A 72,089-nucleotide genomic window follows, 5' to 3' on the forward strand; every position below is an offset into this window, starting at 1 on the left:
ATTATAGAGGTGAAGAAAGCATCAGAAAAATTTCTTCAACCTTGGTTTACCATTTCTTTATCTTTCCTTTGTCTACATATTACAATAGATTACTTCTCATTACCCTTACACCCAATTCCTATCTAAATTTACCTGTTGACCTTCAGAGTAAGAACAGGTATGTTATCAACACTGAGTCTAACTGAACTGAGCCTAAATTGTTGGTTAAAAACAAAATGCTGGGCCAGAGATAGTACAGCAGGTAAGGGGCTTGCCCTGCATGTGGCCAACCTGGGTTCAGACCCCAGTACCAAATATTGTCCCCTGAGCACTGCCAGGAATGATTCCCGAGCACAGAGCCAGAGTATGGCCCAGGTTCCCCCTACCCTCCAAAAGAAGGTTATAGTTAAGAAGTTATAGTTCTTTATAGATATAGTTCTTTATAGATAAAGAAACGAAGGTAGAATAAGGAAAAATTAAAATGGAGAGTGGTTGTACCCCACCAACGTTTATTTGGTATCTCTGGAACAGAGATTCCAACTGTACTTTTTACATAAATACAGAGTAAAACTTGAGAACATGGGTCTCTCCAACTATCAGACTTTATGACTTAGTAAAACTTGAGAACACAGGTCTCTCCAACTTTATGACTTTTTTTGAATAAAGTTCAATTTCATCTCTAACTTGTTCAAAATATACAAAATACTCCAATGGAGAGTTTACTTTCCATCTAAAAGTTTACTTCCCATTCCATAGAAATGGCAAGGCTTTTTTACCCCCTCAGAAAGAACAGAGAACCAGTTTTTCCTGAATTAAACTGCCCTTGCCTCCCCTTAAAAATGTCGAATAAATTCTAACTCTGTAGGAAACTTCACTGGAAAAGACAACAGAGAATGGTCATGTTATAAAATGACAATTTCAGCTTATCCTCCAGACCCTTCCCAACCCACACTCCCAACCCACATCAAATAAAGGTCAGTGTATTGAGTCTGGTAAAAACAATGGAAGAAGCTAGTATGGGGCCTCACAGACATTCAAAACTCAATTCAAATTCCAACACCAGGGTCAGAGAGCCAGTCCAAAAGGCCGCATTCATGTGCCAGTATCACGTGGTCCCCTAGGACTGCTGGGGGCAACTTCCATGCACAAAGCCAAGTGAGCCCCTCCTATGCCTCAAGTAAAATCTAAAATGATATCAAGATGTCAATTCACTGCATTTTTTTAGACAGCTTGGGAAAGTTTAAGCCACCATTGATTTCAAATATGGCAGGGGACTGGGGAGTTAACCTAAAGTGTTGGGGGGCCTGTTGTGTGTGCAGAAGACCCAGGTTCACTGAGCTGGGAATAGCCTCCTGGCATCAGTGAACATGGTCATGACCCCATAAAAAGGATTACTACTTTAGTTCCATAATCCTCTATATTTTTTAACCTGTTTGTGCTAATAGTTCTATTACATACTAATGCTTGTTATAAGAAGTAAATCCAGGTACCATTTGATTTTGTCTTACACATAACATTTACTTGATTTCCAAGCATGACAGAAATGGAAAAATATATATATTAGAACAAGAATTAGGTTAATTTCCACAATTTGTATTCTTTCTGTGAGCAATGCCTGATTCTATTAAAATGAACACACAATGAAGTCATTCTATACTTCAGGGGGTTTGGTGGGGGACAGGAAGCAACCCGAATGAGAGACTAATTTACAAAGAATACAAGAATATAATTTTATAAGTCTTTCCAGTGTTCACTATAACTCCATTACATGAAATGTTTCCTTTCACAGAAAGTCAGAAGAATAACCTTTGAAACAAAACAGAACTTTCTGTGTTCATCTCTGGAAAGCAATGAACAAATACAATTTATTCACAAAAGATTAAAAAGTGCTGTCTCAGAAACATAAAATACCAACATGATATATGAATGAATGTTGGTGAGTGGCCACTATGAGGGACTCCCCTCTGTTTCATCTCATACCAGTGAGCCATGAAAAGTCTAAGAGAAAACAATAACCATCGCAGAAGTGAAATCCAGCATGCTCCCCTCAAATACATCTATGGTAACTGTTCTAAAGCAGAATCAGCAGAACTTATCTCTTATCGCTTTTATTCAAAAACAAACAAACAAACAAAAAAACAAACACCAAAGGCAAAGCTGCTGGACTTACAAAGGCAAAAAAAGTGACAACAGCAAAAATTTAAGTAATGTATATGTGAAAATTTAAACACACCACTTTCAAGTTAAGACAAAAGTAAAGGGGAGCTATGATCTTTATATCAGAGTCAAAAGCTTCGGCTTTATCACCAAATGTTAATTCACTCACTTTATAGTCATGAAACTACATATGGTGATAATGCCGAAGCTTTTGTGTTTAAATTTTCACATATACATTACTTGAATTTTTGCTGTTGTCACTTTTTTTTGCCTTTGTAAGTTCAGCATAACTTATCTCTTATGTCTTTTATTCAAAAACAAACAAAACAAATAAACACCAAAGGCAATGCTGCTGTTCATCAGCTGGACTTACAAAGGCAAAAAAAAAAGTGACAACAGCAAAATCAAACTGGCTAAAGCAATAGCACAGCCGGTAGGGTGTTTGCCTTGCACGCAGCCGACCCAGTTGGCCCAGGTTCGATTCCTCTGCCCCTCTCGAGAGCCCGGCAAGCTACCGAGAGTATCTCGCCTGCACAGCAAAGCCTGGCAAGCTCCCCGTGACGTATTTGATATGCCAAACACAGTAACAAGAAGTCTCACAATGGAGACGTTACTGGGCCCACTCGAGCAAATCAATGAACAACAGGAGGACAGTGACAGGACAGTGACAATGACAGTCATCAAACTATTGTATATATTTTTGCACCTTGCTCTTGTAAAAGCAGATAAAATATTTAATGCAGAATTTACAATATATTTTACCAGCTCAGCATACAGGATGTATATAGATTATATCAAAGTAGTAGATAGTTAGGGGTCTGTGCAAACCCTGCAAAAATAGTACTTCAGGTATCTGCTAATTAAAAAACAAAAACAAAAAACAGAAACAGGTTGCCATTTAGAAGTGATACAATTAAAACTACCACAAAATACAAAGAGCTGAAAAAATGTATACCATTCCAACAACATATATAAGTTATTAAATAAAGATTTGATTTAAAAGAATATAAATGAAGCCTTTAAGTAGGTCTTTTCTACATGCATATTATTCCTTATTAAAGAAAAAAATATGTAAAAAGGCCATTGGTAATTGCTTTATTAACATTTGTAGAAAATGCCAATTCTCTGGTCACAAACTCCACTAAGTTTAGCACTTTAGGTCTCCGCAGTGTTATAAACGTAATTTAAAATACTGTTAATTCTATAATTCCATTGGTAAAATAATGTGACTTGGAATATGGCAGTCTTCATGTTGAGGGCAATGATGCACAGTTCATTTTCTTCTCTTCGGTGTGAATAGTTATCCAGAAGAACAGCAGCCTCCACCAGCACTCTGGGCCTGAGGCTCATCATCGATGATCTGCACCCCTCGCCTTGCAGTTCCTTGTGGACTGGAACCATTGCCTTTTGCCCTCTCATCCAATTGTGCTGTTTCTATCATCCCTAAAAAGGAAGGAGTAGGGGGAGATACAGATCAAGATCACAATCTTTGAGGGTTTTTTTGTCCATAATTTTGGCGTACTGACAGTCACTTCTTTTTTAAAATTTTATTTTAATGAATCACCATGAGATATAGACTTACAAACTTTTGTGATTACATTTCATTCATACAATGTTAATTACCCATCCTTCTACCAGTGCCCATTCTCCATCACCAATGTTCCCAGTATCTCTCCTGCCAACCCCACCCCTATGACGGTCATTTTTGACCGTCAAACCACAAGAAATAGATCGACAGTGTATTGTAATCATTTGATCTAAAGTATAATAACAGAAATTTTGAAATAAGCTAAACAAAATAAAGTTATGAAAAGTGGTGCGTTCAGTGTATTATGGTCAGTTACTACAATGAAGAAAAATATTTTTTCTTTGAACAATTAAGAGCATTCAAGTATAGTTCTTTAAGATTTCTCAAGTAGGGCCAAGGAGATAGTTGAACCAGTTGAAGTGCATATTCTGCATGTATAAGGACCGGGTTAAATCCCTAGCTCCACAGCAACACCTAAGCACTAAGCCAGGAGCAGCCACCAGAGCACAGCCAGGTGTAGCTCAAAACAAATAAAAAGATTAGCCAAACACAGAAATATGTCAACGAAGTCCAAATTATTGCAAGTATAAATGATATTTAGGATACAAGATTCATTCTTCAACTAGAAATAGTATTTTTAAGCAAACAGTATTTAAAAGAAGGAAAGCATCTAAGATAAAAGAACAACAAAAGCTGGAGGACACACACTATGATAGTTACTTTAATGAAGAAGGTGAAATACTGGTGAAAGAGAAATATAGACTCAATGAAAAATATACAGCCCCCTCCCATATATATATATATGCATGCTAATATGCTCTCTTTATTTTTGTCATATGTGCCAAGATTATTCAACATAGAAATAAAAATCTTTCAGGGGCTAGAGAGACAGTATAGTGGATAAAGCACTTGCACTGCACAAAGCCAACCCAGTACCACATATGATCCCTTGACCCCCTCCAGGAGTGATCCTGAGTGCAGAGCCAAAAATAAATAAGTCTTGAGCCTGCCAGAAGTGTCTCAAAAGAAAGAAAGGAAAGAAAGAAAAAGAAAGAAGGAAGGAAAGAAGGGAGGGAGGAAGGGAGGGAGGGAGGGAGGGAGGGAGGAAGGGAGGGAGGGAGGGAGGGAGGGAGGAAGGAAGGAAGGAAGGAAGGAAGGAAGGAAGGAAGGAAGGAAGGAAGGAAGGAAGGAAGGAAGGAAGTTGTTTGCAGGAAATAGTACAGACAGGAACTGAAGGCTTGAGAAATAGTCCAGTGAGTAGGGTGCTTGCCTTGCATGCAGTCAACCTGAGTTTGATTCCCAGAATCCCAGGCTCCTAGGCCTGCCAAGAGTGATCCCTCAGGGGCTGGAGCAACAGTACAGCATTTGCCTTGCATGCGCACCTACCTAAACTAATTCCCAGTACCACATATAATCCCCAGAGCCTGCCAGAACTGATTCCTGATCCTGAGCACAGAGCCAGAAGTAAGCCCTGAGGGACCAGTGGGTGTGGCCTCAAAAGCAAACAAACCAAAAAAGAGCACAGAACCTAGAGTAAGCCCTGAGGAGAGCTGGGAGTGGCTCAACCAACAACAACAACAACAACAACAACAAAATACCTATATTTATTTGACTTATTCTTCCTTGAACAACTATCTTGCTTATCTCTATGATTCTTTCTTTGCTTATTTTCACTCTGAAAGAAACCTGTGCTTTTTTTTTTTAATAATAATTTATTTCTTTATTGAATCACTGTGGGAAAAGTTACAGAGCTTTCGTGTTTAGGTCTCAGTCATGTAAGTATCAAACACATTTCCCTTTACGAATACTTATTTTTAACCGTGAACCCCAATAGAATCCCACCTCCCACCCCTCCCAATTCCTGTGTGGCAGATGAGTTCTAGTTATACTCTATCTACTTTGACTAGATACATTGTTTCGATAGAAGATGCACAATTATTGTTTAGAGTTTATGACCCCCCCCCCCCCAATTAGATATGCTGAAACAGCGTTGTGAAATGATTTGCTTTCTACAGCTTGGAAACCTGTGCTTTCTTGAATACGTATTTCTCCCGCTTTCTCTTCTCTCACATATTTCTAAGCAAGTTTCATTCGATAAAAACTACCTTGCCTCGGAAGGAAGGAAGGGAGGGAGGGAGGGAGAGAGGGAGGGAGGATCGGAGCTGTACACTTATTTGTAGTGTCAGGGACCAAACCCAGGGACTCACACATGTATGACAGGAGCTCAACTGAGCCACACTGTTGACCCTTAAACTGGTAATCTGGATACAGCATATGTGTAAATTAACAAAAAAACAATTACAGGCACAAATGCAAAATTCAAACCATAAAATGTTTTCTTACATATAAGGATATTTTTGAGGACAAAATTTTTATGACTGTGTCAAACAAGATTTCTTTATAAAACAGAATGTCCTGCAGCTGGGAAGATGGTACAATGGGTAAGATGCTTACCATAAACAAAGCCAACCTGGATTCAATCTCTGACATACCCTATATGATCTCGAGCACTGTAAGGAATGATCCCTGAGCACAGAGCCAGGAGTAAGGCCTGAACACTGCTGGGTGTGGCAAAAAACAACAACAAGAAGAAAATAAAACCAAAACTAGTGTCCTAAAGAAAAACTGAAAAAGACACAGACTAGGAGTGAATATTTATAAGACCATAATCAAAAAGTTAAGGGAAAGGACGAAGTCCAGACTAGAGAACTCAAGGAGCTGTACTGCAAGCTTTGCAAGCAGGAGTCCCAGGTTCAGCCCCAAGTATGTGCAAAGAACTGGGATTAGCCTCTGAGTACCAAGGAGTATAGAAAAAGGAAGAAGGTCCTTAAAACAGAACAAGGATGTTCCCAGCAGGACCCCATTGCTCAGAGAAGTCTTATCCAGAAACAAATCTGTTGAAAAACACAGGGTTTTGTCATTGAAATCTCCAGCTTTCACAGGGTCAGGGATGGACTCCCTCCCATCTCCCTGTACTTCCCCAGCAGTCACACACAAGCCCAAAGTCACCAGTCAGTTAGGAATTTAACTCCAGCTATATCACCCCATTTAAATTTTGGACATCCTGAAGCAGACAGCCGAAATTTTGGCCACACAACATTTCAAACTCCGTAACAGTGACAAACCAGGAGTAGCGCACCAAACTGGATGGGATGTAATGTAGAAGGCAACCAACTACAATTAACAAAATATAAACACATAGGGCTTAACTATAACAACATATTAGTAATCTCTTATACAAGGGCTTAAGGGCTCCATGGTGAAATGCAACAATCTTCACAAACTTTCTTCTAAGGAAACATTTTTTTTCAGCCAATTATTTATAACAAGCAATGTAAAATAAATTATTGAGGGCCTGTTATGGGGTTGAGAATAATGGGAATAATGGTGGTGGGAAGCCGCAATGGTACTGGGATTAGTGTTGGAATACTGCATGTTTGCAACTAAAATTATTAATAAAAATCTAAAAATAGAAAGTAAAAAAATAAAAATAAAAAAAAAAGGACAAGAGCTTTTAAACTTGGTTCCAGAAAATACTCTTGAGCACTGATTATTTATTTATTTTGCTTTTTGGGTCACACCCGGCAATGCATAGGGGCTACTCCTGGCTCATGCACTCAGGAATCACTTCTGGCAGTACTCGGGGGACCATATGGGATGCTGGGGATGGAACCCAGGTCGACCGCGTGCAAGGCAAATGCCCTACCCACTGTGCTATCTATCACTACAGCCCATTGAGCACTGATTCTTAAATTGAGGGGTGCAGGTTAAACTAACTGAGATGAATTCATAAAGCATTATAAATTCTAGTTTTTCTTTTTCCTCAATCTTTTGTTATTTTTATTTTTGATCTTTTATATACACAAAATCTATTACTTGTATGTGTTCTATAGCTGCTTTTTAAAAAGCAACGAAAAGGGGGATGGGGGGAGGGGGCTACACCTGGCGGTGCTTAGGAGCTACTCCAGGCTCAGTGCTTAGGAGACCACACAGTGAGGGAGATCAAACTCCAGCCTCTTACACACAAAGCATGAACTCAGACCTTTGAATTATCTTGCTAGTCAATGTGTTCCAGAATTTTTAAAGAAACATGGAGACTATTCAATACTTTAAATAAAATTACAGGACTGCATTTTAAAAGGTCAGCAAGTGATTAATATGTATAGTAACAGTGTAATATATCATATCAGTGTGACACACCTTATCAACACAAGAAAAAAAAATCGTATGATCACGTCAGTTGATACAGAAAAAGCATTCGAAAAGATCCAGCACCCACTTAATCACTTAATCACTTAACTTCCCGTTAGTCGTCGATTTGCTCGAGCGGGCGCCAGTAACGTCTCCATTTGTCCCTGTCGCGTGCTAGTGTAGCCCAATGGCATCTCTTCGCTCCGGGAACATGGAGGGCCTCAAACCGATCGTTCATGATCTTGACAAAGAAGTCTGACCATCTGGTAGGTGGGCGGCCACACGGTCTCTTGACATCCCGTGGAATCCAATCAGTAACAGCTCTAGTCCAACGGTCGTCTTTAAATCTCATTACGTGACCAGCCCATCTGATTTTCGACACCTTGGCATATGAGACAGCGTCCCTGATCCATGATCGTCGACGGATGTCAGAACTCCGGATTCGTTCTCTCATTTGAGTGAAACGTGATATTCCAAGCATAGCTCTTTCTATTCTTCTTTGGGAGACCTGAATTGCGTTCTCATCTTGTTTGCGTAGGGCCCAGGTCTCTGAGGCATATGTTAATGCAGGAAGAACAGTGGAATCAAAGAGATGTGCCCGGAGCCGGAGGTTCTTCGTCCTCTTAGCTATTTCTTCGATGTTCTTGAAGGCGTTCCAAGCCGCTCTCTTCCTCCTGCGCAGCTCGGGTGCCAGGTCATTTGTCATGTTGACCTCTCGACCTAGGTACACATAGCTGTTGCATTCGGAGATGGTCGTTCCACTGAGAGCGAATGGGGCGTCAGGAACAAGGCTGTTTCTCATAAACATTGTCTTCGTAAGATTCAGCTGTAGTCCTACCTTTCCACACTCACAGTCAAAGTCGGCCAGCATTTGTGCCGCTTGGCTGATGTTTGGTGTTATTAAAACAATGTCATCAGCAAAGCGGAGGTGGTGTAGTTGCCGACCATCTATCTTCACTCCCATTCCTTCCCATTCCAGTCGTCGCATGATGTTCTCGAGGGTGGCACTGAAGAGTTTTGGTGAAATGGTATCACCCTGCCGCACCCCTCTCTTGACATCAACGATCACTTCTTTGTAGAATGGTGAGATCCTGGTAGTGAATCCGCAATACAGCTCACGGAGGATCCTGATGTATTGGGCTTGAATGCCCTGATTGGCTAGGGCTTCAATGACCGCTTCCGTCTCAACAGAATCAAAGGCCTTCTTTAAATCAATGAACGTTAAGCAGAGCGGCATCTTGAACTCCCGAGAAACCTCAATGAGCTTGGTTACCGTGTGGATATGGTCGATGGTGCTGAATCCTTTGCGGAACCCTGCTTGCTCGCATGGTTGTCCTTCATCTAGTGTTCTGCCAATCCTATTCAGGATGACTCGAGTGAACAGCTTGTAGATGACAGACAATAGGCAGATCGGGCGATAGTTGCCAATGTCATGGATGTCTCCCTTCTTGAACAGTAGTACGGTCCTGCTGGTTTTCCATTGGGACGGAACCTTGCATTCAGACAGGTAGCGAGTGAAGAGCCGAGCCAGTGTATTGATGAGTACTGACGGCAGGTTCTTCAGGTGTTCAGGTCTGACCGTGTCTGGGCCGGGTGCTGTTTGCTTCTTTACCAACGAAATGGCGTGTCAGATTTCGGAAGGGAGAACGTTAGGAACGACATACCCATCCTGTGGAATTTGGTATGGCGGCAAGTGGACATGGCTATCGAAGAGATTTGAGTAGAAGTCATGGATAATCTTCTCCATTGCCGTTCTGGAGGATGTGATGGATCCATCAGGACGTCGGAGGGCAGTCATCTTGGTCTTATAGTTGGCGAAGGACAGGCGGGCGTTACGAATACTTTTCCCGGCTTCTGCCGCATCTACCAGTACTTCTGCTCTTCTCTCTTTGAGGTCTTCCTTGATCGCATCTCTGCACTGCTTTGGGAGCTCGGACGTTAGCTTGCGATTGCCTGAGGCATGCGCCAAACCACGCTGGCGAATTAGCTCAAGAGTTTTCGAAGATAGGCGACTTTTTGTGGCTATCTCTCTCTTGGCATTCCTCGCACATTCATGGAGGTGCTGAACCAGTCGATCGTATTCCTCGTCAATGTTGTCAACAATGGCATCTTCCCATGTTGCCGCAATAGTACCAAAGAGTTCCCAGTTGGTGGTCATTCTGGGAGTTCTCTTTTTGAACTTTGCAGCCCTTTCTCCCCGCTCTGTGAAGTAGAATTTTGCACGAAGGAGACGGTGGTCCGATCCCGTTCGAAATTTTGGGACAACAGCGACATCAGTCAGGCAAAACCGTCGATTGAATATGATGTGGTCTATTTCGTTGTGGAATCGTCCACCGGGAGACTCCCATGTCCATCGTTTAGATTCTGCCTTCTGGAACTGTGAGTTACCATGAATGGTCTTGGTCGACATGATGAACTCAGACAGTCTCTCACCCTGTTCGTTCCATTCTAGGCCATGGGTCCCGATGTGAAGTTCTTCAGCTGATCTTCTCGGTCCTATCTTGGCATTAAAATCACCCACAATGATCTTGTAGAAGGTGTGGTCTTCTTTATAGAACTTCTCTAGCTCCATGTAGAACTTCTCGATTTCTCTTTCATCATAATGAGATGTTGGTGCGTAGACAACGAAGATAGAAACTGCAGGTAGTGAGCCACATCTATTCAAATGTAAACGTCCGATTCGGGTTGTTAGGCATTCGAATGAATCAATGCTCTTGGCCAAGTTTATGTTGACAAGGACACCGACGCCTCCAACACCTCTTTTATTGCATGTTCCGAGGAACAATTCTTCTCTGGTGTCGAAAACGGCATGGTGAGATTCGTGCCTTCTTGTCTCGGTCAGACCAATGATGTCGTACTTGATCATTCACGCTTGTACCATCAGGTCCTCGATGGATGCATCTGATGCTAGCGTACGTGCATTGAAAGTACAGACGATCATTTTTGTCTTCCTTCGTTGTGGCAGCCTAGGTCGGCCTTGAGATTTTGTCGGCCTCTCCTTTCTCCTTTCTCGGCTCCGGCCGAGACCCACGCACAACTGAAGACCCACAGAACAAGATAAGTGGAACTCTCTGAGACCTTGGACTCCAGGCTCGGCGGACCCAGGGACAGAGCTTCTCTGCTTGCTCCCACCACCACAGGTGACAAAGGGATTCTAATCAGGAGCCCCACCCTACCCTGCCCTGTCTGCTTCCATCAACCACCCAGGGATCGAATTGTGCACAGGAGACCCACCCTACCCAGATAAATACCCCACTGGCAGATTTCCACTCTCGACACTACTTCCACTACCCAGCCGTCGCCACACTCCAGGACGCTTTCCGGACCCGCGCGGCCGCAAGCGGCCGCGCGACACATCATAAAACACTAAATACCCATCTTCTGGAATTGTCCTACCATATTTGATAGGGTTCAAATATGGTAACACCTACAAGGGTGATTAGAGGTCACCCCAAAAGCCTCTATACCTCTCGGAAAGACTGGCAAGCTACCGAGAGTATTCCGCCCGCACGGAAGAGCCTGGCAAGCTATCCGCTGTGTATTCGATATGCCAAAACCAGTAACTACAACTGGTCCCATTCACCTGACCCTGAAGGCTTCACCGACATGGCAGCACTGAGAAGGATGAGAAAGGAGAGGCCGACAAAATCTCAAGGCCGACCTAGGCTGCCACAACGAAGGAAGACAATCCAGCACCCATTCATGATAAAAACTTTCAATAAGATGGAAACTGAAGAAAACTTTTCTCAACATAGTCAAAACCATTTATCACCAGCCTATAGTAAGCATTATACTCAAATGGAAAAAATAAAAGCCTTCCACCATGATCAAGCAAAAGACAAGGTTGCACCCAAAAGGAAAGGCAGAACAAAAGGGAATGCCCACAGAGGCAGGGTGGGAGGGTGGTGGGATGGGATCACTGGTGGTGGAGAATGGGCACTGGTGGAGGGATGGGTACTCAATCATTGTATGACTGAAACACAAGTACGAAAGTTTGTAAGTACCTCACTGTGATTCATTAAAAAAAAAAAAAGACAAGGTTGCCTACTCTCACTACTTTTATTCAATATGGTACTATAAGTACTTGCCACAGCAATCAGGCAAGAAAATGCATCCAGCGAGAAAAGAAAGAAGCTCTCTTATTTGCAGATGAAATTATAATATACTTAGAAAACCCTAAAGACTATAAAAAGCTCCTAGAAAAAGAGGGACAGACACAGAATCACTGCTCTTATTTGACTTATAAAGAAGCATAGTAGGAGAAAAATATTTAAAACTAGAAAAACAAAGGACAGCAATACTAGTCCTTAAAGGAAGCTAGCCAAAATTGGGGGAGGGAGAATTGGCCAAAGAGGGGACCACTGTGACAAAGACAGTGAAAAATGATCACTCTGGGCAAGAACTGGGTGCTAAAAGCTGGCGCAATAGTACAGTAGGGAGGGTGTTTGCTTCGCACATGGCCAACCACGGTTCGAAACCTGGCACCCCATATGGCCTCTCCAAAAAACACTGCCAGGAGTAATTCCTGACTGCAGAATCAGGAGTAATCCCTGAGCACCATCAGGTGTGAGGTATGCATAATACACTTTCGTAATAGTACTGCAAACCACATGCCTAAAAGAAAAAAAGAAAAGTGTCTGCCAGAGGCAGGCTGGGGTGCAGGAATAAAACTGGGAACTGTGGTAGATAGAAGTGGATACTGGGGAAGGGATGGGTATGCGAACACTAAACGACTGAACTCATTCACGAACAACTTTGTATCTCGTGGTGATTCAATAAATTTTTTAAAAATATTAACAGTATTTTTTAAAGAACCATTTATATTTTAATATAATAAATCTGAATATACATACTTTTACAAAGGTCAAGAAAGAGTTCCTCAATTCCTTTGTTCTGTTTGGCTGAAGTATGATAATGTTTTGCGCCCACAGATTCTGCATACCTTAAAAAAAAAAAAAGTAATGATGACTGAGGCAAATAAAGTTTTAACATTTTTTCATTACTACTATTTGAATTATTTTAGAGGCACAACTTCAGTGACTTAATACTAAAACCAGATTTGAATGAAATTCAGATTATACAGACACTTAGCATTCTATACATTTAACCTAATTTTTTTTTTCTTTTTGGTGGGAGAGGCACCTGGTAGTGTTAAGGGGTTATTCCCAGTGGTACTGGGGGAATCATATGGTGCTGGGGATAGAACTCAGGCCTCCCACATGCAAAGCATGTGCTCCAGTCTTACTATCTCCTTGGTTCTGAATCCAATTTTAAACACAAAATTTGGCATTTTAAAAATTAATTTGGAAACCATACACTTTAAAGTTGGGTGTAATTCACTAATCAAGATAGTTTTCCTTTGCATCACTTACTTTCTAGTAAAAACAAACAGTGCAAAGCAGAAAACTTTTATGGGGAGTGACTGGGAGGGTTAACACTTACGATTCTGCTTCTTGAGTGGAAACATGTCTCTCCTTTTCCAAATCTATTTTATTACCTAATTTGAAAAAACAGAAGTTAACCTTCAACACTTATTCATTTTATAATGAAAATAAAAAAGCCAATTTAAATATGTAACTGCCAGTTTAATCACGATCACCATAAGTAAAGTAAAGGCCCTCCCGTTGATCACCGATTTGCTCGAGCGGGCCCAGTAACGTCTCCATTGGAGACTTTGTTGTTACTGTGTCTGGCATATCAAATACTCTCGGTAGCTTGCCGGGCTCTCCGAGAGGGGCAGAGGAATCGAACTCTGGTCGGCCATGTTGGCTGCGTGCAAGGCAAACGCCCTACCCGCTGTGCTATCGTTCCAGCCGATCACCATAAGAATATACAAATATATGAATGTCTCTACCCATCTGAAAAGGCTTAATGGTATCTCTCAAGAAGCTTAAGTCACTTTTAGAGAAAATCACTTTCTCAAGGAAATGGACAGTATTCTTTTCTTGAACACTTTAAAACTCTTAGAGATAAACTTTAAACTCTTAGGTAGGAATAAAGTGTCTTCAATCAATTTAATCACTAAGCAAAGTTACCTTATCATCCACAAAAATATATTAGGGTAGCTACTTGGATCCTAGGAATATCTTTATTTCCTAGATAATAAAAACTTATCTTAAATAATTGTATTTCTTTAGTTTTTTGAGAGGAGGGAAGGCAGTTGGAACCATATCCAGAGGTTCTGGGGCTACTCCCCACGCTGTGCTTTACGGTCACTCAGAGCAGTGCTCAAGAGACCATGAAGTGTAGGGGATCAAACCAAAGCTAGCTGTATGCAAGGCAACCCCTGTACTGTATCTCCAGCCCTCAACAAAATAAATTTTATATGTATGGCTTATAAGAATAAGTTCCTCAAGAATCAGGGACGCTGTCTCATTTGCCAAGGCATCAAAACTCAGATGGGCTGGACATGTAATGAGGTTTACAGACAACCGCTGGACTAGAGCCATTACTGACTGGATTCCACGGGACGTCAAAAGATCGCGTGGACGCCCACCTACAAGATGGTCAGATTTCTTCGTCGACCCTGAATGATCGGTTTGAGGCTCTGCATGTTCCTAGAACGAACAGATGCCATTGGGCTATGCTAGCACGCAACAGGGATGAATGGAGACGTTACTGGCAACCGCTCGAGTAAATTGATGAATAACGGGAGATCAAGTGATCAAGTGATGTATGGCTTATAAGCACTTTGCCACCACAGAAGGGGAAACTGTTTCTTCAAAATACAAGACTTTGTTGTTGATGTTTTTCTTTTGGGGTTACACCCGGCGACGCATAGGGGATACTCCTGGCTCATGCACTCGGGAATTACTCCTAGTGGTGCTCGGGGGGCCATATGGGATGCTGGGAATTGAACCCAGCTCGGCCATGTGCAAGTCAAATGCCCTACCTGCTGTGGTATCTCTCCAGCTCCAACACAAGAAGATTTAACATGCACATTGTGCACATTATGCAGCTTTAATGTTACTAAAAATAAGTTTAGCGCTATTCAACAATGAAATTTTACTTAGATTATGCTAAAACGCCACCATAAGTGAAGAAACTGCAAGTGCAATTTTTGAAAAATGCAGGACAGAGAGTACGTTGTTTTGTTTCAATACAGAATACTAAAGGTAACGGAAATAGCTGACAAGAATGGGAAAAAAGTCAAGAAGAACACATCAAAGGACTGTTTTTATTTTTTCTCATAGCCTATAAAAAATGAAAAAGAAATCTTGCAAATAAGGTCATTTCCCCCCCACCCCCCAGGACCTGTAAGAGTCTAGGATACAATCTTGAATGCACTTAAAAAAAAAAAAGATGTAATGCTTAGAATTGAGACAAGGAAACCCAGAATTTTTGTATATGGAGGCCTTCCAATAATCTGAGCACCTAACTGTTAGCAGTTACAAGACCCTATCTGCCACCATAGTCTCAGGAGGAGAGAAGTCATATTAAAATTCAGTGAAGTGAATGACTATCAACAAATTCTGTAATGAACTCTTCTTTCTTCCAACAGCAATCTATCTACTTCAACAAGATTTTTTTTGGTTATTTTTTCTCTTTTCCTAAACCTAGTTGACAATTTTTAATTTGCTCAATAAATAATTCAGCCAATAATCCAACAGTCACCAGAAGAAAAATAAGTTAAAAAGAAGGTGAAAAGCACCACCTAGTGGCATGTGGCCCCAACAAACATGGCTAAGAATGCCAGTTTAAAGGTGTAAAATAAAACTGTCTCTTAGATATTAAGAAGTCTTTTTTCCAATTAAATAAACCCTATCAGTTTTTCTTTGAAAACTTCCCTTTTTGGTCTTTCAAATTCCACAAATCATCAACACTTTTTTAAAAAAAAATTAAACGAAATGTAGACAACTACTGCTTCAAATGATCTGGAAAAATTTTATTCAAACAATGCTTTATTATGTTATTAAATTCTTTAAATTGCTATTATTTGCTTTGGGGCCACACTTGGTGGTACTTGGTTCTGGTAGTGCTGGGGATCTATCTGAGGCATTTAGCATGCAAAGCGACCAGGAGTGATCCTTGAGCAAAACCAGGGTTTAGCACAACCAAGTGTGGCCCAAAACAAAAAGTCTTTTAAAAAAAAAATATATATATATATAGGTTTGAGGGCCTGAGAGAGAGAGAGAGAGCAAGGCTTGCCTTGCATGCAGCTAACCCAGCTTGATCCATGGCACCCAAGAACATAAGCATTCCTTTCATGTTCTTGAGTTAAAAACATGAAAGAAAGAAATCTACTCTACTGCTAAAGGTAGTGGAACATATGTGGCCTAGAGGAAAAAACTTTCAAGGGTGTTTTTTGGGGGGAAGGGGAGGAGACTGGGGTCACACCTGGTGGAGTTCAGAGCTTACTCCTGGCTTTGTGCTCAGGGCTCACTCCTTGTGGTGCTTGGAAACAATATGGGGTATCGAGGATAGAACCTAGGTTAGGTGCCTTACCTGCTATCTCTGGGCCTGAAAGAGCTTTTAAGTATGATGAAATGTTTTTAAGTCCTGGCTTACTTTATGGCTATACAATTTTAGACAAATCAACCTCTCTTTCAGACTCACTGCATACAAATATGTAGGTAATTCACCTTGCAGGTTTGGTATATTTAAATGGCCTAGCTTATAATACATGTCCAAAAAAGAGAAGTGGTTAATAGTACTAATTAGGGTTGCTCTTCAAGCCCGTATTCTCCCTTGAATACATATATTGCATGCTTGTCTGTTTCTTTGCTTCTCTATTTTCACTACGGAGAAGTCTGTGTTCTCTCCTGAACACACACTTCTTTCTCTCCCCACACATTTTTCTAAATAAGCTTCAATGAAAGTTACCTCGCTTCACCAAAACAGAAAACAAAGCAAAACAAAAAATGTACTGATTAATATGTCAGTCATGACAGTAAATAGATTTAAAAAAATCAAAACTGTTTGAAGGAATTAAAGCCATTAAAGATAACACTTTTTATGAACATAATGCTAGCTTTATCTAGCAAATTTGCTAATCCAACATTTTACTCTACATCTCTGCCTCCCTCCCTCCCTAGTTATGCTTGTTTTTCTGCTATCAAATCACTATTTTTATCCCTGTATAGTACGTGGAATATATAATAATAGATTTTTTTCTCTCTCCTTATAAAATGAATGTTGAGAAACAAGAATCAGACCCAACTTTATTTACTTATTCAAGGCATTCTTAAAATCTGGTACATAAAAAGCACTACAGAAGGTGCATTAAGGATGAGGAGGCAGCTGACAGCACACCTGTATTAAACCAGGTTTACCTCTAAAAGAGCTAGGAGTTTGGGGTGCCATTAAGCTTTCTAAATCCATTTATTCATATATAAAATAAAAAGGGCAACAACACCTCCTACAATGTAGACAAAAATTTAAATAAAATAATATGTAGCACTGTCCACTGTCTTCCCGTTGTTCATCAATTTGCTCAAGCGGGCCCAGTAACGTCTCCATTGTGAGACTTTGTTGTTATGTGTTTGGCATATTGAATACATCACGGGTAGCTTGCCAGGCTTTGCTGTGCAGGCGAGATACTCTCAGCTTCCCAGGCTCTCCAAGAGGTGTGGAAGAATCGAACTGGGCTCTGCTGGGCCAGTCGCGTGCAAGGCAAATGCCCTACCGCTGTGCTATCACTCCAGCCCAAAATAATATGTAGTTCTTAGAAACGAAATTGGCACTCAGTGGAAACCATTATTAATAATAAATACTAATTTGACATATAAAAACATCAAAAACAGACTAGAGGCAAAAGACTATTAAGTAAAGCAGCAACAGTCAAAGGTGCTGATCAGTGGATTAAATGGAATTTAAAGAGGAGTGGAGAATAGAGAGAAAAGTCTTCACCAGTGAAATTTGATTCCTTATTACTGCTAAGTATCACCAGTGACTTAGATAAGGAAGTAGAAGTTTTAGTACCTAACTTAAACATGAAAAATCTAGTAGACTATCAAAGATTCAGAAACATGTGATGATATGAAATTCCAACATTCAGGGTTAAATAAAACTAACTGCATAAGAAAAGATGGGGAAAACTTGATAAAAAGGTATTACTTATTTATCAAAAGGATTTAATAAACCAGGGAGATAGTTCAAAGGACTGGAGTATATGCTTCACATGAAGAAATCCCAGGTCAATCTGATAAACATTGGCCTCCCAAAGCACTGCCAGCAATAATTCCCTTTACCATGGAAGGAGTAATCTCAAGTACTCCGAAGTGTGGCCCAAAACAGCAAAATAATTAGTAAAAAAAGAAAATAAAAAGGATTTTGAATCTTTGTTAACTATAATCTATGTGAAAGAGATACTGAGGTGACAGGGTTACTGAAAACTACGGAACTTTGAGCAGTCCTAGGAGGACAATATAAGGATTTAGATAAAACAGAATAAATTATATAATTATACCAAAGCTTGGAGCTGAAGAGAGAGTATAATGGGTACGGCTTGCTTTGCATGCAGCTGACCTGGTTCAATTGCCAGCATCTTAGATGGTCCCCTGCGCCACACCAGGTGTGATCCCTGAATGCAGAGTCAGGAGCTCTGAGCACAAAGAAGCATGACCCAAAAACAAAACAAAAATCACAAAGCCAAGGTTCAACAAAATCTGAGTTATGAAGTTCATTTCAAATGTAGTAAACAAAATGCTTTACTAAAATAAAACTAGGAAAATACAAAGAGAATGAGGAAAATGCCTGAAAATCCAGCTAAAAGAAACACAAAGAACTAGAGAGCAAAAGACATTAGGTGAGCTATCCAAGGTACTTTAAATGATTAGAAGATTGTTTTATTAAAGGAATTAGTAAAGAAAAAGGAATAAATATATCAAATGCCTTATCTATTAGAAGTGTTTACCAAATCATTTCTCTTCACCCAAATTCTGTGAGGTGTTATTTTGACGCTAGTAATAAAGCAGAGGATCGAATAAACACCGAATTACTAAAGAGGACAGAACAAAAGTAGGCAAAAATAAATTAATGCAAATGTCCACAATAGCAAAAGGGTACAATATCCACGCAGTTTAGTATTAAACAGCAAAGAGAACAAAATTACAATCATATATAGGAGCATAGAGGGCCAGAAAGACAAGACATGAAGCCATCTCAGGTACAATTCCTGGCATCCCATCTAGTCCTCTGGACCTGCCATAACTGATCCCTGAGTGCAGAGCCCGGAATAAGCCCTGAGTACTGCTGGGTGTGTCCCCTGCAAAAAATAAAAAAGAGCATAGAGTAATCTTGCAAAGCCAAGAAACCAGACATAAAAGTCCAACTAGGGGCTGGAGCAATAGCACAGTGGGTAGGGTGTTTGCAGGCATGTGGCCAACCTGGGTTCGATTCCTGGCATTACATATGCACCCTAAAGCACTGCCAGGAGTAACCCGAGCACTGCCAGATATGGCCCCAAAAGAAGAAGAAAAAAAAGAGTCCATACGAGAGGATTTTCTTTTTTGTTTGTGTGGTTTGTTTGGTTTGATTTGCGTGAGGAGACACCCAGCAGTACCTGGGGACTACCCTTTCCGGAATGATAGGGGTCACTCCTGCAAGAGCATGCAGTACGAGGGATCAAAGAGGCATCTATGAAATGCAAAGCATGATTCCCCTGTGCCATCTTCTGGACCCATCTTCTTTTTCAATTTTTTACAATGCTGGTGATGGAATTAGGGTTTTACCCCTGTGAGGAATGCACACAACTAGAGAGCCACACCTTTGGTCATTATGACTTCATCTATAGAAAATCTGAAACTAGGGCCGAAGAGACAGAACAGCACGAAAGGCACATGTCTTACACACAGTTGACCCAGGTTCAATCCCTGGCACCACATACAGTCCACCAAACCCTGCCAGGAGTGATCCCTGAGCATAGAATGAGGAATAAGCCATGAGCATCATTGACTGTGACCCCTCCCCCCCCACCAAACAGAAACAAATATCCAAACAATATCAAGGAGGCCACTCTCCACAGGCTTGGACAAGCCTCACCTATGAAGGAATCTGCAGAAAAACCCAGATATTTGGGACCTATGACTGAGATCTCCAAGCTCGCTCAGGACAGGACTGGGCCTCCTTCCCCCAGTTCCCCAGTTTTCCAGTAGATTAGCAGTCATACCCACAAACTGATCCCTGACCCCTGTGCCGTTTAATCTCATCAACGACCAGGAAGAGAGCAATACAGAATGTCCTGGAGCACTTGGCCGGATTTACAGTTGTGCGACCTCTTATACTCCAGCACACTGATATACCAAAAGTAGCACACATTTTTTGGGTTTAACATACATGCTTGTAATCTCTTATTCAAGGGCTTAAATGGCTCCAGAACGAAATACAACAATCTTCACACACTTTCCTCTTATGGTGGTGGGAAGGTGCATGGTGGTGGAATTGGAGTTTGAATATTATCTGTCATGAACTATTGTGAACAACTTTATAAAAATAAAATGTATTTCTTTTAAAATCAATGGATAAAGATAGTTCAAAGGGCTGGTGTATATACTATGCATATTGGTTTCAATCCCAGCACCACACAGTCCCCGCTGACCACAGCTGAGAGTGTAGTATCAAACCAAGAGTAGTCTCTGATGGCTGGGAAAATTGCAAATAATGGTGTTGGGAAGGTGTAATGGTGGGGGATTTGTGTTGTACTACTAAATGTAAATCATTGTGAACAACTTTATAAAAATAAAATAAAAAAAAGAATAGCCTCTGAGCACCACTGGGTGTGGTCCCCAACTCTCTCCCTCCCCCAACACACACACACACCACACACACACAAACACTTAGCCCATACAGAAAAATGAGAAGCTAGCATATGGGGATCAAGGATGGTGAGGAGAGGCCACTATAAGAACTGGGATGAGAAAGCACAGTTGGGCCTCTGAAGTATTGGTTACACAGACATATTGGTTTTGTGCTAAATAAGTTCTCAAAAGTAGTCGAACTCTGAATTCCAACCAAATTTTTAGTCATAACTGCCAACAGAAAAGATTAAACTTTATATCATTAATAAACATAATAAATTAAGGAATACTGGGCTTTACTTGAAGTAGTAAACTATCAGATTCAATATCCACAAAGCTTTTCAATAATATGAATTATTTTATAACTGTAGAAATATAGTTTGTTTTCTAACTGTAGAAATATAGTTTGTTAAACTCACATGCTTAAAGTTTAAGGTCTCTCTCTCTTTTTTTTTTTTTACTTAGGGTTTTTTATTGTCTTTTTGGGGAGAGGGAGGCACACCTGGCACTGCTCAGGGGTTACTCCTGTCTCTGCATTCAGGAATCACTCCTGGAAGGCTCAGGAGACCATATGAGACGCTAGGTATCAAACTCAGGTCAGCCATATGCAAGGCAAGTGCCTTACCTGCTATACTATTTCTCTGGTCCCCTGTTTTTGTTTTTTTGTTTTTTTAACTTTATTTAAACACTGTGGTTCACAACATTGTTCATAATACAGCTGTTTGAGGCATTCAATGTTCCAGCACCAATCCAACCACAAGTGTGACATTCCCTACATCACTGCCCCCAGTTTCCCATTCAACCTCCAATCCTGCACAAAATAAATTATTTTATATTGCTTGCTACAACAAAATGGTAAATGGAATTACCAAAAAGTATTTAAGGAAAAATTGTGAAAATTGTTGCATCTCACAATGCTGTAAAGTCACTGTCTGAGGACTTACTGAGCTGTTTGTTGCAAGCTGAACCTTGTTGTGTTATTTTCACTTATTGAGCTTAGTGGGCTTCCATGCTACTTTCCCCTCTAATGGTCTATACTTCTAACTGGGATGTCAGTATTGTGGAGATGTGGCGCAGAAAAGCAGTGCTCAGGACTTACTCCTGGCAATACACTAACGGATCACTTCTGGCGGGCCAGAGATCAAACCCAGGTCAGAAAAGGCAAGGGCTCTCTACCTGATGTACTACCCATTCAGCTTCTTTTAATTTTTTTTTTTTAAAGTGTGGTCAAGTAACACATTTTGCAATCATGGTCAAATATAAAGTTCCTGAGTCTTTAACTTTCTTAATACATGTCATTTTTCTCTCTTGAGAGAGAACCATAATCCAAATAATCCAATCTTCATTTTTTTATCCACTATAGACAACTTGCATTCCAACTACATTCCATATATCAATAAAGCCAAATCAACATCACAAACAACTAGCAGTAGCTTTGGCCAACTTACTGTTTGGTCTCTTACTCTGCTCCTCTGCTCTGGTCTGAAATACCAATACCAGCCAGCCTAACATCGGGCATCTAGACTAGAAAGCAGGTCAAATCATCACCTGGGCCTCTTCTCTCAGATTTGCACTCTCAAATGAAACACACTAATCTAGTGGTAATGAGATGAAAGTGTAAATTCAAGTTTTTAAAAACCCGTAACATATAGTCCCTGAGCAGAGCTGGGTGTGGCACTAAAACAAGAAAAAGGGGAAGAAAGGAGAAGAAATAGGGGAAGGAAGAGAGGGGAGGAGTACCTCCACAGATACTACTTCTATAAAGGTCTCATCAGGTTATCAGAATTGTACAAAATAATTAATATCTACTAAGCACAGGTCAGTGTCTGGCATACTTTATTGCCCAATAGCTAGTCTAAAGGAAAAAGGATGAAGAAGAGAGGTGTATCTTCAAGATTAGGAAAATAGCTTCAAAGTCTTGTGCTCTGACTCTTGAAACTATTCAGCGCAAAACCTGAATTACACTCCCAGCACTGTAATTACACCCCACCCCCACCCATTGTCTGGCCCTAGCACAATCAATCAGAGCAGTTAGGTCAGCAATACCAAGTTAACAGGAGTGTAACCCCCAAAATCCCAACAACTACCAGGAGGTCTCTATCCAAAACAAGTCTATTCCTTTACCTTAATTAGTATTACAAACAACCTGCACCCTTAAAATTAAATTTGACCTAGACTTAAAAATCCGTCTATTGGGGCTAGAGAGATAGTAAAGGGTTAAGGTGTTTGCATCTCACAAAGTACCTGGCACCATATATGTCCCCAAGCACACTAAGGGGTCACTCCTGAGCAAAACCAGAAAGAACCCCTGAGCACTTCCCAGTGTGTTCCCCCTCCTCCTCCGTCAAATGTATTAGCTTAATGTACAGGGCAAGAACACTAGCTTAAGTTACTGGCTTTGCTTTTTAAAATTATTTTCTTTCCTTTTTTCTCTTGTGCAAAGAATAGAGCCCAGAGTCTCACACATGCAGGGCAAATGCTCTACCACAAGCTGCAACTGGTCTCTGATTTTTCCCAGTGGGAGCCACACCCAGCATACTCAGAAAATTATCTGGCAATGCTGGGTATTGAAGTATGCATGCAATACAAGGGGAAATCTCACATGCTGGGCATGTGGCCTACCACTTGGTAGAGCCGGTCACTACAGGTTTTAATTTCATTTTAAAATGATGAACTGAGTCCTATAACAACTTCCTCCCATTCAGGAGAGTTTCCTTTCCTTTCCAATAACCTATTTCCAATAAAACCTGGAAATTAAAAAAAAATGAAAATAAAAGTTTCTGAACTTTTCTAAATAAAATTGACCCCAGGGCCTTATATATGCATGGTAAGTGCTACAGAAAAGAGTTATACACGAGCCTTCCTCACATAACTTTAAAATGAGAATAAGTTTTGCTATTCTTTAATAAACAAGGAACCAAGCGACATTTTTTAAAAGCAATGATGCTTACCGACTATACATAAACAGATTTCATTTCCCAACATTTTCCGTAATTCTTTCACCCAGTTTTTTACCTGTGTATACAAAAAAGAAATGTTAAAATCAATCTTGTTACAATGACTATCATTACAACATTCAACACTGTCAAAAAATTTACAATTTTGTTTAACAATTCCTATTTTAGTTATTAGTAAAACAATTTACTGTAAGATCATTTAAAATGGATTAAAATGCACATAAAAATCATACACGAATACATTTATATACAGAAGAAACTTTTATTACAAATTTTCATAAATCTTCCATAAATCTAAGCAAAACACTGTATCAGAAAATAAACATATTCAGGGGTTGGGATATAGCTCAGTGACAGAGCACATGCTTTAGCATGTATGAGAGTCTGAGTTGTAACCCCAGCACATGAACCCTAAGCCCATCCATGAACTGCCAGGGGCAGCCCCAGTTGTCACCCAGCAGCAAAATGTCTGACCTAGATTACAGTACCAAGCACCATGGGGGAGTGTCCAGCTCTGGAGTCTCATATGGTTTTCCAGGCCCACTAGGAATAATACCTGAGTACAGAGCCAGTAATAAGTTCTGAGCACCAAGTGGGGCCCCAGAAAACAAACATTATTGAATCAGATTGAAAGTGTAAAGGGCTGAGAACATGTTCTTCATACATAAGGCCCAGGTTCTGTCCAGCACTGTAGGATCCCTAAGGAGTCACCCCTGAACACTGAGCTAGGAGTAAGCCATTGAGTATCAAGAGTTAAGGCCCCCCCCAAAAAGAAAATTTTCAAAATCAGATTCCTCTCCAGAGGCTACATCCTATTTATTCCACATTGATTCAAAGGTGATAAATTCACTGCCAATACCTTTAAGTGGTAGTCTATTTCACCTTCTTTTGTATTATAACATTATAAGCATTGTAACTTACTTTACATAACAAACATTATAACTTACTTTAACCAAGAGAATGTGGCAAAAGTAATGCTAAGAAAATTCCAGAATTAATCCTTAAGAAAGCTTGGCTGGGTTAGGGTGCTTAGCGGGTTAGGGTGCATGCCTTGTATGTGGTCAACCCAGGCTCAATTCCTGGCATCCCAGACAGTCTCCTAAGCACATCCAGGAGTGATTCCTGAGTGCAAAGCCAGGAATAACCCCTGAACATAGTCGGATGTAGTAAAAAGAAAGAATAGAAACAAAGAAAAGAAAGGAAGAAAGCCTGGCAGCTACATCCTTGAGATCCAGCTGTCAAATAAAAAGTTTATGCTGAAATATAGAATAATGAGAGTGTGTGTTTAAAAAGTACTCAGAGATAGGAGGAAGTGAGGCCAGTGAAACTCCCAGTTCAAATGCAGCAGCTGTATGAGCAACTCTACAACCCCAAACTGAGCAGAGATGTTTGATCAACCCACAAAATCATTTAGAAATAATAAATCATTTTTAGTTACCAAATGTGAATGTGAATAAATGTAGCGAAAGATAATTTTTATTATCTTTAATTATTTAGCGGGGCTAGAGCAATAGCACAGCGGTAGGGCATTTGCCTTGCATGCAGCCAACATGGTTGAACCGAGTTCAATTCCTCCGCCCCTTTCGGGGAGCCTGGCAAGCTACCGAGCGAATCTCGCCCGCACGGCAAAGCCTGGCAAGCTCCCCGTGACGTATTCGATATGCCAAACTCAGTAACAAGTAGTCTCACGATGGAGATGTTACTGGGCCCGCTCGAGCAAATCAATGAACAACGGGAGGACCGTGACTGTGATTTAGCAAATAAAATATATTCTTGTATTACATTCTTATGCATTATTTTCAAGTGTTCCTTTTTAATTTTTTAGTTGAATCACAGTGAGATATACAGTTACAAAGTTGTTCCTAATTGGGTTTCAGTCATGTAATGTCACAACGCCCATCCTTTCACCAGTGTACATTTTCCACCACCAATGTCCAAAGTTTCCCTCCTGTCATGTTCCAACCTCCCACTTCCTGCCTCTATGGCAGGCACTTTTGCCATCCCTCTCTCTAACTGAAAGGTTATCATGCATATCCCTCTACCTGCTTCAATGTTCAGTTCTTGTCCATAGTGATCAGTTCTAACTATCCTTGTTGCAGTATCTCTATCCTAACTGCCCTCCAGCCCCTGCACACCTGTGGCAAGCTTCCAACCATTGACCAGTTCATTTATAAGCAAATTTCATGATCATTTTTCCTAACAGCTACATAGCATTTTATTATTTTATTAAGAAAATATCTCATTATACTTAATAAAACACTTGAACCAGTTCTATTTAATTCAAAAAGAGAGAGATAGCAAATAGCACCAAAAAGTTTTTTTATTTTTTTAAAGTCTAAAAAAAAAAGTCATTGTAAGGGGCAGGAGCCTGTACAGGGGTTAAGGTGTTTGGTTTACAAAAGCCAACCTGGTCCTATCTCCAGCACCACATATGGTCCCCCAAGCCCTGCCAGGAGTGATCCCTGAGCGCAGAGCTAGAAATAAGCCCTCAGAAGAGTTGGGTGTGGCCCCAAACCAAAAATCACCATAGGGATCCAGGGAGAGCTATGTGTTTGAGTGCCTGCTTTGCAGCATGAGGCCAAGGGTCTAACCCTTACACCTGGCACTACCACATATTCTCAAATGTAATCCTGACAGCACAAGAGTATGACATCTCCAGTGCAACGCAAACACACATAACCAAATAGCAGCAACAATTAGGGAAGGGGGAAAATTATATATTAAAGATACAGGTTGGAGCAATAGTACAGTAGGCAGGGCGCTTGCCTTGCACATAGTCAATCTAAGTTCATTCCCTGGCTCCCCATATGTCCCTAAGCCTGCCATGAGTGATCCTTGAGTGCACAATCAGGATCAGCCTTGAGCACCACAGGGTGTGGCCTCAAACCCAAAACAAACAAAAATTTACTATGCACTTACTTTTGTTCAAAAACAATGAATAGGGGTTGAATCGATAGTACAGTGGTAAGACTGCACACAGCCAACCCAAGTTTGATTCTCAGAATCCCACATGGTGCCCTGAGCACCTGTAAGAGTGACTCATCATACGGGGTCAGGAGTAACCTCTGAGCATAATCAGGTGTGTTCCAAAAACAAAACAAAAAAATAAATGAGTGAATTAAGCACTGAGCTGATTAAATGAATAATTTTTTTAAAAAAATCATGGTTTATCATTTTACTGTTGTACTCCCCAAAATGTTTTCTTTCTACTGATCCAAAGGCTAACACATAAACAACTCATCTCAGCTAAATTATAAAAACAAATGGAAAGAAAACAACAACAAAAAACAAGGGGCAGAAGAGTCAGTACCACAGGAATGGCACTTGCTTTGAATGTGGAAGATGCAGGTTCAATCTTAAGCACTCCATTTGGTTCCCCAAGCACCACCAGGAGTGATCTCTGAGCACAGTCAGAAACAAGCACTCTGCCCACGCAAAAAAAAAAATCAAAGCGGGGCGGGGAGAACAGGTGAGGGGGGGGAAAAATTCAATGAGTTTTTTTTTTTCTAATTTTTTTTATACAGTTAATAAGCATACCTAACATGGATATAGTACAAAATTCAAACAACATAAATTTGCAATGTTTAGACATTTCTTTCCAGAGATATTTTAGAAATTTTCCAGGAATAGTCTATTTTAACTTTACATTTAAATACTTATTGAATAATAACAATTATTGGATAATGACTGTTGAATATGATGGAGACATATACTTTTAAAAACAGATTGTGGGGGGTCGAAGCGCCAGTACAGCGGGGAGGGCATTTGCCTTGCAAGCAGCTGATCCGGGTTCGATTCCCAGTATCACATATGGTCCCCTGAGCACTGCCAGGAGTAATTCCTGAGTGCAGAGCCAGGAGTAGCCCCTAAGCATTGCCAGGTGTGATCCAAAAGCCAAAAACAAAACGAAACAAAATAATAGATTGTGGACGCAGAATGTGATTTTAGTGGAGAATGCATGAGTCACATATCTGAGGTCCCTTGGTTCAATCACTGACACCACAAAAACAACACTTAAGGATGATACAGTCATGTATCATCCTTAAGATATAAGAAATATTTCTAATTTTTTGAGAATTGTCCATACTGTTTTCCAAAAGGGCTGAACCAGTTGGCATTCCCACCAGCAGTGAAGGAGTGTCCCTTTCTCACCACATCTGCTCCCATTTGACCCAGCAATACCACTCCTGGGAATATATCCCAGAGGCAAAAAAAGTATAGTCGAACTGACATCTGCACTTATTTGTTCATTGCAGCACTCTTTACAATAGCCAGGATCTGGAAAAAACCTGAGTGCCCAAGAACAGATGACTGGTTAAAGAAACTTTGGTACATTTACACAATGGAGTACTATGAGCTGTTAGAAAAGAGGAAGTCATAAAATTTACATACAGGTGGTACTACATGGAAAGTATCATGTTAAGCGAAATGACTCGGAAAGAGAGGGATAGGATGGAATGCCCTGCCACAGAGGCAGGATGGGATGGGGGTGATGGGGGGTGGGAGGGATACTGGGATAATTGGTGGTGGGAAATGGGCACTGGTGGAGGAATGGGTATTTGATCATTGTAAAATTGAAACCCAAGCACAAAAATTTGTAAGTCTACAACTGTACCTCATGGTGTCTCACTAATAAAAATTAAAAAAAAAAGATATAAGAATTAGGGGCTGGAGCAATAGCACAGCAGGTAGTGCATTTGCCTTGCATGGGGCCGAACCAAGTTCGATTCCCAGCATCCCATATGGTCCCCCGAGCACTGCCAGGGGTAATTCCTGAGTGCAGAGCCAGGACTAACCCCTATGCATCGCTGTGTGTGACCCAAAAAGCAACTGTCACTGTCCTGTCCTCCCGTTGTTCATCGATGTGCTCGAGCGGGTCTAGTAACATTGTGAGACTTGTTACTGTGTTTGGCATATCGAATATATCATGGGTAGCTTGCCAGGCTTTGCTGTGCGGGCAAGATACTCTCGGTAGCTTGCCGGGCTCTCCAGGAGGGGCGGAGGAATCGAACTTGGGTTGGCCGCGTGCAAGCCAAATGCCCTACCTGCTGTGCAATCACTCCAGCCCTCCCAAAAAGCAAAAGAAAAAAAATTTAAAAAATATATAAGAAATGGGACATTTTAAAGATTATTTTAAAAATAGACATAACAATTTAAAATAATCCCAATGGATTTCACAGTCAAAAATCAGTTTATTCCAGGAGCAGAGAGAGCCAACAGGCTGTGATAAGCACAGATTTTGCATGTGGGATACCCTAGTTTTATTTCTGACACTGCACAGTACGCTAAGCACCTGCCAAGAATGACCCCCAAACACAGAGCTGGGAGTAATTGTGAAGCACTGTGGTCAAAATCAAAAATCAAAACATAATAAGGCAGCTGACTACAACCATCAGACTTTCTTTTGACCCCCTAATCAGAGCTATTTAAAAGAGTTTCTATTTTGGAAATTAACTTCTTTAGTTATGTACCCTTAAGAGATTTATTCCAAGAACTTACAGAAGAAAAGTCAAGCAAGTAAACTACTGGATTATATGAATTATATAATAATTTATTCTTTTATCCTAAATAACTCCAAAAATCCCATATTTATACTATGTATCTGAAGAGGGGATTTAACAAAAAAAAAAAAAGAGAATGTTTAGGACAAACACTATGTAGACCATCCTTTAAAAATTTTATCATATTCTTCAGGATATTTGATGAAAAGGAGCGTAAATTTAACTTAATAGCTCTTTCTCCTCTTCACAACCAAGAATCCAAGTGTTGAGAGTAAAGTGAATCAAAGAAATATATGAAAGGGGTCAGGAGATGCTCAAGGTGCATGAGGATACTCTTGAGCTGGTTTGATTCCAGGCTCATCTGGTCCTTGAGAACAGCCAGATGCAGCCACAAAGCTCCCCAGCACTACTGTGGTGGTCAGGTATCCCAGGCACTGCAAGGCCCCCAAGCAGCATCAAAACTGTAGGCCCTTGTGATGAATTGGAGGCCCAGTTGTCCAAGGATTGCTAGTAGGGCCCCCATTCTTCAAAAGAAGAAATGCATGTGATTTTTCTTTAAAAGAGAAGGGGAAAGTCCCGTTTCTGAAGCTTTATTCCAGATTATTTCCTTTTCCTAATATTGAGAAAGCCAGGTCAATAAACTGTTAATACTACTAATACTTATATTATTAATATGAATCAAATATGCTGAGTGGTTAATTTACATAAACTATATATTTTACATATATAACCAAGAATTATCACATGAATAAACAAATGCCTATTAATGTAAACCTAAAATTAGAACCGTTTTCCTATACTATAATATACCCAAAGTAAATAGAATACCTTCTGAAAAGAATCTTCATCTGTTATATCATAGACTAAAATAGCTCCATTTGAGTCTCTGTAGTAAATTGGACCCAATGCATGAAATCTCTCCTGACCTGCAGTATCCTAAAAAAAACAAAAGGTTATTGGATCAGAAGGGGAAAAAAAAAACATCTGCGATTGCAACTACCATGAATTTCTTATTAATTGTAACGTAGGGACATGAAGATGACTAACTCCAAACATCATTAAATGAAACAAAATAGGCTACAAAAAAAAATGTTCAAATTACAACCAGTATTTAATGCTTTGCTGTTAATGTTACTTCTCCCCTTCTAGTTCACCTCAGCAATATTCCCAACCCAAAGAAACAATAGTTCAGTTGCCAGAGGGTCAGAATGGCCAAGATAGCACTCCAACCCAATAATAGGCACTGACTTAAAATCAGACTGCTTGCTGAGGGAGGAGACAAAAGAGCACAAAGTATGATCACCCAGTCTCTGGTACCAATGCATTATCTAGCCCCTACTTTCCACTAGCCACTTCCAGGAGACTGGACCACACAGAGAGACATGTAGAAAAACATGTACACTGTCCACCACCCCAGTCTTTCTCTGATGTGGAATCTTTCTGGATCAAAAAGTTACAATAACAATGTTCAGTATAAGTTATATTCAGGATATAATTCTTGGCCGATTTTAGATTTCAATAATTTTTTAAAAATGTGTTGAGTACCACAGACAGGTCTGAGCAAATGATTTGCGTGCAGAAGGTCCGGGTTTGATCCCCATCACCAGAGTCTCAGAGTCACTCTAAGGAGTGACCTCAAACAGAACCCAGGAGGGGCTGGCGCAACAGCACAGCAAGTAGGGTGTTTGCCTTGCACACGGCTGACCTGGGTTTGATTCCCAGCATCCCATATGGTCCCCTGAGCACCGCCAGGAGTAATTCCTGAGTGCATGAGCCAGGAGTAACCCCTGTGCATTGCTGGGTGTGACCCGAAAAGCAAAAACAAATAAATAAATAAAAATACAGAATCCAGGAGAAGTAGACCCTAAGTGGGTAACAAGCAGTGTTGAGGCAGAAGATGTAGCTCAGTAAAAGAGTATTTGCCCAGTATGTCTGAGGCCCAGAGGTTTGGTCCCAAGCTCACTTGGTCACAAAAATATATGTCTATGTATATATGGAACAAATTCCAGCTAACTTTAAAAAAAACCTAGAAATTCACATTTATATTCCTTGAACCAATTCAAGTACCAGGAATAGGGAGATGTCTTCACATATATGATTAACTTACCCATATAGCAAGGTTTACTCTTTTCCCACCAATATTTAACTTCTTTGTTAAGAATGATGCCTAAGAAAAGAGAAAGATACATTAAACAATATTTTATTTCATAGGGGAAAAAATATTTATTCTAAACTACAAATACCTGGGAAGAAAAGTAATTAATTTTTTATTAATGACCAGATATTAACTGAAGTCAGAAATTATTTTATGTTCTATGAAAAAATATTTTGTAAGGAACATATTACAGAACTTCATATAAAATGACAATTATCTTAGATTGTTTTCCTTAGTGCATGAAATTTGATATATCTTGTGTGGGTATTGTAGAGTTTACAATTTCTAGATATAAAAAAAGTTTATATTTAACCACATGAATTCCAATATTATTTAAAATGTCCTTTTTTGGGGGAGTCACACCCAGCGATGCAGAGGTTACTCCTGGCTCTGCACTCAGGAATCACCCCTGGCAGTGTTCAGGGGACCAAATGGGATGTTGGGAATCGAACCCGGGTTGGCTGCGTGCAAGGCAAACGCCCTACCTGCTGTGCTATTGCTCCAGCCCCATTAAAATGTCCTATATTTTAAATTTTATAATTGCTTAACACTAATTGTCCTAGGTACTGTCACAGAAATAAAAAAGAACCAGCTTTCAAGGAGTAACTGTCTACTGCAGAAACAAAAATGAGAAAAGAATTATACTACCATATAGTAATAGTTATAGAGGAGAGTCCTAATAAGTACACTAAAAGAAAAGAGCTGAGAATGATGGTGTAAAGCTTCCTGGATGTGAGAGAGAGGGTGATGAGTTCCTCTTTCAGAGTATTAGGGGTCTTTTCTAAGAAGGAGGTGAAACCACTGACACTGAAAGAAAATAACCCTCACTCTCAGGGGAAGTCCAAGTTGATCTGGTTCAATGCCAGAAATAAGACTACAGAGATAAACAAAGGTTAAATGAATCAAAAAGATCCTAGAATTCCCCAACCCAGAAGCATGGACTTTACCTTAGAGGTCTTAATAAAACCAAGTTCAAGATCTTAGACATGTATTTTTCAAATGTAAACTATAATCATGATATCTGTGATTTCATGTGAATTTCCCTTCTATAGTTTCAGTCACGTGTGGTCAACCAAGGTGTGGAATATGATATAAAATATTTCAGAGACCAGGAAAATAGTAAAGGAGATTAGGTATAAGGCTTTGCATGCAGCCAACCTAGGTTCTAATTCCCTGCATTTGGTTCCCCAAGCACTTTCAGGGATCACTCCAAGACACAGAACCAAGAATAGATAGCTCCTGAGCACAGCTGGCTGTACCCAAGAACAAAAATGTTTTTGAGCGTAAGAGATACCACATGAACAAAAATTTTATTACAGTAAATTGTATATAACAGTAAGTTGTTGTATTCTATCCTTTGTTTAGAATTAGCAAACAACAGAAACACTGCAGTTGTGAGAATCCCAGTCGCACAATAGAGTGTGTGATCTGTGGCACACTGCACTCAGGTATGTGACAGCACTGCAACTAAATGTTTAGTTTCTATCGTTTAGTTTTAAATTGATAAGAAGGGGGGAAAATCCTGGCCAACAATGAATGATGTATTAGAGGACCTGCCTTTTTAAAAAAATTTTTGGTTGGAGTGAAGGGTGTTTTTAAGCCATACCCAAAATAGCTGGGGGCTATTCACCAGTCTGTGCTCACAGCGCTCAGGGAGTAACTTGAGGAACCATGCAGTACTGGGAACCAATCCTGGGCCTCCCACATGCAAGGTTAAGTTCTCAACCCACCAAGCTATCACTATAATGCCAGCACTTGCTCTATTTATACACTGTTTCACTTAGGGTTGTGATTTTAAGAAACTAGCAATATTTTGATTGGAATTACAGTATGGAGGGTTTAGTGCTACCTGCAGTTTCAGATCCATTAAAGGGACTTAAAATTATTCTCTCTCACTAAACAGAGAACTACTATAAATGCAACAAATGCTTCATTTTGCTATGTAAACTGTGCCCACAATCACAATAGTATACTAAGAACCTGTGGGGCTGGAGCAATAGCACAGTGGTAGGGAATTTGCCTTGCGCGCAAGCCAGTCCGGCGGAGCCGGGTTCGATTCCTCCACCCCTCTCGGAGAGTTCGGCAAGCTACCAGAGAGTATCTCGCCCGCACGGCATAGCCTGGCAAGCTACCCGTGACATATTTAATATGCCAAACACAGTAACAAGTCTCAAAAAGTGGAGATGTTACTGGGCCCGCTCAAGCAAATCGATGAACAACGGACAATGTGGGGCAGGAGCAATAGCACAGAGGGCAGGAGATTGCCTTGCACGTGACAACCCAGCACCCCATTGGTTCCCCAACCCATCAGGAGTGATCCCTGAGTAAAAAGCCAGGAGTAAGCCCTGTGTACTGGTGGTGAAAATAATAATAACTGACAAAGGAAGACAGGCTAATTGCATTTATACATGCATTTGACAAGCTCACTTGACCTTCCCCTTTTTTCATACAGAAATACCTAATTTTTAAATACTTTAAAAATAATAGTTGGGGATTGGAGCAATAGCACAGCGGGTAGGGCGTTTGCCTTGCACGAGGCCAACCCAGGTTCGATTCCCAGCATACCATATGGTCCCTTGAGCACTGCCAGGGGTGATTTCTGAGTGCCGAGCCAGGAGTAACCCCTGTGCATCGCCAGGTGTGACCCAAAAAGCAAAAAAAAAAAGTTAAGAAACAGCAAGAGGATGCGGGGCGGGGGGGAGCAGGGAGCAAAATGATTGTACAGTGATTGTACAGCTTGATATTTTTATTAAATAAAATGGATTATACAGAAAGGGGTAAAAAATAATGAAAAATAACAAAAAAGAAAAAAAGAGAAGGGGCTAGCAACACCGCGTACAGTGTTAAGGCACAACTTTCATAGTTGGCCCTGGTTCAGTCACCCAGACTGCATGGTCCCCCAACACCACAGGGAGTACCCGGCACAGAGAGCCAGAAGCAGGCTTGTTGTCTTGAGCTTTGTCTCTTCACTTGCTCCATTTCTTTATATCCACCACATGAGGAAAATCATCTGACATTTGTCTTTTTCCTTCCAACTCATTTTACTTATTGTCGCCTGCTCTCTGGCCTTATACACACTCTTAGCTGCACCCCCCAAAAGACACTAAAGAGCCTTAGTGTCTCATCCATCTCCCAAAATATTTGTTAGTCACAAAACAACATGCGTCAAAAAGAAAGTGTGTGTTTCACATCTTGTTCCTTCAAATCTCAAGTTGTGAGTACCACTACTTCTAATTCCAATTTTGTCATCTCTCAAAATGTCATGGGTATTAATACTCTTATTAGCTCAGAATGACGTCTGACATTTGTACCTGAAGATTTTTTTTACCTGACATCTATCCAAAATCATGATGGGCAATTATCTTTAATCTTATCTAAAGAAAGTAGGAGAAAAAAATAGGGACAGGTTATATCTGCCAAACAAAAGTATTTTCTTTTTACAAAACTTGTGAATAAATGTATGGGTTTTTGTTAGAACATTCTACTCCCTTTGCCTAAACACAGGCAAAGCAAAATATCTAAAGCTACAGACTTATGAGCAAATTTCTCTCTCCTCTCTTCTCCTTCCCCCTCCCTCCATTTAACCTTATTAGGGTTTCTCAGCCCATATGCACAGTAAGGTTTTCCCAGTGAATAACATCCCAGGGTGTGGCCCCAAAAACAACAACAAAAAGACATGAAAGAATTCTGGCAGAATATTGCAAAGCAATAAAAACAAGGAACCAAGAAAACAAACTAGGGGACCTGAGGATGGGGATGGATAATTCAAAGGGCTGAGATCAACTGCTGAAGTCCCAGATCAACCCCTGGCACATGATCTCCCCTGCACCACTGTTAGTGACTCCCTATCCCAGCACTATCCAGGAGCACACCCAACAGCAGCTCAGGTGTAAGTCAAACAAACCCCCCTCCCTTACAAAAGAGGGAAACCAATAACTGTGAGATATAGAACACTTCAAATTTTCTTGGTTTGATTTGTAAAAAGATTATAATCAATTTGGAGTTTAATACTTTAATACAGAAAGTCACTTCTGAAAGGGCTTTGTTTTTCTTTCCTTTGGGGGGCCACACCTGGAAGTGCTCAGCTCAATGTTCATCCAGGCCTCCCAAAGAATTCTCCCCAGTCCTAAAAAGACTTTTTTTTTTTTTTGCTTTTTGGGTTACATCCGGTGATGCACAGGGGTTACTCCTAGCTTGGCTCTGCACTCAGTAATTACTTCTGGTGGTGCTCGGGGAACCATATAGGATGCTGGGAATGGAGCCCGGGTCGGCCACGTGCAAAGTAAAGGCCCTACCTGGTGTACTATCGCTCCAGCCCCCAAAAGAATTTTTAAAAGCACAAAATGTGAAGTGGAAGTAGGATATGGAATGCTGATACATAAAAAACTTAAAGCCAGAGTTTCAAAAGAGTTTTATTAAAAAAAAAACACACACACACTGGTTTGGGGGCAATAGTACAGTGGGTAAGGTGATCGACAAGTGACTGACAAGTGCAAATGACCAACCCAGGTTCCATCTGGAGGTAGTCATTCAATCCCAGTTCCACCAAAAGTGCAAAGCCAGGAATATAAGCCTGAGCACAGGTCAGGTGTGGCCCAAAAACAAGAACAACAAAAATAAAAATTTGTACTCTGTACAAAGAGAGTACAGAAGCCACTTAACAGAGGTTAAGGTGCTTCCCTTGCATGTGCATGACCTCATCATTACAGGGGCCCTTAAGCAAGGCTGGAAACACCCCTGAGCAGAGCCAGAAGTGAGCACTCCAGGCATTCAGGATCCAGGTTTGTGTCCTTCTCCCCCTCAAACACCCAAGTCCAAAGAGAAGGTTCTATAGGCAGAGCACACACCTTGCATATGGGAGGCCAAGATTTGATCCCCAACACTGCATGATGCCCTGGATCCACCGGCATGACCCCTAAGCACAGAGCTGGGAGTAGTCCCATGAGTAGCAGCAGAGAGCCTGCAGCATAATTGGGTGTAAACCCCCTCCCACACTAAAAAAAAAAAAAGACCCAATCTTTCATAGCCTTCAAGTAAACAATATAATTCTAGGGGGTGGAAAGACTTCAACTTTTTTTTTTTTAAGATACTGTAAATAACGACAGAAATCAATAGAGTTCTGACTTTCAGAACTATTTGAAAGTTACTCTAGACATTCAAAATATTAATCCTACAAACAAGGAAATCAGAATCACAAGATTAGAGATTATGATGCCAAGTATAGAAAACAGAACCCAGATGCCAAAAGTTGGTGGGGAGGTTAAGGAATTGACAACAAAAGCAGAATAAGCATTGCTTAAGGAAAAAAAGCCTTGGGCCAGAAAGATATTACTGGAGTTGGGGCACATGCCTTGCAGGCAGTGAACCTCTGTTTAATTCTAGGTACCAAATAGTTTCCCAAGAATTACCCTGGATGTAGGTAGCCCTGGAGGCCCAAGGTAATTCCCAGCATGAAAAACTACTTTCTGAGGCCCATACTCTGAACCACTTACCACTTACAAGTCAACCAAGCATCATACTTTGTTTTGGGGGTTTTTTAAAAATTGGATCACAGGGAGATACACAGTTACAAAGTTGTTAATGATTGGATCTCAGTCATATAATGTTATAATACTTCCCTTCACTAGTGTACATTTCCCACCACCAATGTCCTCAGTATAAGACTAATGCCAGAAGAAACAGGAGCCAGGAAGACTGGTCAATGGTTGGAAGCTTGCCACAAGTGTGTGAGGCACAAAGGGCAGTTAGAACAGAGAAGGGACCAGTAGGACAATTATGACAATAGCTGGAAATGATCAATTTGGCTTTGGACAGGAATTGAGTATTGAGAGTAAAGGGATATACCTGATAACCTTTCAGTATCTGTACTGTAAACCATAATACCCAAAAGAGGAAAGGGAAAGAGTTGGAGGGGGAGGAGGAGAAGGCAGAGAGTATCTGCTTAGGAGGCCAAAATGAAAATAACAGTCCATGCCAAAAGAGAAGTGGGGGTGGGGAGAGCACTACCAGAGCACTACCTGGTTTGGCCCCAAAACCAGGAAAAAATTATTTTTAAAGCCAATGACTTGGTGAAAGTACTTTGCTCATCTTTGTATTTCCCAGCAAGCACAGTATATAAGAATGAGGTTGTTAATTTTTGGTTTGTTTTGGGGGTCACACGTGGTGGCTGGTAGCACTAAGAGGAACAGGTGGGGACGGGAAGGGGGCAGAGACCATATGCAGAGCCAGGGGTTGAACTGGGGTTGGCAGCATGCAAGGCGACCGCTTTAATTTTTGTACTATCTCTCTGGCCCATTTTGTTAATTGCTTAGTTTAGCACAGAGCTCTAATAAAATTCCAGAGGAAAAACATCCTAACTCCCTCACTCCAGTTGTCTCAATCAAGCTTATCAAAGGCTCAAATCAGCAAGAAAATCACCTGCAATCTTGAGAACTAGATATTAAAATAATTAAGTTTCTTAGACTAGGCAAAAGACCTTGAGTTGCCAGAACTCACAAAATCATTTCAAAACAAGCAGCAACCTAGAAGGAGCTCTAAAAAGAAAGCAACACTAAAACCCAAAGCATGAAAACATCACAATTTTCAAAACAGTGAAATTTTGAAATGTCAATCCCAGTCCAAAATCTAGAATGGATAATAAAAATTGTATAGTATATATACTATTATATATATGTACACACAGTATATCTACATATACAGTTTCTCTACATACATACACACTCAAAAATCTATATATACAATTTGTAAAATGTAATGCTCCTTCAGAGGAAACAGAAGTTTACAAAACAATTCATGTCAAACTAATCCCATGAAAGAAACCAACACAAAGCATAATATAAATCAAGTGCAAAGATTTACCGAACAGACATGTGCCAGAAACCATACTAATGTCATTACATATGCTGACTCTATATTCAGTGCACATAAAATCTCATACTCATGAGTCTCCCACTGTACAGGGTCAGCTTTACAGTTTGCCAGGAATGAGCCTGAGCAGCACCGTAAGGAGCTCCGTAAGAGCTCCACTTTCAAACGCAATAACAGGGATGGTGGCGAAGCCAAGGCTGATGGAGCAGCAGCTCACGCTCTAAGCAGCAGGACCGCTCTGCTCACAGCATCTCTCTGTGAAGAAGAGCCCTTCTCCAGTCCAAATGGCACTGCTGCTGCCACCTGCAGAACATCCAGACCATGCAAGGTCAAAGCCACAGACCCAGTCCTGCCTGTGGCCCCACTACTGTTGGGGCCCAGAGGGCAAAAAGCCAGCCACAGAGTCAACCTGGACTCGCTGGGCAGAGCATCAGCTGCCTGATGAGCCCTCCTGTTTTCTCACACCCCAAATAGATGCCATGCCTCAGCTGGACTCGACCAACTTTAGACCAAGTTTTATAGGAAATTAAACTGTCAAAATTTAGGTATGTGGGAGCCACGCCCATGAACCACCTCCAGCGCTGCCGTGCAAGCTCATTTACGGGCCCTGCTCCAGAGACTCATAAATACATCTTTTCGGACACATGCATGCTGAGAATCATCCAGGGCACCTAGGAGGGGGGCAGGCTAGACCAGTGCCGCCTAAGCAGCACCGCTTAGTCCCACAATATAAAATAGCTGCCATGCTCCTCCCCCATTCCCTAGCCCCTGGACCAGGGGGTGCCTTCATCAGGAAAAGTGGTGCCCCAGGGAGTGACCTCACTGAGAAATTAACCTGATGAAAATTCAGGTACACGGGATTTGTGTCTGAAACCTTTAAGCTCTCTCCAAGTCTCGATGGACAACTTCTCCCCACTTTTTTGTACTTCAGGAAACCCTGGCAGTCATGTCCACACCCCAAAGTTGCCACCCAGTTAAAAATCTACTACAGCTGTACCTTCCCATTAAGACTGAACCAAAAAAAAAAAAAATCAAACCTTTGATATCTTAAATGCTACAACACTGGTAAACTTAGAGCAGCACACCAAATGGGAGAAGGCAACCAATCCCGATTAACAAAACACCAAGGCTAAACCTGTTACAACTAAGGCTAAACCTGTAACAACGCCTTAGTAATCTCTGAGAGATACAAGGACTTACTGTCTTAATGATGAGATAAAACAATTTAAGGATTCACGGTTGGAAGCGTGCCTTGAATGCTGGGGAAGAAGGCAGCTGGGATAGAGAAGGGACCACTAGGACAATGAGTTAGAAATGATCACTTTGGATAAGATCTGAGTGCTGAAAGTAGGTAAAGGAACAAGCACAATGACCTCTCAGTACCTGTACCACAAATCATAATGCTCAAAAGAAGAGAAAGAAGAAAAGTGTCTGCCAAAGAGGCAGGCTGAAGAGGATAGAGGGGGGTTGCAGGAGGAAAAGTGGGAACATTATGTGGTAGTGTAAATATACACTATTGGTAGAGAGATGGGTGCTGGAACATTGTTATGACTGTGTATCTCACGGTGGTTCAATAAACTGATTTTTTTATAATACTATAATGGGGGCTGGAGCAATAGTATAGCAGGTAGGGCCTTTTGCCTTGCACGCAGTCAACGGGTGTTGGATCCCCCAGCATTCCATATGGTCCCCCAAGCACCACCAGGAGTAATTCCTGAGTGCAAAGCCAGGAGTAACCCCTGATCATTGACGGATGTGACCCAAAAAGCCAATATATATATATATATTTATAATGATCTGTCAACTTCACTGATGGCTATAAAGTAGGAATAGGAGCTAAAATTCAACTCAAGTCTTGACTTCTAAAGAAAGTCCTTTCTCTTTCTGAATCCTTTGGCTTCCTGATATAGAAACAGTGTATCTTGTCTTGGACAAAGTATCTCATGACATCCCCTGGGGTAAAACGGATATGCCAGGAGGAAAAAAAAATTAAGCTTTGTAATGCCAGAGTTGCTATTTTCATGAAAGACTATGTGTCACTATGCAGTAACTTTCTCAAAAGAGTAGGAGTGTGACCCAGGCAGTCTTGAAAATGCTCCACTCTAGGATTCAGCACGTCTAAGGGAAATACACTCACACCTTACTGTATTGGTAAGAGTGACACCTTCTGCAGAGCTTGGTACTTAGCCTTCTGTCTATACCATCCACCCACCCCACCCCACTTGACCCCACCCCCACACACATACCATTTTGGTCAAAAGTTTCCATTAGTGAGTACTGATGATATTTTCCCTAAATCTCTTACTAAATGATTAGCTAATCCAGATGGTAGGGAACATGTCTTACTCTTCTTTGCAAACTCACTGCCCAACCAATATTTGACACCCCCAGATTCAATCACTGATGCCTGAATGTGAAATGAAACATTTTAAAGATATTACAGGATTTACACATTGGAACAAACCTACTAAAGTGAAGTTAATAAGTCAAATGTATCAGAGGCCAACGTATGTATTCTTAAATAAAAAAGGGATCTGAGGAATGTAACACTCTTTTCAAACAAGACCAGGACAGCAGGGGCCAGAGAACAATACAGGACTTAACACAGCTGCCTTGAATACTGCAGACCCTGGTTAGATCCCCATCACCGCATGGTCTCCTGAGCACTGCTGAGTACAGTTCTGAAGGCCTGGGAGACAGCCCCAAGCAAGTAATCCCCTGTATTTCAGAATCCCCCAGGCTTTCTGAGCACTACTTGGGAAACTTGTCTTCCAAAAAGACTAAGACAGCAAACCCAATATTAATCTGTATGACAGCTACCCTGAAAACTCAGTCTTTCTTCAATTAGAAAAGAGTAAGTATTAGAAATAACAGCCTGCACATCCCTACTCAATTTAAATTACACCTGGGGGGCTGGAGCGATAGCACAGCAGGTAGGGCATTTGCCTTGCACACAGCCGACCCAGGTTCGATTCCCAGCTTCCCATATGGTCCCCTGAGCACCGCCATAGGTAATTCCTGAGTGCAGAGCCAGGAGTAAACTCTGTGCATTGCCGGGTGTGACCCAAAAAAAAAACAAAATAAATAAATAATAAATAAATTACACCAGGAACCATTTCTATAGCTTAAGGCATTACATCTGTTTGGTTTGGCTTTTCTGCATTGTGAGTACTGAACCCGGGGTATCACACAGGCAGGACAAACAGGGACTCTACATTGAGCTATTATTTTTGACCCCTCAAGACATCACATTTTATGGAAAGAGGATAACAATTAGTAAGTTCTAGAAGAAATGTCAACAGAGTAAAAGTTTAACAATGTACGACACACAGTGAAAAGAAAAAGCTATTTATTTACATAAGCAAAGATAAGACTCTAGGGGATTTAATCTTCAACTATCTGAAGGGGTACCACATGCAATAAAAACTCAGCAGAACTGAAAATGACAGGGAAACAGATTTTGGCTTTATACACTGGAAAACTTACTGGAAATTACACCTACCCAAAACTTCAACAGGGGTGAAAGCGATAGCTCAGAACACTGACTGCATGCAGGAGGCCCTGTCCAGATTCCATCTAGCACCCCAGCACTACCGGGAGTGACCTCAAAGCCAAAAGAGCTGAGAGCAGCCACTAAGACCCACCAGTGGTACACAACCCGGAAACAAAAATAATACAATAACACTAAAACTCCAAAACTAAAATAGACACTTTAGGACAGTTTCTTCACTTTATAAATTCACCTCTTTACCAAGACAGACGAAGTCACTTGACTGTTTTTTGGGGGAGAGGGGCAGCTGATGCCAGGAATCAAATCCAGAACCTCACACATACAAGCCAAGAACTCTACCTACCACTGAATTTTGTCTGATCCAGAGTACTAAACAAGAGACTGAAAACAGTGAGCTAGAAACTATCTTAAGTACCTCTCAGTCACATCACTTTAAAATATGAATCCATGAGAGTATACTTCACAAAATAAGATAAAATATTTTTCACAAGAAAAAAGTGAAATCTCATTTCCTTGGTGCATTTTATCTCTTCATTTGGAAATTAAAAGCATATGAAGTTACTTCTTATGGTCACACGCAAGTTAAATGTCTGAAAAAATTGCTGAGATGGAATTATATCTAACAGGTAGAGATCAAATCTGTGCTTCCTTCATACAATAGTATATCAAAAAAAAAGCTTCAATCTAGTAATATAATTCTGAAATTGTGATGAGTTAGAAAAATATCAAAAGTCTGGGTTGGAGTCTTGGATTTGATCTGGCACCACATGGCTGGGTTCCCAGAGAGGAGTTGCCCCCAGGCTGCTAAGGACTGTCCCATTTAGCCTGAAAAGGGGAAAAAAAAATAGAATCAGGACCGCTATGCTTCTGATCCTGAAGAGCTACCATATTTCATCCTCTTAATAGACCGCAATGTTTTTTTCAATACTTAAAAAATCTTTAGCTTATTTTTAGCTTCAAGAAAGTTTTGAGACTATGTAATTCTGGGGTTGAAAAGTTAAATTACATTTTCAAAAAACAATGCAACTTTATATTTACAAAAATATATTTTTATATTTATATAATCTCATATTTATATTAAAACAAAAATTTTGCCTATGTACAGAGATAGTATGATCTAACTGCCCGAAATATGAAGTCATACTTGAGATTAAATTTCAACTTGGGGGGTCAGAGCAATAGTACAGCAGGTAGGGCATTTGCCTTGCGTGCAGACCCAGGAGTGGGGGAGTGGGGGGGGGGGCACTGGCCCGAAAGCTAAGTGGGCACTGGTGAAGAGACTGGTCTTGGAACATTGTTACTACTGAAAGCTGTCATGAATTACTTTGTAATTCATCATGAAGGTTCAATAAAAATTCTACCTAGGGAGCTGAAGAGACAGAACAGAGGTTGTCATTTGCCTTGCATGATCCATACACTGATACACAAAAAAGCTTCAACTTGGAGGGCACCGCATGGCCACCTCAGCACCAATGGTTGGGACCCCCAAGCACAAAGCTAGAAGGAGTAAATCCCCCTCAAGTACCACTGGATAAGGTCCAAAACCGTCATTCACCCAAAATTATCTCTAGTGAGGGAGAGACATTCAAGGGGCTGAGCACATGCTCTGCATGCAGGGAGGCCCAGGTCTGACCTGGGTCTGACTCAGGGTTCTCTGAGTACCAAGCACTGAGCTGGGAGTAGTTCAGTAGGTCAGGAGTTCTGAGCACTGCAGAATGAGAAGCAAAACAGGTAAAAAGAATTGTATCTAATAATGTACAGAACGGAAGACAAAAAAAAACACGCTTACTAAACACTTACTATCCAGATATTATGCTTTATATAGGAAGAGTAAAAACAGAGGAATAAAAATAGAATAGGGAATCACACCCAGAACATCTTGGTAAATTCTACTCAGAGTTTAATAATAGCACCACACATCAAATGTCACAACAATGAGGATACTCTGCCCTCTTTCAAATCGTGTTCTTGCTCTTATCTCCTAAGATATAATCACTTAGAATCACTAAGATTCTGCAATCTGGAGCTGTAAGTGTGAAGATGCAAAGTTTACATAGATCTTAAGTATATATTTATCTTGAGGACTCGGTGAGCCAGACGCTATTATTATGGCCCTCTCAACACAGGAAGAAACCTGGGCAGAGGCACGTTAATGAGCCTGCTAGGATCACAGAGCTCATTAATCGGACGCAAGGGAGGTGAAACTATAGGCAGAGCTCAAAAGTTCACTAGATTTCACTGCCCTCGGCACTAAATGGACCAAGTTAGGATATTTCCTTCTAATGTGTGCTTTAAACGCTGCCTCCGGGGTAGAGGCGCAAGGCCACGTACAAATGCCTGGCTTCATCTTGATCCAGGGTCACGGTTGAACACTTTCCGAATAATGATACAGCAAGGGCGGGGTGGGGGGGAGGGAGAGTCGGCCCTCTAATAGACAACAAAAGGAAACCCGCAGCACCCAGCTGTCCTGTCTGGGGGAGCCCAAACGCCGGCCGGCCGGCATCACATGCCGCTCCCTCGTGCGCGGCGGCGGAGGGTGACTGACCTGGCACACCCGCCAGGCCCAGCGGCAGCCGGGACGCCCCCCAGCCCGCACGCAGCATCCCCAAGTGCGTGACCCAGCACAGCCGCCGGGCAGCCCCAAGTCCAACCTGGACCCACCCCCGCCCCTCCCCGGGCCCCAAACGCCACAGGGCCGAGTGCAACTTGCACAAACACTTAGTCACCCGTAAACGCTGCGAGTTTCCAATCACCGAGTTCGCAAAAAGAGAAAAAAAAAACCAAATCCGCCGCAGAGAGAAAGAGACAGAGACTGACAGCACAGAGATTACGAAGGAAGAAGGAAGCACAGAGAGGTTAGAAGAGAGAGAGAAGAGAGAAATGAGAGGAGAAAAAAACAGGAGAGGGAGACAGAAGAGAGAGACAAGGAGAGAGGAGAGAAGAGAGAAAAGAGAAGAGGGAGAGGAAGAAAGAGAAGAGAGAGAAGGGGACGGAGGGGGTGCAGGGGGAGGGAGGGGGTAGGGAGGGCGTGCGAGCGAGCGCGGGGCGGCCGCAGGGCCAGCCGGGCGGAAGGGGATCGGCCGAGGGAAGGGGTCCGAGCCCCGCCAAGGCGCGCGGCCCCCCGGGGCGGGCTCAGGCCCGAGGGCGCGGGGCGCCGCCGCGGCGCACCTGCAACGTGGTGATGTGCTTGTCGTTGAACTTGTTCTCGCAGTAGCGCAGCACCAGCGACGTCTTCCCCACGCAGCCCTCGCCGAGCAGCACCACCTTGAAGGAGTAGGCTCGGCCGGCCGCCGCGCCGCCCCCGCCGCCGCCGCCGCCGCCGCCCCCGCCCGTCGCCGCCGCCATCCCGGCGCTCCCCGGTAGCCCGCGCCCCGCAGCGCGCCGCGCTCGCTCCCCACAGCCGCCGCCGCGGCGCGAGCCCCGGAAAGGCCGGCACGTCGGGCGCGCCCCGGGGAAAGGCCGAGAGCGCGGCCTTCTCCGCCTCCCTCTAATGGCGTCTCCTTCCTCCTACGTCACGCTCCGGGTCACGTGGCCGCCGCGGCCCGCCGGCCCGGGGACTGCGCGGAGAGAGGGCGCCGGGCGGGGGCGGGGCTTCTGCGCCGCGGGGGCGGGGTTTATCCGGGGCGGGGCTTCTGCGCCGCGGGGGCGGGGCCGGCGAGAGGCCAGAATCAGTGAGCCGACTCGGACCCGGCTCCGGCGGGTCGTGCTCGTTTTCATCCTGGGAACGCTCCCTAGCGCGAGTCTCCCCATCCGGGGTCTCCAAGCAACGCGGCCCGGGTGCCTTTCCGTCTCTCGCTGCGGTGTTCGAGGGGATCCCCAGAGTTGTGGAACTTCTTTGCGCTTCCACACCTCCCGGCCGCCTCCTCCTCCTTCAGGTTCCCGGCTGGAACCGGAAAGGCTTCCCTGACCACCCCCCCTCCCCTACTTTGCAACTTAGGTGATTTCCTAACGCAGGATTCTTGCCTCACTTCATCCGAATACTACTTGGCTAATTGCTTTATCGCAACTAGCTGTGGCAAGGACCTGAGTTGTCCTTACCTGGGTTGATTCTTGCCTACCTTTGAATTTCTGATTCCGAGTACCAGGCGTTGTGTAGTTCTCTTGGGAATGCAAGATAAAGAAAACAGGACAAAGGGGTAGGTCTTAAGCCATTATGGCTTGGTTCTCCTAAGTTTCTGCATCCCAGGAAGTCTCTGACATTATTGCCATTTTGACCCCACCTTTTTTGTTACTCAAGGGGCCACACCCAGCGGAGCTAGGGTGGAGGGCCTGGGTGCCAGTCACTCTCTGCAATGTCTGTGCATGTTCAGTGAGACTGGTGAACTCCCGGACACTAGATGCTAGATGACCACAAAGGCCCCTGGGACAGAGTGCCAGGGACAGAGTTGCACAAATGCTTGTCATGTGCTTTGCCCCTTGGGCTATCTCCCTTGGCTGCCCCCCCCCCCTTGAAAGATCGGATTCATTTGATGACTGCTTATTTTTCTTCGGCAACTTCCCTTTTCATTGATGAAATATACTCTTCCAAGAAACCATACTGGTGCTTTTGATACCGTGCAATAATAAATTTGATGATAGCCAGTCGAATATTGTTCTTTTCCCTCATGGTTCTTTATCATCAAACTTTTTCAACTTCAAAATAGATAATTCATTGAATCAATAAATATTTGAAGCTACCAACATAGTCCCGCTGAGCCAAATGAGATACAATGTTTATGTCATTCAGATACAATGTTATGTCATTTTGGCAAGGAAGACACATACAGTCTATCATAGCATGAATGTTTTCCTCTTGATAAAACAAAAAGTATTTGGCAGAAGTTTATGGGGACCTCAGTGATTTAGCATACAGGGGAAGCCTTCCAGAAGATTGACACCTTTGGGCAGAAATAATCTAGGCAAGGAGGAAGAAGAGCTTTGCAAGCAGAATCGTATGTCCCAACTATCAAATTAGGAAGGAGCAACAGAGGCAGGACAGAGCACCATCAGGTGTGACCCATCCCTCCCCACCCCCAACAAACAATGACCAAAACTGAATGCAGAGGGAGGAACTAGTGGTTGAGTGTGGTGGTTTCCAAAGCCATTTGCTTTGGAAGCAGCTGACCCTGGTTTGAACCCTGACACCACCAATGGTTTCCCAAGCACTATTGGAATGATCCCTGAACAAAAAGCTAGTAATAAGCCCTGAGCACTGCCACGTGTGCCCCCACATCATATTTTAAAAAATAAATAACTTTTTAAAAATGCAAAGAGAGAGGGGCTGAGGGGACAGCTCAGTAGGTTGGAGTTCAGTTTTGATTCCTAGGGCTACATGATCCCTCTCCCAACCCCACCTGCATCTGCTAGGTATAGGCCAAAAGCAAAACAAAACACAAAAATAACACAGGGAGAAAAGGGGCTTCAGAAGAGACTGGCAGAAAAGCAGAGGTCAAAGGTCGATTAATGGGCCTTGCTTTATATCTGGGAAATGGAGCAATATCTGGAGGGTCTCAGGGCTACTTCCTGCTCTGTGCTTAGGGGACCTGATGCTGCTGGGATTTAACCCAGGCCTCCTGCATACATACCATGAGTTCAGCCCATTGAGCATCTCTTCAGTCCACCAAGTGATTTTCTTCAAAGACACTAACATAAGATTTAATTTTGTGGGGGCTGGAGTGATAGTATAGCAGGGAGGGTGTTTGCCTGGCACACGGCTGACCCAGGTTCAACTCCCAGCATCCCATATGGTCCCTGAACAAAGCCAGGAGTGATTCCTGAGCCAGGAGTAACCACTGAGCTTTGTCGGGTAATGACCCAAAAAGCCAAAAAAAGAAAGATTTGATTTTGTCCTTCATTTTTGTTCTTTTTTTATTCATAATATTTTAATTCCCAGTTTGATAGATATGTTAGTTTAAAATATTGTTTTAGCTATTAATTTTTAAGCATTTTTTGTTAAATAATTTAATTTTTCTGAGTTTTGTTTGCTTGTCAAGAGACCATGTGGTGCAAGGGATCAAACTGGGGTCAGCTGCATGTGATTCAGGCACACAACTGGGAGTGATGGGGCTAGCAATGAGTTCTTGGTAAGGAATTAAAACCAAGATGCTTTTCAAGATTCAAAGAAGCCATTCTGTCACTAGCCCTACAGTATCATTCTCTTCCCCCCTCAAAAAAAAATTAAATAAAACCATGAAGACTAGACCCACTTTCTGGACACAGGGTCCTAGGAACCAAGGCAGATAAGACTCTAGTGCCAGCACCATCCCAGAGAAAACTGCCCCACCTCCAGAGGGAAGCTGCGGAGGACCAAGTGACTGTGATAAGAATATGAAGATAGACCACCCAAAGTTTAGGCCCTTCCTTGTGACAGTGTCCTTTCAAGGACTCTTGAGTCCATAGAAAACCCCATGTCGGTGCAGTTTGAAAAAAATATCTGTAAAATCAACTTTGCAAAAGCAGGTGGGGTGCTTCACCATTCTGGGGGTCACCTAAATCTCACCTCAAGAAGGGTAATTCCTTTGTTTGGGGGGTACCCTTGGATCTCCTCCCCAGTTCCCCTGTTCTAAAAAAGTCCACATTCTCTCTTAAACACATCACTCTCTTTAGCCTCATGATCTCTTAAATAAAACGTCCCTATTCATCTCCTCCTGAAATTATTTTCTTTTTCAGAAGATAACAGACCAGAAAAGAAGCTGGACAGAGCTTAGGGTTAATTTTTCTTTTCCCACACAGAGCAATTTCTTGCTCCAACCTGGGTCCCATAACTCCACCAAGAAATCATCTGGTGGGACTAGTTCACGAACCATCTGTTAATTGCTAAGTGAAGCTCATGGGATGAAGCTGTCCACATCACGTTGTGCTTGTGGCAGACCATCTCAGTCCTGAGCCTCCAAGGCACTCCCCAGGGGACTGAGCAGGGGGAGGCAGAAACAAGTAAATTGTCTTCTTGAGGCTACTACCTCTGTTCTCCCCACTTCACATAAGTCGTCTACAACACATGTGAGACAAACTCCTTTGAGTACTCCTATCTCGCTGGCCCCAGTTTTTGATTTTTGCAGGGACCACATGAGGTGGTACTCAGGGATTTTGAGTTCAGAGATTGTTCCCAGTAGTGAGAATTGATCTCAGGTATCCTGCATGCAAATCATGTACTCGGCCTATTGAGTTATCTCTGGCACCTGTAAGTTTTCACCTTTTGTTGGTAGTAGTGGGTAGGGGTAGGACTGACTGTCCCAGCAGTACTCAGGCTATTCCTGGCAGTTCTATGGGATCATACACCGTGCCAGGGATCAAACCAACATTCAAGATGTTTGCCTTGTGCTTTTTTAACCCTTACTCTATCTCTTTGACTCCTGAAGAATTTAACTCCCCACCCTCCACCCCCTATTGCCAGAGCTTAACTTTTAAAAGTCACTTTGGTGATACTTAAAAATGAATTGTAAAGGTTCTTACTCAGTGTTTTTAGAATTCATCAATAAGAGACCTATGCTATAATAAAATAGTTTCTTGATTGTTTCTGAGAAGGTATCTCTATAGCTTCTTTCTGCAATCCTTGAGGATTGTTCCTGGTCATACTGCGGAAGGGAGGACCATGTGGTGTCAGAGATGGAACCAGGGCCTTGAGATGCAAACCTGACCCATTTACCTATCTCCCTGGACCCTAGCCTCACTTTTTAAAAAATAAAATTCACCACTTCTCAGTACTTGAAATACCTTCTGCATGTTCATGACTCCTAAATATGTATCTTTCAGTTCAAAACTCTCCCCTGAGAACCAGATATGTAACTCACATTTAATATCTCTCTGATGTCAAACTGACATTTCAAACACAATAAATCTCAAATGAATCTCTCAATAGATCTCCAAAGCTGTTATTTCCTTGATTTTCCCCACCTCTCTTAATAATTCTGTTATATATCCTTTGCTTAAGGAAAACCTACCAATAACTTCTTCTTTCACTTATTACTCCCTTCATTCATCTCCCCACTACTCCAACAGTAGTCCACTTGGACCACTAGTCCACATCATCATCAAGGTTGCCCTAGGCTAACTATCCCTCAAATCTCTGCTTTCGTCAACCTTTGGCCACTGCAAACATAACCAGCATAATTTTTCATGTTTAACCTCCCAAGCAATACTTAGGGGGTCCCGGGTCCTTTTTCCATAGGACTTAGTCAAGTTGGGTCAGCTCAAGCTCTGGCATGGCAATTTGATACTGCCTGGACTCAGTAATGCTGGGGATTACACTTGACAGTTTAAGAATTAAACCCCGGGTCTCATGCATAAAGCACAGGTGTCCCATCCATTTGATCTATCTCTCCAACCTCCTAGAACTATTTCAAAACAAGTTAAAATTCCTTATCATGACTTATAAAGTCATCACAGATCCACTTGCTTTTTCTGGGGGCGGGGGGGGGGGTTGTTTTAGGGGCCATATTCAGCGGTACTCTGAGTGTTGAGCCCTACACTCAGAAATTACTGCTGGATGTGCTTAAGGGACCATATAGGATGCCAGGGATCAAATTGGGGTTAACTGTGAAAGGCAAGCAAGCATCCTACCCACTGCACTATATCTCCTCACCCGTCAATCAGGTTGCCTTTGTTTAATAATATGATTTCCTTCCATCACCTCACTTCAGACCATCTAATTGGCCTACCTCTGAGCTTCTAAATGTTTTCTGCTATTTAAAACATTCAACCTAAAGCATGTTGCACAAGACTTTAATCACGTCCTTTGGATATCTCCTTGACTAACACCTTTACAAGGAAGCTACTTTTACCCTGTTTTCTACTACACCTGTTTCTTTATATTTTTTTGTCAGATCCTAATATTTATTTGCATTATCTTTATCAGTCAAAACCAGAATTCATTGTCTGGTAGTCTGTTGAGTTTCTGGGGCCTCACACCGCACCCAGCATAAAATATTCACTCGATAAATATTTGGTGCATGATTTGAGGGAAAATAATATTTTTATATGTTTGATCTATGAGTGGGCTAGAGAGATAGCACAGCAGTAGGGCGTTTGCCTTGCACACAGCCATCCTGGCTGAGCTGGGTTCTATTCCTCTGCCCCTCTCAGAGAGCCTGGTAAACTACTGAGAGCATCTCGCCAGCACAGTAAAGTAAAGCCTGGCAAGTTATCCATGACGTATTCAATATGCCAAGCACAATAACAACAAGTCTCAAAATGGAGACATTACTGGGCCTGCTTGAGCAAATCGATGAACAACAGGAGGACAGTGTAGTGCTACAGTGCAGATCAATGAGCATTTCCCCCTAAAATTTTCATGGACCACAAAATACCCGCTGTATTGATGTAAATAGTGCCTGCAGGAAAAAAATTCAACCAATGATTTTACTTTGGAGATTTAGATCTTCAGAAGCCTAAGCCACCAGTATTTATTTATTTATTTGGGGGTCTTTTGGGGTCACAACCCATAGTTCTCAGGGACTACTTCTGCCTCTGCATTTGGGGTTGATCCAAGAAGTGATTAGGGAACCATGTGATGTTCGTGATCATATCTGGGTCTCCTGCAGGCAAATCATGTGCTCAATCTATTGAGCTATCTCTCAGGCCCACTCACTAAATTTAAAGTCTTTTTACACATAAAGCGTGGATTTGATAAAAAAAAAAATACATAAGCAATCAAAGTAACTGCTTTACTAAAATATTGTTCATGAAACTTAGAAGAAAAGCAAAAGAGTAAGACACTGGGAAGTATTCCTGTGACCCCATATTAGAGGTATTAGAGGATTCTCAAACATTCCAACCCTTTCTTTGCCTTCCTCTGCTGTAGAAATGAAAAGCAAAACAACTTAATTCAAGAACTTAGAATTATAATAATCATACTGAAATTATAAAGATCAAAGTCATACATTGCTGATGGCAAGGCAGGAAGCTAGAAGTCTTGAGAATAAAGGCATCCTAATCCTGAATTTTATGTTGGATAATACAAACATATAATGTATATAATCCACTATAGTATGATTATCTCTTATTTTCAGCCTAATATATCTGTAATGATACAATCTCAGGTTATTTTTTTTTCTTTTTGGGTCACACCCGGCAATGCTCATGAGTTACTCCTGGCTTTGCACTCAAGGAATCACTTCTGGCGGTGCTTGGGGGACCTTATGGGATGCTAGGAATCGAACCCGGGTCGGCTGCATGCAAGGCAAACGCCCTACCCACTGTGCTATTGCTCCAGCCTCTCTCAGGTTATTTTGATTTCAGAAACTCAAGACCAAAGAAAATAAAGATTTATGTTTAGGGTTTCTTCAAGGAAGCCCAAGAAGGTAACAAGATTTGTGAAGTTCATCTGTATCTAAGATTGATGAGGAGCTTTCAGGGATAAATGCAGGGGATCTAGATATAAACTTTAAAATAAAATTAGAAAGTTTCTTAAATGCCCATGCTGAGAATCCTCAAATATTTATTACAAGCTATAGTGAAATAGCTTGCGAGATAGAGATGCGATCAAGGAAGACCTCAAAGAGAGAAGAGCAGAAGTACTGGTAGATGCGGCAGAAGCCGGGAAAAGTATTCGTAACGCCCGCCTGTCCTTCACCAACTACAAGACCAAGATGACTGCCCTCCAACGTCCTAATGGATCCATCACATCCTCCAGAACGGCAATGGAGATTATCCATGACTTCTACTCAAATCTCTTCGATAGCCACGTCCACTTGCCGACATACCAAATTCCACAGGATGGATATGTCGTTCCCAACATTCTCCCTTCCGAAATCCGACACGCCATTTCATCAGTAAAGAAATGAACAGCACCCGGCCCAGACAACGTCAGACCTGAACACCTGAAGAACCTGCTGTCAGTACTCATCAATACACTGGCTCGGCTCTTCACATGCTACCTGTCTGAATGCAAGGTTCCGTCCCAATGGAAAACCAGCAGGACCGTACTACTGTTCAAGAAGGGAGACATCCATGACATTGGCAACTATCGCCCGATCTGCCTATTGTCTGTCATCTACAAGTTGTTCACTCGAGTCATCCTAAATAAGATTATCAGAACACTAGATGAAGGACAGCCACGCGAGCAAGCCGGGTTCCGCAAAGGATTCAGCACCATCGACCATATACACACGATCGATAACCAAGCTCATTGAGGTTTCTTGGGAGTTCAAGATGCCGCTCTGTTTAACATTCATTGATTTAAAGAAGGCCTTTGATTCTGTTGAGACCGAAGCGGTCATTGAAGCCCTAGCCAATCAGGACATTCAAGCCCAATACATCAAGATCCTCCGTGAGCTGTATTGCGGATTCACTACTAGGATCTCACCATTCTACAAAGAAGTGATCGTTGATGTCAAGAGAGGGGTTCCGCAGGGTGATACCATTTCACCGAAACTCTTCAGTGCCACCCTCGAGAACATCATGCGACAACTGGAATGGGAAGGAATGGGAGTGAAGATAGATGGTCGGCAACTACACCACCTCCGCTTTGCTGATGACATTGTTTTAATAACACCAAACATCAGCCAAGCGGCACAAATGCTGGCCGACTTTGACCATGAATGTGGAAAGGTAGGACTACAGCTGAATCTTACGAAGACAATGTTTATGAGAAACAGCCTCATTCCTGATGCCCCATTCGCTCTCAACGGAATGACCATCTCCGAATGCAACAGCTATGTGTACCTAGGTCGAGAAGTCAACATAACAAATGACCTGGCACCCGAGCTGCGCAGGAGGAAAAGAGCGGCTTAGAACGCCTTCAAGAACGTTGAAGAAATAGCTAAGAGGACGAAGAACCTCCAGCTCCGGGCACATCTCTTTGATTCCACTGTTCTTCCTGCATTAACATATGCCTCAGAGACCTGGGCCCTATGCAAACAGGATGAGAACGCTATTCAGGTCTCCCAAAGAAGAATTGAAAGAGCTATGCTTGGAATATCACGTTTCACTCAAATGAGAGAAAGAATCCGGAGTTCTGACATCCGTCAACGATCAAGAATCAGGGACGCTGTCTCATTTGCCAAAGTGTCAAAAATCAGATGGGCTGGTCATGTAATGAGATTTAAAGACGACCGCCGGACTAGAGCTGTTACCGACTGGATTCCACGGGATGTCAAAAGACCGCGTGGCCGCCCACCTACCAGATGATCAGACTTCTTCATCAAGATCATGAACGATCGGTTTGAGGCTCTTCATGTTCCCAGAGTGAACAGATGCCACTGGGCTACACTAGCACGCAACAGGGACAAATGGAGATGTTACTGGCGCCCGCTCTAGCAAATCGACGACTAACAGGAAGTTAAGTGATTAAGTGATTAAGTGATAGTGAAATATTGGCAAAGATGAAAAGGGGCTTGACTTGGAGATAAGGGACCAATTATCTGTTTGCCTGAGACTTTCCTATTTGAATACTGATACTATCACATTCTGGGAACCCCCTCATTCCTAGGCAAACTGGGCTATTGGTAACTTGGAGAATTTGTTGTTTGAACAAGGAAGATACATGTGTCTGAATGCTTTGTTTCTGAAACGAGGAGACTGCAGCAATGATTGAGGACCAATGGCTTTGAGAATGTGGGTGGTGAAACTATGACCTTGAAAAAAATGTTGCAATTTTGATAAGAATCACATCTATAGGGGCTAGAGCGATAGCACAGCGGTAGGGCGTTTGCCTTGCGCGCAGCTGGTTGAATTCCTCCGCCCCTCTCTGAGCCTGGCAAGCTACCGAGAATATCTCGCCCAAAAAGTCTGGCAAGCTACCCGTGACGTATTCAATATGCCAAACACAGTAACAACAAGTCTCACAATGGAGACATTACTGGGCCCGCTCGAACAAATCGATGAATAATGGGAGGACTGTGACACCTATAAATTACTTTAGGTAAAATGGTCACTTTAACACTGTTGATTCTTCTTGTCCCTAAACATGAAATATTTCCATTTCCTTGTCTTTTATTATTTCTTTCAGAGATATTTATAATTTTCACAAAATAAGTCTTTCACTTCCTTTGTTAAATTAATTTTTAGAGGAGCCAGAGTGATAGTACAGCGGGTAGGGCGTTTGCTTTGCATGCGGCTGACCTGGGTTTAATCCCCGACATCCCATATGGTTCCCCAAGCACCACCAGGAGTAATTCTTGAGTGCAGAATCAGGACTGAACCCCTGAGCATTGCCAGATGTGACCCAAAAAGCAAAAAATTAGTAATAATCATTTTTAGGTATTTGAGTCTTTAACACAGTGATATGTAGTATGTTTAATTTTTTCTTATTTTTTCTTCTATATTCTTATTTGTATATGATACAACAGAGGGCCAGAAAGATAGTACAGGAGTAAAGAGTTTGCCTTACATGTATCTGATGTCTGCATATTGATTTTTTTTTTTTTTTGCTTTTTGGGTCACACCCGGCGATGCTCAGGGGTTACTCCTGGCTCATGCACTCAGGAATTGCTCCTGGCGGTGCTCAGGGGACCATATGGGGTGCTGGGAATCGAACCTGTGTCGGTCATGTTGACTGCGTGCAAGGCAAACGCCCTACCCGCTGTGCTATCACTCCAGCCCCTGCATATTGATTTTGAAGGGAAGGCTGCGGTGCTCGGGGGACCATAAAGGTTGCTAAGGATCGAACTTGGGTTGGCACCTGCAAGGCAAACACCCTCCCCACTCGACTATTGCTCCAGCCCTCATGTATATCTTTCAATTAATCATTCAAGTATTTGCTTAGCTCTGGTTCTCTGTGTAGGCATTTATATCCTCCACTGAACATTGATTCCTTTTAGTAACTGTTACAGGAAATATTCTTATGTTAATTAAGTTTCTCCTTAGGGACAGAAATGTTTGAGAACACCTCATTAGAAAACAAAATTCAGAGGCCAGAGAGATAATACAGCAATTATGCTTCTTATCTTGCATGCAGTCCACTCAGTTCTGATCCAAACACTGCATATGGTGGTCCCTGAGCTCTTCCAAGAGTTTAAACCAAAGAGTAATCCCTGAGCAATGCCAGGTATAGCAGCCCTCCTCTTAAAACATTTTTTTTTAAATTAGACTCATACAGAGATAGAGTATAAGGGTAAAAACGCTTGTCTTGCATGCAGCTGCCCCCAGTTAGGTACCTGACATCACAAGGTCCTTTAGCACCTCTGACAAAGATCCTCCAAGCAGAGTTGGAAGCAACTTCTGGGCATCACCAGGTGTGATCTCCAACACCCCCCCCCCCACACACACACACAACTTCACCACTTGGTGTGCCCCTCAGGAAAAGTAAAGCAAAGTCAACTGAGTAAAATGTAGTACCTTATTTACTTTATTCAACTTCAAGGAGCTGTACACATGAAAAACTTTTGTTTCTGCTGGGGGTGTGATGGATGGGGTGCTGGGGGTGCAATGGGATGGGATGTAGAGTGACTACTCCCAGATAGATGCTTGGAGGGTGGTATTTCTCCCCGTGATTCTCAGGAAACCATGCCAAAGCAGGGCTCTCTTAGAGAGATAATCTCAATACTACTGACATGAGGCTGCAACAGTGCTAAGTATTATGTTTCAGTTCGGTGACTGGCATAAGTCAACATCGTTTATTGCCCATTGCCCTTTTTAACAGCCTTTGTAACTACTTACAGAAACTCCAGTACAGATGTGTTGTTTCTGGGACTACAGTGGGTAGGGCTTTGCCTTGCACACAGACCCAGGTTCAGTCTCCTACAACTTTCATAGGACTCTGGTAATCTCCAGAAATGTTCCTTGAACACCACCAGGTGTGACCCCAAAACAAACACATAAACAAAAAACAAATGTGCTGTTTCTGGAATGTTTTTCTACAAATTCTAGACATTTAGATTTAATATAGAGTAAAATGCAATTATTTGAATTAAAAAAGAGTACACTGTATACTAGGAGATTAAAAAAAAAAAGGACTAGATGAGATAATGAACTTGAATGAAATGTAACAAAATTACAGATATTATTCCTGCTTCTTCCAAAGTGAAGGGAACTGAAATTTGGGCAGCAATACAGGGAATTTTTTTCCTTCTATGTTTCTGTATCTCCAGATCCTGAAATGTAGTGCACAAATAATATTAATGAAAACAAATTAGTGGATGCAGCTCATCCTACAAGATACTGATATTTGAGAAGTGCTCTTAGACATGGAACTTAGTCAAAAAAAAATTGTTGGAACACTTTCCTTTTTAATCATCTAATTAAGAACAATAGGAAAAAATAGGGCTGGAGCGATAGCACAGTGGGTAAGGTGTTTGTCTTGCATGCAGTCAACATGGCCGATCCGAGTTTGATTCCTCTGCCCCTCTTGGAGAGCCCGGCAAGCTACTGAGAGTATCTTGCCCACACGGCAAAGCCTGGCAAGCTACCCGTGACGTATTCGATATGCCAAACACAGTAACAAGTCTCACAGTGTTACTGGGCCCACTTGAACAAATCGATGAACAACGGGAGGACAGGAAAAAATAATAGGTGCAATCAATTTTAAGCTTTGTTGACACTAAACCAATTTATTCCTTTATTTGCTTAGTGATTCCTTAACCTTTATGAGCACCAAGAAAGATGTCTCTGCCTTCACAGAGCTCATGTTCTAGTGTGGAAGACAATAATTATAATGTTTGTAATTGTTTATTAATTAATTTATTTATTTATTGCTTTGTTGGGTCACACCCAGCAATGCTCGGAGGTTACTCCTGGCTCTGCACTCAGGAATCACTCTTGGCAGTGCTCGAGGGACCATAAGAGATGTCGGAGATCGAACCCGGGTCAGCAGCGTGCAAGGAAAATGCCCTACCCACTATACTATCACTCTGGCCCCCAATAATTACAATGTATTGTGGCCCATGTTTGATGCTAGCTTGGCAGTTCACATCTCCTTTTAATCAAAACCTGGTTCTACGGTAAGGTATTTGCACTCTCTCCTATACAAATCTGTATATGCCCAGAGTCCAGTTGGTTTTGATCTCATCTCTCTGTGGGTCTTTGCAGCCTTTAGATGTCTATATTTGTTCACTGAACCAACACAACAGTTTAAAATGCTTATTGGCAAATAAAAATAGGCTGTAATTATAAGCATCTGCCACAAAGGGGCACAAGCAGATCAATGAAATTTACCAGGTTTGCCAGATTATCTTCAAGATTTCAGAAGCCCTTCAACTTGAAAGAAGGAAGTAATTGGGAGATTTCCTTTAGAACTGTAGAAACTAAGAATATTTTAAGAAACATGGGTTTGAGGAGGAAGGAAGTGAGAAATTTCCTGTCATATATCCTTAAGGTAGCAATGTTAACAAAAATATTAAAAAATTTAAATATTTCTGTTGTTGTTATTGTTATTGTTGTTTTCACAGAAGTAACCCAGCAATACTCAGGAGTTATTCCTGTCTCTGCATTTAGTAATTACTCCTGGCAGTGGTTAGGGGACTATATGGGATACTGGGGGTCAAACTCAATTCAGTCAAATGCAAGGCAAACACTTTACCTGTGTACTATAGCTTCGGCCCCAAGAAACTACATTTTTTTAATTCAAAAAGGCATTTAAACTAAACTTTTAGATTCTCATAAATTTCAATTAACATCTGTGTATATAATTTCAAGAATTAAAAGGAAAGGATAAGAAACTAAAGACATTGTTTAATTGTAATATTTATTTTCTATTTATAAATTATATTTTGTTTTGCTTGGGGGGCACACCCAGTGGTGCTCAGGGCTTATTTCTGGCTCTGTACTCAAGGATTACTCCTATCAGGGCTTGGGGAACTATAATGAGGTGCCAGGGATGGAACTGATTGGCTACATGCAAGGCAAGCATCCTATCTGCTATTATCCTGGCCCTATAAAATATATTTTGAAATAACCCACGCTGAGGTTGTATCAGATGGAAGAGAAAGTTTGACATAATTGGCATTAGAATTGTGAACCATCAATTTCCTTCTGTGTTTATTTAATAATTTCTAACGGCAGAATGGCAGCATTTCACTGAGTCAGTTAATGGAGTCTGTTTTTCTTTCTTTCTTTCTTTCTTTCTTTCTTTCTTTCTTTCTTTCTTTCTTTCTTTCTTTCTTTCTTTCTTTTTCTTCTGGGGGTATATCAGGCAGTGCTATGGCGTACTTTAGACTCAGTGCCTGTTAGTTGCTCTCAGCAATGCTTCGGGGACCATGCAGTGCTGAGGATCCAAATCCAGGCCCACCTGCATGTAAAGTATGCACTCTGGCTTGTTGCATGCTCACTTTTTAAAACTAGAAGTTAGTGACTATAAAGAACTAAAAGTTCTAAATACAGCATAACATGAGGCCCCTATAGCCATGCCACCGAACTCCGTGCCAGGCTGTTTCACTTGGGGCTCTCACCCGCCCCGCCCCAAGGGACCCAGCCCCGGCAGCCAAAAACCTCCACAACCCAACCACTGCCATGCTCAAGGCCGCTCCCCACACACTCAGACTGTGCGTCACATATGAGTGATCCTGGATCAGACGGCCGTTTTTACAGCTACGTGACACATCATAAGATACTCCTTACCCATTCTCCATGATTACCACACCATGTTTGATGGGTTTCAGATAGTAGGCAACAAATCATAGAGGGAAATATATATATATGTGTGTGTGTGTGTGTACATATATACATATTTTCAGATATGTATACCAAAGCTCACATCACCCAAACTTTAACAACATGTTAGTGATATCCTATAGAATGTCTTAATGGCTCCTGCCAAAATAGAACAATCTTCACAGTTTCCTATATGAACTTTTTTGTAAGCATGTTCAGCAGTTATTCATAACAGACAAACACTGTCACTGTCACTGTCCTCCCATTGTTCATCGATTTGCTCAAGTGGGCCCAGTAACATTGTGAGACTTGTTGTTACTGTGTTTGGCATATTGAATACGTCTTGGATACCTTGCCAGGCTTTGCCGTATGGGTGAGATACTCTCGGTAGCTTGCCGGGCTCTCCGAGAGGGGCAGAGGAATAGAACTCGGGTTGACTGGGTCAGCTGTGTGTAAGGCAAACGCCCTACCTGCTGTGTTATCACTCCAACCCCATAAAAGACAATACAAAATATATTATTTTGGTTCTACTTTGGGGTAGGGATTGGGGTTTGGGATGGAAATATCCAGAATTTGGTGGTGGGAAGTGTAATGGTGGTAGGATTGGTATTTGAATATTAAATGTAATCAAATATTGTGAACTAACTTATAAAATTTAAAAATAAATAAAAAAATAAAAGTTCTAAACACATTTGTCTACTTAAACTTGACCCAGATGACTATATTTTCCCATGTTCTTGAGAAATAAATCTGTATAGAACATGGAAAAACTCCTTAGCAGAGAAGTTGTTTTCCTCCTGGTCAAGTAATTTGGTTGAGAATTTTTATGGGAAATGTGATGCTGAAATTGAAGAGTTTCTTGATAGCTATGGATGGTCTAATAGGAATTTTGCAAATACAGAACAAAAAAGATAAGGATTATGCATTCATTTCTACTTTTTTAAGTATTTTTCCCTATTGTCTATTCATTCTGAGTTGGTAAGGTCTTATTTAAAATCTGTCCTATAACACTTTCTAAGTACACCCTACCTTGTATCATTGAAAGTTAAACTTTCACTCTTTATTGATTAGTACGCAAGTTGCAAACTCTGTGTCAGTCAAGTACATCCTGCCTTTTATTCTCTTTCAGATTGTCTTCAGAACCGTTTCTAAAACAAGATAGACATAAAAAAGTGATCAAAACTCATAAATATCTGCACTTTGATGCCTTCATTTCTCATAATTCTTTTCTCTTTTGTACAAGCCTTGGAATTTCATTTGTATAGATGATCATTCCTTTGCATCAGTTAGACTGAATCTCTTTTGTGTGTAAAGGATGGAAGAACAGCTGAGAAAAGAGCCTTTATAGAGAAGCTGTAAGATGGAAATGGCACACCCATCCACCATCCATCTAAGAACCCTTGCTATATTTGTCCACCCCTCTGCCATTAGATCTCTCTTACCCCAAACCTACTCTAAATAGAGGCTTGGAGTTCATATTGAGAAATTAAACTCTTTTCTACCTGCATTTTTGATTCTCTCATATCTCTACAATTTCACTGCATCCTCTTTGATAATATAATGTATGGTTTTCATTCTCCAAATTTGTCTCATAGCCAAGGATTGGATCTATTTCAGTGAACGTTCAGGAATCAAGACTGCAGTTTTCTCATTCTCTCATACCTCCTCTTTCTCTTTGAAGACTAGCCCTATTGTTTTCTTCAATTTTGTTTACCATTCTTAACCATTCACTTTGAAGTCCTCATGTAAGAGGTAAGAGCTCCTGGGAGTTTGGGGACCTTTATGAGTTTTTGTTCTCATCCATGAATTTAGGTGGATTCCTCCACTCCTCACTGGGTCTGATGTGCTCTGAGGGCTAGTGGTGAGGAGTTGGTTTTATGCAGGCTTGGGTGGCAATTGAGTATTTTTTTAATTTAATTTTATTTTTATAAAGTTATTTACAATAATTAATTACATTTAATATTCAAACACCAATCCCACCACCATTGCACCTTCTCACCATCATATTTCTAATGTTTCCACCCTAAATCCCAAACCATGCCCCCCAAAGCAGAACCGAAACAATTAATTTTTGTATTGATTGTTGTAAATAATCTGCTAAAAATGGTCCAATAATGTTTTCTTAGAGGAAAGTGTGTGAAGATTATTGTATTTCATCCTGGAGCCATTAACCCCTTGTATAAGAGATTACTAACATGTTTGTTGAAGTTGGAACCTTGTGTGGTTTTATATATATATATATATACACATTATATACATATATACATATATATACCCCCTTTGAGAATGTTTCCTTCTACTTTAAACTCCATCAAATGTTGTAATGTTGTATGCTACCCTTGGTGCATCAGTAATGTAGAGTACGAGAGTTGCTCAGCCGCAAATGCAGCCGCACGTTCCAGGAATTCTAAAATTTAGAATGATTATACAGCATATTCACTCATGGGTGAGGCTCATCCAAGCCTGTGGAAAGTGACCTTGAGCATGGTGGAGATTGAGTTCTGGAGGCTTTGGGTGAGGAGGGAAACTCACTTGCCCCCCTCTGGGTTGACCTAGATAAGACAGCCTGGTGCAGGGTCTGGACGCATCTCTGTGGCTTTCCATTCTTTCGCAATTGAATATTCATGTTTGCCTATTCCACATAATATTCGGGGCTGAGTTTTTGTTGCTTCTGCCTCCTATTGAGACTCAGCAGTACAAACTAACATTACCTCCATGTGATCACTGTTTCTTGTGCTTCACTTTGGCCCTGTTCCTCAGTCCTTGAGTTTTGGCAACTGTGCATGAAGAACTAACTTTGTTGATCTTTGGATCAAGACTCCCCTCAGATTCTGAATGAATGCCTGCATGCGGTCAGAGGTACTGTGGAGGAGGTGTGTGCCTTATTCTCCACCAAGCACAAAAGGTCGTTTGCCTACCACCTGCCTATCAACCAGGGAGTTTGGCAAAACTGTCTCCCTGATAAGGATCATAGTTTGTGCAGCTCACTGCAAAGGCTGGCATGAAAGAAGCATAGGAACACCAGGCTGACCTCCCCCTCAGACCTTCTGTGGGAGAAAATTCAAAAGGCTGCTGATAGATTTACAACTGCTGGTTTCTTTCCCCTGCTCAAACTCACCTCTGCTTTGACCCTTCCCTAATCTTGGGGCCACCAAGTTGAGATCCTTTCTGCTCTAAGTTTCTCTGGAAGGATTCTCCCAGAGTTCTTTGCTGACTTCCTCTATGGGACCACATGGGATTCTTCAGAGGTTTCTGTTTTGTAACAGTTTAGACCAGGGGGATCTCACAGGATACCTTCTTTGCTACCCTTCTCTTCTTTGCCCCATCCCAGTTTCAGATCTTTTTGATGAACATTGTGGAAGAGCAACTTAACTACTTACCAGAACAAAGTGCGATACTCTTTAAAGAAACATTTCAGGGATCACAGAGATAGCAAAGCAAGCAGGGTGCTTGCCTTGCATGCAGCCAACCAAGATTGAATCTCTAGAATCCCATATGGCCACTCAGACATCATCAGGAGTTATCCCTGAGCACAGAACAGGAGTAAACCCTCAGCAACACCAAGTGTGGTCAAAACCAATAAATAATTAAATACTGCAAAAAACACATAACATGACATAATGCTGTGGAATGAGACCAAAGTACAAACTAAAAAATTAATGCAATATATTTTAGATGCCAGAGTTGAAGTCTTATTTATGTAAATGAAAAAATGGGCATTCATTATGTTGTTTTGAATTAAATGATCTAGCTTCTTTACAAAGGTTAAAATCATATCACAATCATCGCAAATTTACATTTTAATATTTATTTCCTGATAATTCCATTTGCCATTCCTTTAAGTTTTGTTGGAGCAAGCAATATGAGTAAACTTTTTAGGCACCTGCTTAAATTGGAACATTGAATACCTGAAATAATTTGTATTATGAAAAAAATTGTATATTATGTGTTTTATTTATTTATTTATTTATTTATTGCTTTGGGGGGTCACAGCCAGTGATGCTCAGGGACTACTCCTTGCTCTGCATTCAGGAATTACCCCTGGTGGTGTTTGGGGGACCATATGGGATGCCAGGGATTGAACCCAGGTTGGCTGTGTGCAAGGCAAACACCTTACCCACTGTACTATCGTTCTGGCCCCATGATGGTGTTTTCATAAAAACAATTTTTAAAAAAATGCTGTGGAGGCAGGAAGGCCCAAGGGAGAGTTCAGTAGCTTAGAGCATCTGCCTTGCAAGTTTAAGGCTCATGCTGCTACAGGCACTGAGTGCAGTCACAGTAGCTCTGCTGTTCGTGATTTCTAGAGTTGCAAATGATTTCTAAATGCAATGTATCCCAGTATGGGAAAGCAACATAACTAAAGTGTGTTAGTCCAGGCCAACACTATAACTAAAATACGTGGGCACCATAATTACGTGTGTATGACTCTCAGTCTTCACAACAACAATAATGAAGAGAGACAAGGAAAATAAAACATCATGGAGGCTGAAGCTAGAGCTCAGGGAGATTGAGAAGGCTTCAACTGTGAGACAGAGAGCTAGAGAGCAAAGCAATATGCAAAGAGACATTGGAGAAATGTAGAGGCACCCCCTAAATAGTTGACTGAAGTGCATTTGCACATTTATGAAAGGAAACTTGGAAATAGGCACCAGAAAGTAGGAAGCAGAGTAATCCCCAGAATTTATAGAGTGCAGAGAATTATTAGTGTTCCTACCAAAGCGGAGAGACCGTGTGATACATAAAGACTGAGTACAGCTTTTGAAAGTCAGGCCTCAGTAGAGGAGATGATTTAATAAAGCTAAGGAGCCCAGAGTAAAGACTTCTCTGGACATGTCACAGAAAGCTTAATAATATGCCTCAAATGGATTAAACAGTTCTTTAACTAGATTTAACTGAGCATTAAAAGTAAATTCAATACTCTTCAAAAAAAATGCAAATTTAAAACTTCCCACACATGTGAATTTACATTTACACAAACCCCTCACAATACATTAGGCAATCAGAAAGTGTGAAAGGTAAAATAGAAAGTAAAAAGCCCTCTACTCGCCCCGAATTAGGAGTGTAGCGTGCACCGTAATGACTAAACATATGATGCATTGAGCCTTTGGCAAAGAATAAGGTGCAGCAGGCCGTTGTGGTGTTTGTTAAATATAAAACAAAAGGTTGATCTTATAAGGCAAATTAGAACCTGGAATCATGGCGCATTGGTGGGGAAAGAGTTAGTTACAGTTTAATGAGAAAGAATGAAGGGACCCGGATATCCTGAAAGCCTTAAAAAGCAAAATATTATTGAAAATATAGTTAGATATAAATCAATGTCTAATTAACCCTTTGTGTTAATTTGACGTAATTTTTTAGTTGTATTTGTGAACCCTGCATGCTATGCTTGAGCAACTTATTTTTATTTCTGTGCAACTGCAAGAAATGAGACAGAAAGCTTCTTGGCTAATCTCCTGCAGTAATGAAGTTATAAGTTAGATGTATACATAGAAAATGATATAAATATAGACACAAAGTGGAATAAAGCAGAGATCTCCTTCAACACCTGAAAAAGTTTGTTCGTGTTCTTTCGCTGGCACCACCCGCCCACCTTCAGGGGTCCTGAACTTTTGCCGCAGCTGGACTGTGGCAAGCAATAGGAACTGTCCAGGTGACCAGAGAGAGAGAGAGTACAGTGGGTAGGACGCTTGTCTTGCCTGTGTCCAAACAGGGATGGATTCCCGGCACTTCATTTGTTCCCCCTATCCTGCCAGGAGTGATTCCTAGGCATAGAGCCAGGAGTAAGCCCTGAGCACGGCCAGGTGTGCTCCCTCCAAAAAAGGAAAAGAAATTTTTCAAAGTAATAAGTACACAGAAGGAAAAGACCAAAAGTAAATTAATTGTCCAATGAAACAATGTTGTGTGTTTATGTTTGTGAATATATGTATATGTATATGTAAAAAATATGGGAGCTGGAGCAATAGCACAGCGGGTAGCACCGTTGCCTTGCACACAGCCGACCTGGGTTTGATTCCCAGCATCCCATATGGTCCCCCGAGCACCGCCAGGAGTAGTTCCTGAGTGAAAAACCAGGAGTAACCCCTGAGCATCTCTGGGTGTGACCCAAAAAGCAAAAAAAAAAAAAAAAAGAATATTAACTCAGAGAGATATATCATGTTGAAGGTTAAAAACACTATTTTTTAATTGAATTACCCTGAGATACAGTTACAAAGCTTTCATGTTTGAGTTTTAGTCATACAATGATCAAACACCCACTCCTCCATCAGTGCACATTTTCCACCATCAATGTTTCCAGTATCACCCTAAAACACTAATTGATGTGATACCTTTTTTCAAATTGCTATGTAAGTTAAGCAAAATTTCAACCAAAATTCCAATAGAATTTTTATAGTAATGACAAGCTAATCTGACATTTTATGGAAATGATAATGATCTTAGTAGAAGAAACAGTTTTGAATATAAAGAACAAAATTTGATGACTTGATCTTCTTGATTTCAGAAATTGAAGCATTAATAATCAACACGTTGCAGTAAAGAGATGTATTATCTGTATTTTTACTTAGCATAATATAGAATTGGGTGAGAAATGTATACAAATACATATTTTATAAACTTTGATAAAGGTGTAAAAGCAAGGGAGAAAGAGTCTCTTCAACATTAATGCTACAATAATTGGATATTCATATAAAATAAGATGTTTCTTTTTTTTAAATGCCAAATGGGAATCACTTTATTTTATTTTATTTTTTACTTTTTGATCACACCCAGCATTGCTCATGGGTTATTCCTGACTCAGCACTCAGGAATTACTCTTGGTGGTGCTTCTTGGCGTTGCTTGGGGGACCATATGGGATGCCGGGGATTGAACCTAGGTTGGTCGCGTGCAAGACAAGCGCCCTGTCTGCTGTACTATCGCTCCGGCCCCAATAAGATGTTTCTTGACACCACTTCACACCATATTCCAAAATGATCTTGAGACTGAGACTATAGTATAGAAGCTAATACCAAACTTTTAGATTAAAAAGTAGGGAAAAAAGACTTTTTAGATAACCCTGCCACCCCTTCCCCCCCCAAAAAAAAACCCTCAGAAATTTTATGATAGAGCACCAATAAAATATTCATGATAATTTAGGTATCTAATGAAGAACTGGATTCAAAGTATGTAAGAACCATTACAACATTTATAACAATATAAACTGAGCTATAGAAGATACCCTAATGAAAAGTCATTAGAAAAATGCACTTTAAAACCACAAGGAGGGGCTGGAGATACAGTTTGTGTATAGCTGACCCTAATTTGGACCCAATGCTGCATGGTTCCCCCCACCACCCCTCCTGCCCTGAGCACAGGTATTGCAGGGTAGGACCCTAAAATCCCCTTCCAAAATAAAATAAAACTATTTAAATTGCTCCCTTTGGTTAGAGATTGTTTGCAGTTTGTAATTATTTCACTTCCCCAACACTCCATTCACACTCCACATTATATGTGTGTATATATATGTATACATACAGATAGATAAGGTGGGCTGGAGCAATAGCACAGTGGTAGGGCGTTTGCCTTGCATGCAGCCAACATGGCCAACCCGAGTTCGATTCCTCCGCCCCTCTCGGAGAGCCCGGCAAGCTACCGAGAGTATCTTGCCCACACGGCAGAGCCTGGCAAGCTACCCGTGATGTATTCGATATGCCAAACACAGTAACAACAAAGTCTCCAATGGAGATGTTACTGGGCCCGCTCGAGCAAATCCATGAACAATGGGAGGACAGTGACAGTGACAGATAGATAGATATAAAGTGTATTTTTCTTTTATTTTTACTCTTTATTATGACTCATTTTGATTTTTTTTGTTTGGGGGTTGATTTTTAGTTTTGGCAGAGAGGAGGGTGTGTTTGGGCCACACCTTACATGCTCAGAGGTTATTTCTGGTTTTACGTTCAGGGATCACTTCTGGCAGTGGTGTGTGTGTGTGTGTGTGTGTGTGTGTGTATGGGTGTGTGTGTGTGTGTGTATGCATGCACATGTATGGATGGGGGGCAGGGGAGACCATATGTGTTGCCAGGAATTAAGGCAGCATCAGTCACATGCAAGGTAAACACCATGATTTCTATGATTTCTACACCATCTTTCAGACCATTTTGAACTGTTTACCTTTAGACCAAGACCATTTTGAACTGTTTACCTTTAAACCACATCTGGCTCTGTTGTGGGTTGCTTCCAACTCAGTGCTGGAAAGTCAGTCCAAGGGGTGCTCCAAGGATCACATGGTGCTAGGGATTGAACACAGGGCAACCACTTGCACAGTATGAGCTCAGTCCTTTGCGTCATCTCTCTGATCCTGGCTTTTGATTTTTTTTCGTTTTGTTTTGTTTTGGAGGGCCTAGAATCTAAAAATACATTTTTTTTCATGTCTGTGGAGGGGGGTGAGGGAGGGGTCTCCCAACTTGTGCTCAGGTACTTGGGGGCCTCTAGGGCTGCACCCAGCAATGCTGGAGAGACCATGTGGTCATTGGAATCAAATCAGATAGACCATATGCCAGGCATATACCTTAGCCTCTGTACTATCTCTCAGACACCTCAAAACCCATGTTCTACCTCTTTTGCTGACAGTGCAGAAAGCAGGAGGTTGTCACCCCTTGTGGAAGTAGAGATCTCATAGCAAAGTCAATATGAATGAGGACTTCGGGGTCAGACTGCTTCAGTTCAGATGCCATCCCTGCTATTTACTAGTGCTGTGGCCTTGGCAAGCAACTCACACTGCGTGTCTCAATTCCATTATTTATCCTGTTGGGAAACTAATGAGAGTATTTTTGTGGGGCGATTCTTGTGAAAGTTATAAAGCACCTGCTGAAAGTAGACTATCGACCGAACATGATTTCCACCCAATGCCTCTTTTGAAAACCACAGCACCCAAAAGGAGAGAGAGAACAAAAAGGGAATGCCCTATCACAGAGGCAGGGTGGGAAGGGGAGAAGGGGAGTGAGAGGGATACCGGGATCAGTGGTGGTGGAAAGTGGGCACTGGTGGAGGGATGGGCATTTGATCATTGTATAATTGAAACCCAAGCACAAGAATTTGTAAGTCTACAACTGTATACCTCATGGTGTTTCACTAATAAAAAAATTTTTTTTAAAAAAAGAAAGTTATAAAGTACCTACCTTTATGAAGTACTGAGGAAAGTTCCTGCAGGTATAAGGTGGTATATGTTTCATTTTTCATTTGGAGGGGCATATTTGACTCTGCTCAGGGCTTACTCCTGGCTCTGTGTTCCGAGATTGCTCCTGGTGCCTCTTGGGAGGCATGGGGGCATATATGGTCCTGGGACTCAAATCCAGGTCAGCTGTGTGCAAGGCAAACACTTTACTCACTCTACTATCCCTCTGTGAAAACTTTAGCTATCTAGCTTTCTCTCAGTGGTTCTCAATTTGGGCTGCTCATCTGAAATTTTTTGAAATTCTTTTGCTAGTCCACAGACCAAATCTCTCTAAAGAGGAAACAGGAGAGAAGGCATTTCAGACCTTCCCAGGGGATTCCACTCTGCAGCCAACAGTGAGAAGCGTTGTGATCACTCCTACACCCAAGAAGACCCAGTGCTTGCCGATTTGTCTATTCTTGCATTTTTCTTTGTAGATAAGTTTCCTCAGGTATGTTTATGATTTTATCTTTACAGAATACAAATCTGTTTTGCTTATTTTTTTTTCTGAGCCACACCTGGTGATGCCCAGGGCTTATTCTTGGTTCTGTACTCAGGAATCACTCCTGGTGGTGCTTAGGACATCCTATGGGTTGTCTGGATCAGACTGGCTCAATTGCATGTAAAGCAAGTGCCCTACCTCCTGTACTATCATTGGGGCTACAGAATGCAAATCTTTAAGAGAGCAGCAGCTAGTGACACTGAATCTCAAACTTGAGGGAGTCTGGAAAAACTTTGCAGTCATTTCTCAGTGCACGGAGTTGTAGACTCTCTGGCCAGGGAAGGCTCTTTGTGGGCCTGGTCCCGTGCTGCCTGCTGGTATAGCCATTATATCCAGTTTCCTATCCCTATTCTTCTCACTGCTCACCAGTGACTCAGCAAGGCAAATAGGGGACCCTTAGTAATGGATTTCTCAGTAGTACTAGAGATTTCATAGATGCATTCCTTTGGAGATGCAGAAACATGCCCCACTTAAAGAAGGGTAGATCCCTTCAAAAAGGAGAAGTTTCAAGATTTTTTTAAAAGCTGTAAAAAGTACATTGGAGAACCATCAAAATTTCAAAGTTTTCTTCCTAGACGATGCCCTAGTAGCAGAATTTTGTCCTGCATAGAAAGTCCCACACAGGGATAGTTTGGGGAAAGCCCTATAAAATTATCTTTGCAAATGGGCTTTCTTATTCTGGTATCACCAACATGTCAACCTGAGATATGTAACTCCTGTCTCTTACTCTATGGGTCCCTCAGCTCTCTCCCTCCGGAGAAGTTGAATTCTCTCTTGAAAGTGACTCTCACTCTCCCCTCCATCCCATCATGTATTTACCTAACTAAAGCTGTCTTACTTCTCTCTTGTCTCCTGCTGAAGTTCTTTTTGGTGAGGGTTAGCTGATGGACCTGGAACCTGGGATGGAGATCAGGCTGACTTTGCTTTATCCCTTACTCCAGCCTGAGTTCACAGCTCCCTGAGCACTCAGGTTTGGACAAATTCCCACACCTTGTTGATCCAGTAGGCCTCAGGTGTGGGTTGACAACTGCCCAGTACATGCTCTTGGCACACACTAGCCTATAGTCTCCCAGGCATTTTACAGGGAGATTTGGAGGGTCAGGTGGAAAGTCAGCAGCACTCTTTCCAGGCTTCTCTTATCTGTGCTCCTCATTTTGCCACCTGCATCATTTGGCAAGAGAGTTAGGAGCCAGCTGACCTTTATCTCCAGACTTCAGACTTACCAAGGAATTTTGCTGACAAGCTATTTCCTGACTCAAAGATTTTCTGCTGGAGGGGGCTGGAGCGATAGCACAGCGGGTAGGGTATTTGCCTTGCACATGGTTGGCCCGAGTTTGATTCATAGCATCCCATATGGTCCCCTGAGCACCACCAGGAGTAATTCCAGAGTGCATGAGCCAGGAGTAACCCCTGTGCATCATAGGGTGTGATCCAAAAAATAGAAAAAGAAAAAAATTTTTTTTCTGCTGGAAATTTCTATCTATAAGGATGCCCTCAACTCCCTGCCCTTTCTTTTCCTGGCCATTGCCTAAAACAAAGAAGTATGTTCTCCAGAAAAAAAGAATCTTGGGGCCAGAATGATAGTACGGTGGGGAGGTTGTTTGCCTTGCACGCAGCCAACCTGGGTTTTGACTGATCCGGTTTTGATTCCTGCCATCCCATATGGTCCCCCTAAGTACTTCCAGCAGAAATTCCTGAATGCAAAGCCAGGAGTAACCCTGAGCAATGCAGGGTGTGACTCAAAATAAAAATCAAAAATATTGCTTGGTTTTCCAATAAAATCTATCCCCTTTAGTTTCCACTGTTCACCCACAGTGACTTTTAAAAGTGTTGCTTAGGGGGCTGGAGAGATAGCACAGCAGGTAGTGCATTTGCCTTGCACGTGGCTGACCCGGGTTCAATTCCCAGCATCCCATATGGTCCTCTGAGCACCGCCAGGAGTAACTCCCGAGTGCAGAGCCAAGAGCAACCCCTGTGGATAGCCAGGTGTGACGCTAAAAGGAAAAAAAACCAATAAAAGTATAACTTATACATATGTTAGTTTAGTTTTGGAGTTCAGGGTCTCTCTCACACACACACACAGCAAGTGCTCTGCCACCAAGCTAAATCCCTGGACCTAACACTATGGTTTTCCTACACACCATTCCCATGTGTAATTATTTATTTGTTTCTGTGGCTATTGGATTGTTGCCTCTTATTTATTTTGGGGGGGGGGTCACATCCGGCTATGCACAGGGGTTATTCCTTGCTTTGCACTCAGAAATTACTCCTGGAGGTGCTCAGGGGACCATATGGGATGCTGGGAATTGAACCCATGTTGGCTGCATACAAGGCAAATGCCCTACCCACTGTACTACTGCTCCAGCTCCAAGGACATACAGTTCTAAGGCAAACGCCCTACCCACTGTACTATCGTTCCAGCCCTGCGTAATTCCTATTTAGTCTTGCAAACATTATATTTATTGTTCTATTATCTATCTCAATGCATTATCTCTGATGGTACAATATATGCAATAGCTAATGAATAGTTAATAAATTATATGTTGTCATTCTTAAATTTAATCGGTGATTAAGACATTGAAATTTAGTCATGATAGAGATTTTTGATCATCTATTTCATTTGAATTTGGTTTACTCTGTTTAAATTTTGGTGGCCACACCTAGTGGTACTCAGGGGTTACTCCTGGCTCACACTCAGGAATCACTCCTGGCAGTGCTCAGAGGACCAGATGGAATGCTGAAGATGAAACCCAGGTCACCTGCATGCAAGGCAGGTGCCCTACCCATTGTACTATCACTCTGGTCCTTGAATTTGGTTTAGATAAAAGAACTTACACCAGAGGATTTAAATTATGTACTCCAATCAGTCAGTTAATTATTGAATAAATTGGGATTTAATCCCACTGTTTCCATTTCTCACACTAGTGACCTTTTTGGAGTTAAGTGATTTGCTGCAAAAAAAAAAAAAAAGAAAGAAAGTAAAAGAAAAGAAAACACCCAAAGAACCAGAGGGAGAGAAGGTTCAAAGGGTTGAACACACGCTTTGAATGCAGAAAGCCTAATAAGCTCCCCAGAACCACACAGTCCCCTGAGCATCTTCCAAAACAACCCCTAGACATAGCCAAGAGCAACCACTGTGAGGTGTGGTTCCCAAACCAAATAAAAGAACCTAATAGGATCAAGATTATAATTTAGATATATGGAATTAATGGAGATTTAATAGTCATCATTAAAAAATAATTTGTATACTAAAACTTAAAGTATTATAAAGTGGATAATAAAAGATATCAGAAACCACACAGTTTTTTCAG

The 72,089-nt window shown here is 41.7% G+C and overlaps 1 protein-coding gene across 1 annotated transcript; it reads right to left on the reverse strand.

Annotated features, from left to right (window-relative positions):
- Positions 1-1,664: 1,664 nt before the first annotated feature.
- RAB21 (RAB21, member RAS oncogene family) lies at positions 1,665-45,102 on the reverse strand. Its single transcript, XM_056130653.1, has 8 exons — positions 44,752-45,102; positions 31,158-31,217; positions 29,879-29,986; positions 23,544-23,607; positions 13,298-13,352; positions 12,709-12,797; positions 2,806-3,579; positions 1,665-2,300 (listed from the first exon to the last, which is right to left on the reverse strand). The coding sequence occupies exons 1-7, from the start codon at positions 44,926-44,928 to the stop codon at positions 3,437-3,439; spliced, it is 696 nt and encodes a 231-aa protein (XP_055986628.1). The 5' UTR covers positions 44,929-45,102; the 3' UTR covers positions 1,665-2,300; positions 2,806-3,436.
- Positions 45,103-72,089: the final 26,987 nt, after the last annotated feature.

This window comes from Sorex fumeus, unplaced genomic scaffold (assembly GCF_029834395.1).
Source record: "Sorex fumeus unplaced genomic scaffold, SorFum_2.1 ptg000081l, whole genome shotgun sequence".
Lineage (NCBI taxonomy): Eukaryota > Metazoa > Chordata > Mammalia > Eulipotyphla > Soricidae > Sorex > Sorex fumeus.

Excerpts from the sequence above, each read along its gene's own strand:
- RAB21 (XM_056130653.1), bottom strand. The coding sequence starts at position 44,928 with ATGGCGGCGGCGACGGGCGGGGGCGGCGGCGGCGGCGGCGGCGGGGGC. Across the intron at positions 29,987-31,157 it reads GAGTAAACCTTGCTATATGG|GATACTGCAGGTCAGGAGAG; the intron begins GTAAGTTAATCA and ends TGTTTTTTTTAG. Across the intron at positions 13,353-23,543 it reads AATCTGTTTATGTATAGTCG|GTAATAAAATAGATTTGGAA; the intron begins GTAAGCATCATT and ends TTTTCAAATTAG.